Source organism: Python bivittatus, unplaced genomic scaffold (genome assembly GCF_059951505.1).
Source record: "Python bivittatus isolate LINGU-HERP-01145 unplaced genomic scaffold, Pbiv_v1 ctg000020_np1212, whole genome shotgun sequence".
Taxonomy (NCBI): Eukaryota; Metazoa; Chordata; class Lepidosauria; order Squamata; family Pythonidae; genus Python; species Python bivittatus.
Window position 1 is genome coordinate 8851142 of NW_028277030.1, and position 72089 is coordinate 8923230.

Here is a 72089-nt window from a genome sequence, read left to right on the forward strand (position 1 = left end):
AACATGGAAATGGTCTGCTCTGATTCAGTATGTTTGTGTAAGCATTTTGGGCCCTATACTATTCAGGGCAGGCTAGTGATTTTCTTGGTATTGCTGCCCATCCTGCAGCCTACTGATTTTTTTTTTTAATATAATAATTTTTATTGAAAATTTTGATTACAATAGTAGAAGCAAATGCAAACTAAACTGAGAAAGATAGAAAGAATAAAAAGTGCAAGGAAAGAAAAAGAAAAAGTAAGAAAGTAAGAAAAAGAAAATAAATATTTAAAAAAGTGACTTCCAATTTTTATCACAAGTAGAAACAAACTTGGTAATTTTTCACCACCTATAAAGTTACAAATAAATATTTTTTCTTCCCATAACCCATCCCTTATCTATATGCAAATCCATAAATCACCAACTTTTCAGTCCTACTGTCAGCAAAAAGTCCATAAGGCATTACAGAGCTTTATAGAAACATGTCTTATTTTAACCTTGGTCAAACAAACCAACTTTATATTCCTTCCCTTTACAGGAGTCCCAGTTAAGAATGAGTTCTATTCCCAAGGTCTGTTCTTAAGTCGAATATGTATGTAAGCTGGAACAGTATTATTCTATAATACTGCATAAGTAGTACTGTGTAATTAACTCGAACCATTGTATATTTAACTTGAGTCATTGTGTATTTAACTTGAACTTTGCTACAGTAGGCTCTGTTCTTAACTATGAGTCGTCCTTAAACTAGGCATTCTTAACCCAGGGACTACCTGTATACCAATGGTACATCATTTTATAAAAATTCTCTTTAAGATTTCAGTCCTGTCAACCACATATTTTCCCATTTTCCCATCTGTATATTATAACCAAAATGTTTAGCCCACTGTTAACTTATGGTGATGTACTTGGAATTTTTCCAAAGGGATTTTAAATTGAAAACAAGAGAGGATTTGTTAGCAGAGGGATATACATGTCAATACTTTTCTTATCTTCAACTACAAGAAAGGTTTAAAATAGATTAAAAGATTTATGGTTTTGAAGATGCCAAGACTGAATTTGAAATAGAATTATGTACTAATGACGAACATGTAATTGCAAAGTTGTATAAATTTTTATTGAAATTTGAGACAGAAGATGAACAAGTTTAAGAGTGTATGATAAAATGGGCTAAACATTTTGGTTATAATATTGTTGTTCAGTCATTAAGTCGTGTCCGACTCTTCGTGACCCCATGAACCATATTGCACCAGGCCTTCCTGTCCTTCACTGCCTCCCTGAGTTTGCTCAGTTTCATGCTCATTCCTTCAGTGATGCTATCTAATCATCTCATCCTCTGCCGTCCTCTTCTCCTTTTGCCTTCAATCTTTCCCAGCATCAGGGTCTTTTCCAAAGAGTCCTCTCTTCGCATTAGGTGACCAAAGTATCTGAGCTTGAGCTTCATTATCAGTCCTTCCAATGAGCAATCAGGGTTGATTTCCTTTAAGATTGACTGGTTTGACCTCCTAGCAGTCCAGGGGACTCTTAAGAGTCTTCTCCAGCACCACAGTGCAAAGGCATCAATTCTTCGGCACTCAGCCTTCTTTATGGTCCAGCTCTCACAGCCATACATTACTACTGGAAAAACCATAGCTTTGCCTATGTGGATCTTTGTCGGCAAGGTGACGTCTCTGCTTTTTAATATGCTATCTAGGCTTGCCATAGCTTTCCTCCCAAGGAGCAAGCGTCTTTTAATTTCATGGCTACAGTCTCCGTCTGCGGTGATCTTGGAGCCCAAATAAATGAAGTCTGTTACTGCTTCCATTTCTACCCCTTCTATTTGCCAGGAATTGATGGGTCCAGATGCCATGATCTTAGTTTTTTTAATGTTGAGTTTCAAGCCAGCTTTCGCATTCTCCTCTTTCAGCCTCATCAAGAGGCTCTTTAGTTCTTCTTCACTTTCTGCCATTAGGGTGGTATCGTCTGCATATCTGAGGTTATTGATGATTCTCCCTGCAATCTTAATTCTGGCTTGTGATTCTTCCAGCCTGGCATTTCTCATGATGTACTCTGCATATAGGTTAAATAAGCAGGGTGACAGTATACAGCCTTGTCGTACTCCTTTCCCTATTTTGAACCAATCGGTTGCTCCGTGACCGGTTCTAACTGTTGCTTCTTGGCCCGCATACAGATTTCTCAGGAGACAGGTAAGATGGTCTGGTACCCCCATCTCTTTAAGAATTTGCCACAGTTTGTTGTGATCCACACAATCAAAGGCTTTTGCATAGTCAATGAAGCAGAAGTAGATGTTTTTCTGGAACTCTCGTGCTTTCTCCATGATCCAGCGAATGTTGGCAATTTGATCTCTAGTTCCTCTGCCTCTTCGAAACCCAGCTTGTACATCCGGTAGTTCTCGGTTCACGTACTGCTGAAGCTTAGCTTGTAGGATTTTGAGCATAACCTTGCTAGCATGTGAAATGAGTGCGATTGTGCAATAGTTTGAGCATTCTTTGGCATTGCCCTTCTTTGGAATTGGAATGTAAACTGACCTTTTCCAATCCCGTGGCCACTGTTGCATTTTCCAAACTTGCTGGCATATTGAGTGTAGCACTTTAACAGCATCATCTTTTAGTATTTTAAATAACTCAGCTGGAATACTGTCATCTCCACTAGCTTTGTTGTTAGCAATGCTTCCTAAGGCCCACTTGACTTCACTCTCTAGGATGTCTGGCTCAAGGTCAGTGACCACACCAGCATGGACATCAGGGACATTAAGATCTTTCTTGTATAGTTCTTCTGTGTATTCTTGCCACCTCTTTTTAATCTCTTCTGCTTCTGTTAGGTCCCTGCCTTTTTTGTCCTTTATCATGCCCATCTTTGCACTAAACATTCCTTTAGTATCTCCAATTTTCTTGAAGAGATCTCTAGTCTTCCCCATTCTATTGTTTTCCTCAATTTCTTTGCATTGTTCATTTAAGAAGGCCTTTTTATCTCTCCTTGCTATTCTCTGGAAATCTGCATTCAGTTGCTTATATCTTTCCCTTTCACCCTTGCTTTTCACATTCCTTCTTTCCACAGCTATTTGTAATGCCTCATCAGACAGCCATTTTGCTTTCTTGCATTTCTTTTTCCTTGGGATGGTTTTAGTTGCTGCCTCCTGTACAATGTTACAGACCTCCGTCCATAGTTCTTCAGGCACTCTGTCTACCAAATCTAATCCTCTAAATCTATTCATCACCTTCACTGTGTACTCACAAGGAATATGATCTAAGTCATACCTGAGTGGTCTAGTGGTTTTCCCTACATTCTTCAATTTAAGCCTAAATTTTGGAGTAAGAAGCTCATGATCTGAGCCACAGTCAGCTCCTGGTCTTGTTTTTGCTGTCTGTATAGAGCTTCTCCATCTTTGGCTGCAAAGTATGTAATCAATCTGGTTTCGATATTGACCATCTGGTGATGTCCATGTGTAGAGTCGTCTCTTGTGTTGTTGGAAAAGAGTGTTTGCTATGACTAGCTTGTTCTCTTGACAGAACTCTATTAGCCTTTGCCCTGCTTCATTTTGTACTCCAAGGCCAAACTTGCCTGTTATTCCGATTACTCCTTGACTTCCTACTTTAGCATTCCAATCCCCTATGATGAAAAGGACATCTTTTTTTGGTGCTAGTTCTAGAAGGTGTTGTAGGTCTTCATAGAACGGGTCAACTTCAGCTTCTTCGGCATCAGTGGTTGGGGCATAGACTTGGATTACTGTGATGTTGAATGGTTTGCCTTGGATACGCACTGAGATCATTCTGTCGTTTTTGAGGTTGTACCCCATTACTGCCTTTCCCACCCTCTTATTGACTATGAGTGCAACTCCATTTCTTCTAAGGGTTTCTTGGCCACAGTAGTAGATATAATGGTCACCTGAATTAAATTCACCCATTCCCGTCCATTTCAATTCGCTGATTCCCAAGATGTCGATGTTCAATCCTGTCATCTCATGTTTGACCAGATCCAGCTTGCCTTGGTTCATAGATCTTACATTCCAGGTACCTATACAATATTGTTCTTTACAGCATCGGACCTTCTTCTCGCTTCCAGATATATCCACAGCTGAACGTCCTTTTGGCTTTGGCCCAGCCACTTCACTCTTTCTGGAGCTACTTGGAAATGCCCTCCGCTCTTCCCCAGTAGCATATTGGACACCTTCTGACTTGAGGGGTTCATCTTCCGGTGTCATATCTTTTAGCCTTTTAACATTGTCCATGGGGTTTTCTTGGCAAGGATACTGGAGTGGATTGCCATTTCCTTCTCCAGTGGACCACATTTTGTCAGAACTCTCTGTCATGACCTGTCCGTCTTGGGTGGCCCTGCACGGTATAGCTCATGGCTTCACTGAGTTACGCAAGCCCCTTCGCTACGACAAGGCAGTGATCCATGAAGGGGGGTTATAATATACAATTGGAAAAATGGGAAAATATGTGGCAGAAAGGACTAAAATTTATGCTGTGTTACAATCTAAAAGAATTTTTACAAACTAATGCATTGCTGGTATATGTCACCAGAAAAATTATCTAAAACGTATAAAGGTATGTCAAATGTATTTTGGAAATGTGAGAAACATGAAGGAACATTTGACCATCTTTGGTAGACTTGTAAAATGCTAAAAAAAAAAATTTTGGACTGACATTCATATCTGTATATAGAGGATTTTAAAGATCAATATACAGTCAAAACCAGAGGCTTTCCTTTTAGGTTTGATGGACAAACAGTTGGAAAAAACTCATGGAATGTTATTTTTATAGATGATAATAGCAGCAAGACTTTTATATGCACAGAGATGGAAAGACATTAGCTATAGTGGAATTGATGGAGTTAGCAGAAATGGTGAAATTGACAGCATTGATTTTTGGTAAGACATTTTGTCATTTTAATACTATCTGGAAACGTTTTTTGGACTTTTTGCAAGTTACTGAAAAAAATGAAGTTTTGTTGCATGGATTTGATTATTAGAAATAATATGGATTAATAGAAATAATGGAAGTTGTTTTTTAAACCTAGAGTAAGTTGGATATATATTGTTACTTATATCTCTTGTGTGATGGATCAGAAGTCAATTCTTTATTTCTTTTTGTTCTTTCTTTTTTCTTTTTGGACTTTTAATCTTTACTATTTTCTCCTTTTTCAATGCTCCTGCTCCTGCTCCTGCTCCTGCTCCTGCTCCTGCTCCTGCTCCTGCTCCTGCTGCTGCTGCTGCTCCTCCTCCACCTCCTCCTCCTCCTCTTCTTCTTCTTCTTCTTCTTCTTCTTCTTCTTCTTCTTCTTCTTCTTCTTCTTCTTCTTCTTCTTCTTCTTCTTCTTCTTCTTCTTCTTCTTCTTCTTCTTCTTCTTCTTCTTCTTCTTCTTCTTCTTCTTCTTGTTTTTTCTCAAAATTTAATAAAGTTATTATTAAAAAAAATTAGCTTACTTTATCATACATTCTTTCACTTGTTCTTCTTTTTCAAATTTTAGTAAAAGTTTATACATTTTAGCAATTACATGTTCATCATTTGTACACAATTCTATTTCAAACTCTGTTTTACAATGTTCAAAACCATAAACTCTTTTGACTACTTTAAATCTTTCTAATAACTATAGATAAGATAACCATTGGCAGCTATATCCCTCTGCCACCAGTTCTTCTCTTGATTTTATTTTTGACACGATGCAAGCAGCTTACAATAAGTTAGCCATTTCTAGTAGCTTACAATAAGTTAGCCATTTGTATTTGCCTATTATTTCTTTTCTATAAAATGCTTCTTGTGCTGAGAGCCACAAAGGTGTTTTCGGGCACAACCTGGGTTTGTATCTATTCCATATTCTCAATATGGCATGTCTAAGGTAACGATTTTTAAAATCCACATTAACTTTGACTTTGTCGTACCACAATTATCCATGCCACCCAAATCTCAGGTTGTGTCCTTCTAACTTCGAGCCTTCTATTTCTCAGCAGCACCCACTCTTTCCTCCAAACCAAAGAGCAAGCTGCAAAGTACAGTTTGAAATCAGGTAGACCCAATCCTCCTCTTTCCTTTGCATTTTGTAGGACCTTATATTTAACTTTTTCCCCCGCCACACAAATTTAAATATATCCTTCTGCTACTGTTTAAATGGTGCATCAGTTGTCAAAACAGGTATTGGCTGAAACAAAAACATCATTGTAGGCAAACATTCCTGTGCTGGATCTGTGACAGGATCAAAGATGATAAATCATTTAACAGGAGTTCCACTTTTGTAGAATTATTTAAAGTATCGTAATTGCTGTTCAGCTTCCCAGCCTTTATTCCCTAGTCTGGAATTCTGTTCGAGCTATCACAATCATTGAAGAGTATAATATTACAGGCTGGATATAAAAATATCTTTTTAATGACTAGTAAATTAGGGAAATGTCTTGACCTAAATCTAGACCAAACAGAAGATTTACTTTCTTTCACTTATTTTTTTAATTAAGGGAAAGAAAGGAAAGAAAAGACTAAATTGTCACCACATTGTTCTGCTCACTGAATTCTCCAGGGCTTAGAATGATGGCTGATTAGATAAAATTTGTAGCATTGTGCAGCACTATAAGTGTTTATGCTTGCATCTTATATAGTACAGTATATATCTCTTTCTCTCTCTTTCTGTATAAACATGAGGGATTATCACAGACTTCTGTGTTCGATTTAATCCTAGGGGCAAACTACCCAACATGTTAAATGCATAGCAAGCAGCTGTCCTTCCTTGATTTTGTTCCTTTAAAGAAAGGGAAAGCCACCTCAGGATCACATGCAACCCTCAAAACCCTTTTCTGTAGCCATCAGAGACCTCTCTGATGGAGGAAATACCATAAAAACAGTAGCGTAAGCCCTACATTAAAACAATGAATGAAAGAAAATTGTGATCTCCAAAAACTACTACCTGTCCAGGAAATCACAGGCCCATAATCTCTATGTTGAATCTCTATCCACTTTGTTTATGTAGGGCTTTAAAAATATATTTTTATTGAGTGTTTAAGAAAGGAAAAAAGACACACATAAAAAGGGGGGAAAAGGCAAAAAGAGGCGCAAAAGGGAAAGCACAAAAGAATTTACTAGTATCCTAGAATTAGGTTAAATTTTCTAATATTTCATTGAGTACATTTAAGTAATGAAATGTACTATATCATTTTAAAAGCGACAAATTATTGTCAAAATCAACTAATATATGATTATCAACAACAATAGCTGATGCAGTATAAATCATAAAATGAGATTAAGAGTTACAGTAATTTCTATGCAAGCAGTTAAAGACTATGTAAAAAGAAACCCAGCTTTTTGATGTAGTGCAAGCCCATAGATACAGTGATAATCCAAAAATGATTTCCAAGTTGAATTCATTTCTGTGTCAGATTTCCTTTTGAAATAGGGTCTTATTTTGGACATCCAGGCACATTCCCGGATCTTAATTAGCCATTCTGCTGCATAAGGAACTGTGTATACCTTTCCAAAGGACGTGTAGTATATTTTTACAGCAGTTTTCATATATCAAGCTAATTCAGGATATTTGGTGAGAATGCAAGGCTTAGTAATATTTAATTTAAAAATAACTGGTTGGAAATTAAATTCAGCTTTTAACATTTGTTTCATTCTATTTTAAATAATTTTTTAAACTTGTTTGAGCTTTACAACATTGGCACCAAATATGGATCCAATCTAATCATTACATTTCTAACATTTTAGAGAATGAACTGATCAATACTGGAATAATCTTAAGACAGTTTATTTAAGTATAATATTTGGTGGGAATTTAATTTTCTTCTTCCATTGAAATTCTTATTGTTGAATATAGCTAAGGGAGTTATTTAATAAGGCAGCCATTTATTTTCATTTTTAAAAATTTCATAATGTATCAGATTCTAAGCTGAACATTCTCAAAAGGTTTTAAACTTATTATTTTATTCCCTGGTCATAAAAGTTCAATAATTGTTTTGTTTAATATGATATCTGAGCATAAGTGAAATGATTCACTAAAAGTATTGGCTACGATTAAGAAAGTCTTTTCCTTCCCTTCCTTCCTTCCTTCCTTTCCATCTTTGCTCTTTTTTTCTGCATTATTTAAAAATAAAGAACCGAACACCACCTGTGCTGGTTGGTATAAACTCATTTTTTCTAACAGAGTAATGCACTTGTACATTAGTAATGTACTTGGATCATGGGAATACCTCAGTGAACACTGGATGGCACTGTGAAATATGGTGGTTCCAGAGTTTATTACAAAACTGACCATTTGGTTAGTATTGTTTTGTGTCATGTATCATGTGGAGCATTTCACTTTCTCCTCTTTTACAAATTAATCCAGAATAAGAGCTGACATCGACATCCATATGGGCATCTTTAACAGCTGCATAAGCCAGCTGTCCAGCTGCTGAACTTGAGTGCCATCGTGAGCAAATTTTCATGGGTGTGTTTTTGACGGGTCATGAGATAGGCATAACTTATTTCTCGAGTGCACTGTTAGGTGTACATTTACTTCCTTATGAATCCTACATCCAGCAAGGCATGACTGGATCAGATTCATAATAGTAATAGAAATAGGAGTTTCTACTGACCTTGGGAAAAGTAATTACTGCAAAGTAAGTGCGTACATTGGTGTATTTTGCTTTTTTGCCTGATAATCAGTGTGTTATTAGTTTAGCAAAATGGTTCTCCTAAAATAAGTATTTTCCCTGAATCTACCCTCTATAAGTTTGAAAAGACATTGAATCATTTTTAAATAGAACCAGGAACTAAATATACTTTAAGTAATAAATAAGCAAATTGGGGGAACAGAAGAGGAACGTCCCTGCTTAGAAAAGTACGCAGTACATGCATACTCACTTCCAAAGTTGTTTCAATTAATCAGAAATATTTCTTGACTCTTATTGCTGGCACAAAGACCGGAAAAACATTGAACAGAACATATTATAGAAGAATTGTAATAATACAATTTTCATTTATTTGATGTAAAGATACTCAAGCTTACCAGTAGCAAGAAACTGTATTGTTACATTTGAAGTATTTGTTAGTTCTTTTCTTTCTGCAGGCCATTTGGGGCATAGTTTCCTTTTATCAGAAAGCAGAACCACAAAAACATGAGCATAGGCCCTGAAAAGAAGGTGCTTCATTGTCAACAATCATAGCCAGCAGCAATATCTAGCAACCTTTGCAAATCCTGAAAAAGCTAAGCAAGGTCAGACCTGGCTAGAACCTGGATGGGAGATTACCAGGAAATCTCAGGGTTGTAGACTAGACAAAGAAGTTGAAAAAAATCCCAGAAAGAATGCAATGGCAAACCACTTCTGCATTTCTGCCAAGAAAACCACATGAACATGTCCATATATATTCACTGTCACCACATATGGCCTTACTCAGCTGACTTACCTGACCTCAAAAATACTAAGCAAGTTGGATCTGGTTCATACTTGGATGGGAGGCCCACCAGGGAATCCCAGGGCTTTAGGATAGACTAGGAAGTCAAAATACATACCAAAAAAAAGGCAATGGCAAACCATATCTGTATTGTTGCTTAGAAAACAATATGTGTTTTTGTACTTACTAGGAACTAAGCTCAACTTGAGGGAAACACAACTGTTTACTCTATCTACATGGTCAACACGAACCTAAATCTATATGAAAACAGATTTATTTCTTTAAAAACTAAAAAATAAGATGTTTCTATGTTGGCAGTCTTCATCTGTGCATATCTGTAGGCTTGCAGAGTTCAGAGAGTAGGAACCTTCAGTGCGAAATGCTATGAGGGATTTTCTCCCTCTCTGCCTGAGGAACAGCAGAAGAGATGAAAGAGCACAAAAATCCAGTTGCTGGATAGTTGGAAAATTCTGGAGTGGGCACAAGAGGTCAAAAGCAATGGCAGTAACATTTTACCTGTTCATTCTTTAGGCCCCTTGAGAAGAACTCAAGACTTTTCAGTTCCCATACTCAAAAGGATATGATAAAATATTTTTGTCCCTTTTGGTGGTGCGATAGGTGAGCTAATAATAGTTCTTCAATTTTTTTTTCCCCATTTCGGTTTCTAGGGAAGGGCATAAAAACACTGCATGACAGCACATCTGCACAGAAATATCTTTCTGCCTGATGACAGCAAGGAAACTGAGGAGCCAACAAATAATATCAGAGGATATCTGTTTAGATCTAGACACCTTAACTTGAACAATATCTGTAGTAGTTACTGGTTGAAATGGTTGTAAAATTAAAACTTACATGGAAGTTGATTCTCCTGTAAATTCGGTAATTGCAAATAAGGTTAGTCAAATGCCATCTAAAAGATTTTGATAGAGGGCTCTATATGAGAATAGTGGGGCAAGATTCAGATGGAATCTGACACTTAAGTATCTCACATTTCTGTAAAAGTCTGCAAAACTGAAAATGCAAGAACTAAATAAAATGATAAAATGACAGAGGAATATAAATAATGCGCAAAACCCATGGGAACAGCAGCTCTATATGGGAGGGGATTGAAATTTCCATAAAAAATTGAAGTAAGAAATCATGTATAGTGAGATTTCAGAAAACAATTGCAAAGAATATGCCTGCAGCAGTTCAGCCCAATCCTATTCATATATTCAACAATAAAATTATTGAGTTCAATAGGACTTATTCTCATAGAATTGTGTGTTGGACTGCATCAAGGCTCTTTTGCTTATTTAAAAATTCTCATTGTTAAAGTTTTGCATTAATAATCTGATGTTTCCTCCAAATGTCAGGAAAAGCCAGCTGCTAATCAAATTTATGAACTATTTCAATTTCAGTCATTGTGAACAAATGTTGGTTTTCTGTGGAGCTCTTCATACATCTACAAGAGAGAACTCATCTTTTCAAACTGCCTTGAAAATTTTAAGAGTACTTTTCTTTTGAACAACAATTTAAAAGAACATGCTATTAAAAATTAGGATGAGTAGTCGTTGAAACTCCACATTTCCTAGTTGCTGTCAAGAAACATGACAGCAACCAACTAAATTTGAAGACTGGGATTGTTTCACACCATTATGAGTAGTTGATTTTAGATTAATTCCCATTGCATTATATAAATAGCACTAAAATTTGTACTTAATATTGGGCATGAACAGTGGAAAGTAACAACATGTAATTACATATGGCTTTGGTTTTTTTACATCAGCACTTATGCCTTACATCTTGGAAGGTGGAAACTAAATTGCTAGTTGCAAATGCACACACACACACATTAATATACCCATTTGTTCTAATCCTAATACAGGGCCTAGAAGAACCATTGGAGAAAAGATAGAACACACACTCATACACACTTTTTTTTTTTTATTTATCCACACTCAATTGTTACCAATTCTGCGGCGACTGCCTGGACGAGTCCCTGCAGTTTTCAAGGCAAGGTGTTTTGGAAGTGGTTTGCCATGGCCTCCTTCCTAGAGCAGAGCCCAGCTGGCGAGCGCAGGAGGCAGGGTTTCCATTGCTTCGTGCCTTTTTCGGGCGAGCGTGGCTTCCGCGCTACCGGCAACTGCTCCCGACTCCTTTTGCAGCATTTTTCTTCCCACTGGGGTCAGAGTACCCATTTATCTACTCACGTAAGTTTTCGAGCTGATGGGTTGACAGGAGCTGGGGAGGAAGCAGGAGCTCACTTTGCTGTGTGGAGCTGGGCTCGAACCACTGAAGTGTTAACCACTTCTGGCTGGCAACTTTCAGCATCATTAAGCCACTGCGCCACCACATCCCCCTACTCATACACACATGTACATATATACAGAGGTGCATCAAAGGCATTAGACATACACCAAGGCAACTTCACATCATGCTTTGCAAGACTTCACTGTTACCAATTATTTTAACACCCATCTTTATTGGGAGGAACTTCATATTGGTCTACCTCTATAGCAACATTTGCTAAACAAGCACAACTCAAAAATGTTATCCCTATATGTCCAATTCAGTCAGATGTGTTTTGAACTTCAAACTTTTAAAAGGAACGTAAGTATATCTCTTTGTTTTTTTCATCCCACCTAGCCTATGATGGCTCAACTAATGCTTAGTTTAAGGGACATCACAAAAACAAACAAAACTTAGGAAAACTTAAAAAAAAAATAAAGCTCTTACCGAAGTTGTATATTGAGTCACATAATCTCTATTTTTTTAGTTGCCTGAATCCTATCATTACTTATCACCTATATTTGCCTTGAATTAACGAAAAAGATGACATTAAATGTTTTCCTTTAAATACAGTGGGAATGTTTACACTTACCTTGCCGTATAGGTCTAAATCACCGGGGGTTCAAACCTTTTCAAGCTACAAAACCTGTTAGTTTAAAAGAAATCTGGAACTCCTTGTTAAGAAATTTAATCCAAGAGGCCAATAAAACAACCAGAGAAAAACACAGCTGCTGCAGAACCAACTCTACTTAGTGAGCACATGGAGCATTAAGGCAAAGTCATAGAAAATGGCTTTTCCATGTATAGGCTATGGAGTATATATAAAGCAAAATCCAAACAAAATACACACAGAGAGAAAGAGAGAGAAAGATAGTATTCAGGTGATAGCTTTCATTATGTGACACAGGTGAAATCATACACTTAAGAGGAAACAAAACTTGATATTCTGTAGAGGGTAGAGAGAATGGCCTTGAAGGACAGGAGGAGGAGCTGTTACCAGGCAGACAAGCAAGGCTTAAGCCTTTTCCGAGAAATTAATTTGAGAAAATGTCTCAGACAGGCCCCTCCTGAGTTCACACGAAAATAAAGTGAGGGAGGGGGAAAGCACAGTCAGACTTGCAAGATTCTGTTACTATGGCTCTTACCATAAAAGTAGCTTTAGACCTATATAGCATTGGTTTCTTAGTCTGATCTGCCTTATAGGGCCGATGCATCCCTATACATGAGTAAATCACTCAAGATATATTCTAACATAGGTTTTTTTTGTGTATTGTTTGTGATCTTGACAAGGTGGCAAGCACTCTTACCTCTCACTGACCTCAGTCTTCTCTGTGAATAGACAGCAAAGGCAACTATTTGCTGATTTGTACCAAGCGTCTTTGCTTCACACAGACTAGGGGCAGAGTGGCTGAAATGAGCACAGAAGCTTTGCAATAGCAAAGGCAGCCTACCAAAATGGCTTTTATGGAGAGACCAGATCCTATCAGGAATATTAATACTTTTATGAGGAAGAGATTTTTTTCTCCACCCCCTGCTGCGGAATGCATCTCAGATGCATAGAGTGATGAGTTGTCCTGAACTCAGACATCTCCTGAAGGAGGCAGGGCTTCTGAACGCCAACTGCCAAGCCCCTCCCTTTCTATCGTGCCTTAGAAAAATCACTATGGATGTCCCTGGCTGCATTTGATTTTTTTGTTTATTTGTTTTTGCTTTTGATCATGGAACCTGATCAAATCTGAAAACCCTGCAATCTGAAAACCCTGCTCTAGAATAGCTATCTTGGCTCTGCATGTGCACAAGGAATCTTAACAGCAGTTGAAGGTAGTGCCTGTATTACCACCTAATGGCTTACCTTGCTCTAGATTAGAAGTGAGTAATCTGCAGCACCCAAGTTCCTTTTCGGAAGAGAAAAGCTTCCTTTTCTCTTCTCCCTCCATTACTGGTTTTGATCAGCCCCAGGTTCACAGCTTTCTGTTAAGTGACATTTCCGTTAAGCAACAAATGGCAAGCTGAGTGCCAGTTGTCCTAATCAGTAATTCAATAGTACTAAATAAGGGTCCAATCTGAGCCACTGATTTTCTTTAGTAACCTTTGTGATTATCTACAACTATAGTTCTTAAAATGTCTCTCAAAAACTGATTGATTGATTTGTCACCATGGACAAGAGTTAGATCTGATTTCTCTATTTGTTCATATAACATATCTGTTTCCATGTCAGTTCTGGATCCATATGGTATAGACTCCCAATAATTACCATGTTTTCACAAGACTGTTGCTCTAGTACTTTCTTTAGAAGCATCTAAGTACAGTTTGATCCATCTTTTGCCATCAAAACACCTGAGAACAGAGGGTTTTTTTAATTAACATTTTGAGCTTTGCAAACACCTTGCCCATGTTTGTATTGCAGGTCTACTTGTCCATTTTTAAAGGTGGAACCCCCCTCCCTGCACACACACACTAAATGGACCAGTGAATGTGTGTTTGGATGTTTAATTGAACATCTGGACATAAATCTGCCAGGGTGGAAATCTACCCTGCGAAGCAGAAAGTAAAATGAATTTCAGGAGTTCAGAGGTGTAAGAGCAGATGCCCAGTCAGAAACTCCAAAAGCCAATCAGGCAGCAAATGGATCCACATATTATGATAAGCTATAATGGTTTGTGCAAACCCGGCCAGTTCTGCTTTGTTCAAGAAACCACAGTTAAACAAGCCATAGCTTCATACAGTGTGTAATTTCATTTCAAAGTCTGCTACTAAAACTATCCTGAAATCATACTGTTAGTGTAGGATGTCTCCAGATATATTAGTAGACTCTTGGGAACTAAACTGTAGTATTTTAAAAATTAAAGATTGCAAAATAATAAGGTGGGCCTAGATGTGGCACTTCCTTGTTAATTTCAGTAGACAATCACTAAGTATATTTTACCCTAACTTGTTGTACACATCTTCCCAGAAAAAAAGTATGATTTTCAGAGCCAGGTTGTTTGTGAAGAACATTCAAAGTGGCCTTAGTATAGTACTCTTCTGAAAGACAGAATCTGTGAATAGAGTTAGAACCCAAATCATCCAACATATGAGAAGACTCATGGGTTATTCAATGGCTCAGAACATTCTCTAGAATAAACACAACTCTGAAATATGAGAGATTCATCTTCTGTAAGCTTCTTTTTCATATATGACTTTTGAAAAGAAAATCAATAAGTAGTGCAAATGTAATGCTAATCAATAGCTAACATTTGTTGCAAACTACTTTGTACAAATTTCAATGAATATCACTGCCCTCTGTTCTTCAACTTCTAGTGGATAAAGAGCAGAAGCATTTCAAAATGAAGTTTCTCATTTAGAGACTTGCTTCGTTTTGGTTCAATACCTTCTATAGCTTTAAACCCACATGCGTGCTCCCCTTATGCTCACATTTCAGAGGGAAGCTATTTAGAAGCTAAACCAAAAAATAAAATAATAAAAAATATGGCACACTGTGACCAGATGGGATTTTGTGAGTCAAAGTTCAAAAAGCATCCAGCTGCTTTGGGATTTCTGATAACAGATGATATTGTGGCAAGGACTTCCTTACCTATGATTAGCCATGCATCTAAAATTGGAGTACGTGTATTTTCCTTCATGTCATGGGTGAATTTTTATCACTCCTTGGGTACATATTATTCATCCTTGTGCTGACGCTGACCATAACTTTTGAATGATTCCTGGTATTCCATCTGAATAACTGTTAGATCACTCACTTGAGTCCTGCTCATAAAGTTTTATTCATCTAAACTTGGAGCTCTGTGGGGGTCAGTCACGGAGACTCCACAACTCAGCACCTGTGGAGTCAATGTCTGATTCATGTCTTTCAAATGTCATGACATTGTCACAGCAGAACCCAGAACCCAGCCTTTTTTTTTCTTTCCCACTCTTCCTCCACTTACTGACCATGGGACAAGCATGTAGCTGTGCTAATATCATGCCCCCAATACTGTTACCACAAGACTTATGGCTTTGAGGAAGACATGAGAAGGAATTTCTTGGAGGCCAAAAATACAAGGCTGCTGTGATAGAAAGATACTTATCCTTCACTCTGTGGCTGGAAGTGACAATGAGTAAATCACTGAGTTTGCCCAATACACTAGACTCAGATAGGATTCAACAGTTCACAGGTCAATGTGTTTGGGGAACCTGACTGTTGTCTTAGAAGGTTGCATCAATCACTAGGTTGTAATATGTTTATAGTTTATTTGTTTGGACACCAGATGTTATAGGAAAACAGAAATTAGGATTTCCTATCATGGATTTAGGTAGTTGTGGGAATGCAGTCAACATATTCTAAATGCCAGGCTTTTACTGTGATGTTCTGCATTTTGTGGAGTCCTTGGGGTTCTCTGAGCTTTGTTGTTTTCTTGCAAACATTTCATTATGGCAGTGCACCAAATAATTTGGAAAATAATCCACTTAAAACCTCATGGAATGGAGTAAAGGAAGCACATTTTGCAGACATTTTTGTCCCTGAAAAATGAAGTGCATACCCTTACGACCATGTTTTGAACTTCTGGGCAAAGGTATAAACCTAAAGCATGAATACATAGTAAATAGAATGGAGTGAAATACAGTGCAGGGGAGTGACATCTACTTTACAAAGGATTTCTCTATTTGAAAAGTTCAGTTGACCAGTCTATATCTAGTTTAAAGATCAAAAGAACTTAAGTGGGAACAGCAGCCTAAAAACTGTCCATCGGTACTTAGTGCCCAGATAACAGACTGAGGACCAAGCACACATGTGGCCTGTTTATAGGTGAACCATCAGAGTGATATGTAATGTATTTCTCTTTAAACGTTTCTCCATTTTCATCTGATCTATAATTGGTGATGCATTTCCCCTTTTGGAAATGCATGCATAACTAAATGCAAATCCCTGTGCACTGCAGTCTTTTCAATATATATGCACCATCCATTAGGAGAACCAGTCTGGTGTAGTGGTGAAGGTGTTGGGCTGGCCCCAAAGAGATCTAGGTTCTAGTACACTATCAGCCATGGAAGCTCAGTGGGTGATTTTGGGTCAGTCACTCTCTCAGCCTAAGCTGCTCACAGGATTGCTGTTGCAGAAGATATTGGAAGAGGAGGAAATGCTATTCATGCCATCTTAAGCTGCTAGAAGAAAGGCAAATTATTAATTTAATAAATGCATAAATTTATTTTTATATTTATTTATATATCAAATTTGTCACCGCCCATCTCATTAAAAAATGACTCTGGGCAGTTTACAAAGCAGTTAAAATCAAAATTATAATATAAAATAATCCTAAATAAATAGAAAATAAATATAACCCAAGGGTAGATGTTAAAAGTGGCAGTAACTCAGGGAGCATCTTCAAGGTGCCAGCCACCCCCAGGATTGGGTAAGATTCTTGTCACCCCATGCAAGCTGGCAGAGCCAGGTCTTTAATCCTTTCTGGAAGGCCGGGAGGGTAGGGCCCTGCCGCACCTCTGGGGGAGAACATTCCAAAGGGTGGGGGCAACAGCAGAGAAGGCTCTCCTCCTGGGCCCTGTCAGCCGACATTCTCTCACTGACGGGGCCTGCAACATGCCCTCTCTGCCTGACCGGGTAGGACAGGTTGATGTGATGAGGGTGAGATGGTCCTTCAGGTAAATGTACTTCTCAAGGTAAGGACATATTGGATTCATTGCCATGGCATTGAAGAGGAATGTCCTTTCCTAGCCCAATCCAGGCCCGGCATCACTGGCCTTGACCCTTTGATCAATACAGTATCATTTACCTTTCCAGATTGTTCTGGGGCATTTCAAAGAAGTGGGAGACAACTGCCTGGTGTAGTTCTGCTTCCTGCTGCTGCCAAGGACATCCACTGGGAGGGATTAGCTAGAAAAGAGTCCACCAGAGGACACTTCAGCACGCATTTTCTCAAACCTCAGTTGATTCTGTTCTAAGTAGCAGAAGATTATAGGAAACTGCACTTTTAAAAAGAAATGTTGAAAAATATGCAGACTTGTGGGAAATATGGGTTTTCTTCAGAAATACCTTTTTCAGGGGGAAAAAAGACAATTCCAAAAATCTGCAGCTTCCACAGTCTTGATTTTGTCTGAGTTTGGTTCATCTATCTTTCCTATGACCTTCTCATAGACCTCCATAATTTTCTTCTCCTTTTCAAGTTCCTCCTTCATTTCTTAATGTTGCAGTTCTATTTCTTGGCAACTGCTTTGGAGAGGCCTCCTTTGTTCTATCCTGTTCTTCATTTCCCTTTACCTACAGCTTTTCTCAGCCATAGCCCATTCCCTCAAAATGTTTGAATAGCTTTTGGATTCTACATTCTCCAATTCTCTATAGGAGTTTTGCTTGTCAATCCCTTTCTCTACAGAAGCATTCTGCAAGCTGGCATACCTTAGACTTATTGGGTCTGCTGATTTCAGAATTCCCATCATACCTAACCCTGTCTTAGAATTTTGGGAGTTCTAGTTCCAACACATTAGGAAGAAACCAGATAGTGGAAGACTGGCTTATGTACTGAGGATGCGAAAGCAGGAAAGAATGTATGCATTGTTCTACATTTTTGCCACTTTGACAAACATGATGCCCATCTTGAGCTGGGAAAGCAATTTTATGGATAAATTACCACTAAAGATAAATTGCAAGGAAGAAGGAAGAGGAGGAGCTGGCTTTGTAGAGGTACCCCTACAAAGATACATTTAGTCATACTATGCATTCTTAAGACAAGCATGCAGACTTAGAAATCGACTTAATCCTTGGAAAACAGATGGCTTTATTTTAGATACTTTAAGTAAGTCATAAAACCAATGGTTTATTCTGTTAGAGCAGAAAGATTGAAAGAGCCTGAATAATAGATAAAAGTAATAAATAAAAGTAACAGGAATAAATACTCTTGAATGCTTTTTTATTGTAATGTTTATGTCAAACTTTTTATCAGATAGATTCAGAAAACAGGCTTGAAATTGAGGAATGAGAAGTTCTGAATTCATAGATAATTTTGTTCCCATAGCATGGTGCTTGTTGGTTTGGGCTGCCAAATATAGAGCTGGAAGACAGTGGGAATAGCAATGTAGGTGCATGTGTGGCAAGCTAAACCCCCTCCCTGTTTCTTCAACATCAATTTTTCATGTAGATTTGTTTGCTGCAGCAGACTAGTTACTAGACCATCCACGCTTCTATGACACGCATCCCAAATGATCATAGGATGCTGATAGCAAACCAGCACTAATCCATTTCAAATATCTGAAATTCTGATTCTTTGCAACTCTTGCAAGTGAAAGATTTTTCTCCTGTCTCATATTTCTGCTATAGATGAAGTGCATGTTCAAGAGAGGTCATCTTCACCTCTCTCTCTCTCTCTCCTCTCTCTGCAGTTAATGAAAGAGACAGCCTGTCCCATCTGCCCAGCTTAATTTCACTCAGCCAGCTCAGGGAAAAGTCCTGGAGTGCATCTATGTGGTTTGCTACACTCAGGATTTGCTGGGATAAAACGCTTCACAGGATTAGTAGAATAGCACCATGGTGACCAGAAACCTGGGTTCAACTTATTTATTTATTTACTTAATTTGTTTACTTATTTATTTATTTATATTTCAAATTTAGGTATCACCCATCTCACGAAAATGTGACTCTGGGCAGTTAGGGTTAGGGTTTTGTTTTTTGTCTTCCTTCCTTCCTTCCTTCCTTCCTTCCTTCCTTCCTTCCTTCCTTCCTTCCTTCCTTCCTTCCTTCCTTCCTTTTCTTTTTTTGTTTTATGGAGAACTGGAAGCCTAGGGTTGAGTGGCTAGCAAACTCACTGACAGCAAACCTGAAGTAGAGAGAATATGTAATGACTGGCTGATGTCCTCCAGGTTCACTTACTGGACAGTTCAGGGTGAGCAATGAATGGTTGAAGGTGCTCCTTCCAAGCTACAGATTTCTATACTGGAGCTCAGGCATGGTGAAGATGAAATAGAGGCTACTTGTAAAGAATGCTGGAGATGATTTGCAGATGGATTGGATGGAGGATGGTATGGCAGAGCTTGCTGTCTCCGCTTGTTGTGGTATACGGGTTTGGGATGGGGGAGGCTTTCCAGAGGGAAACAAAATGTTCCATCCAGGACAAAGAAGAACCCCCCCCCCCAAAAAAACCAAATAAAATGCTTTGCAGCATTCATTTCCTGTTGACTGATGGAGCTTCCTTTTGGACCTTTTCTGTGACTCATTTGTGAGCGTGGGTGTGTGGGTGTTCTGGGTAGGACCATAAATTCTTTCCCTTAAAAGTAACTAGTAATGAATGGCACATCTACTGATGTCAGATTGGGACAGAGGCCCTGTGCCTCTCCAGGCATTCTAGAGAGATAAGGGTAGCTGTGTGATACAGGGTTGATAAAAGATGTTAAAGGATTCCCTAGAGTCTTTCTCTGTTTGCTGTCGAAGCAACACTCGCCCCTGAGAGCTTCCATTCTATTAACATCTCTACTCTCTGCAGCAAGAATGACAGCAACCTTGGTTTTAATCTGAGTTGGTAGGCTGATGCTTAGAGTCAGTATAAGAGAAGCAAATGTAGTAACATCTGGAAAGATGATGACTCCAGATGGGTGAGTTTTCCTAAAGTCATCCTGAATCATTGTGGAAAGTGTCAGATTTACAGGGAAAAAATGGGAAGGCATTGGATAATTTTCTGGAGCCAAGTTTGTAGCTCTGGAAAAATAATCTGCCCTTCTGGACCACTTTCTTTCCTTTCCTCGCCAGTTTTATCCCAGGGACAAGCTCCCTCCTCTTTCCTTCACTTGCCTTTCATTGGCTGAGACATACAGTGAGAAAACATTTATTTCTCTTATTCTGTTCCTCATCTCCATTGCGTAGTAACAGTGCACCAGAGTATAGCAGGATCACAAAAGGGAGAGTATGCCCAAACTAACATGACTGACATCTCTATTAGTGTCTGCCATTCTGACCCTAAATACATGAATTTTAAATACAGTTGATTTGAACTGGTACCTTTGATTTCATGATTTGACTCCTCTCCTCTCCTGAATATGTTTTATTTGAAGAACAGCCACTTTCCCCTCTAAAACCACTTTTCATGAACTAAAAAGAAAAGCTTCTGAAAACAGAGTGTATAGTATTGGGTTCTGCATGTGACAGGAGAACGCTAAGTTTATTGGTGTTTCATGTCAGTAATGAAAGGAGGTAGAAGTGGGAGTGGTGAGTGGGAGTGCCTTGGTTCCCAGGTTCTTGCTCCTGCACAAAATACTTCCAGTGCAGATTAGCTGCTATGTCTTTCTGTTACATGGCACTGGAATAAAGACACAAACGGGCTTGAAAGAGCTGCACTGAAGAAGCAGAAATCATGGACATCTCACCAGGACCTCAAATGGATGAAGTCTGAAAATCCAAAATACATACATACATACATACATACATACATACATACATACATACATACATACTCTAGCCTTGAGCTAAGTTGCTTTTCAAAAGTGTCTCCCATCTTCTCACCAATAATAACACAGCCACAAAAACATTCTGCAAGACATGGCCAAACTGCCTGTTAAAATCTTTGGCCTTCTGTGGCATCTTCTTGGTAGAATCTTCCCTGGACTTCCCAGCAACTTAGCAGGAACTGTAGTTTAAAAAACAGAAAAGATTTGGGCTTTATTGCTTTCATTCATCATCATTAACTCATGCCATGTGGCGTAGAGGAAGGAATGACATATTTCTGCAATTAGATTCAGTACTTTGCATGAAAAAAAATGAGCTGTTACAGCAAACGCTGCTTTGAGAAACAAGAACTAAGGGCAAAGAGAAGCAAAGGCTATTATGCAGGGATAGAAATGAAGTTCCTTTTTGAAAAAAACCCTGATATTTTAAATGTAGGATTGGTTTAGAAAGGCAATGTGGCAATATTTATGTATCTTATAGCTTATAATGTAGGCTTTGGGGGAAGGAAAAGCCAATCACATTGGGCTTCTAAGAGCATTTCCCCCAACATATAACACACACTTCCTTCAGCTGGTTTGTAAAGACTTGCATTGCCAAGAAATGCATATTACATTGCATTTATTCTGCTTTTTCTTCTGCTCTCTGGTGATCAGGCTAGCAAAAATAAGGTGACAAAAGAAATCCAAACTCTCCCATTTGAGAATGCTGAAGGGCTACTCTTCCTTTACAATGAGTTATCCAGCAGCTTGGATTTCCTCTGTGCGGGGTTGATGAGAAAAGGAAGAGGAAACCAAAGAGACACAGAGAAGGAGAAAGAGGGTGTCATAGAAAGGAGAGAGATGGTAATACAAGAAAGATAGTGAGAGATGGAGTGAAGGAGAAAAGGGGTAATAAACCTGCACAGAGCATGAAAACATCCAATTCCAGAATTTTGACTTTGGCTCTGCCCCCACCCGCCAGTTAGTGATTCCTGGTTGGCATTTTTTTTAATAGGAAAGGAGTTTCTCACTTCTCTAGTCCACACAGATTTTCCATTTCATGCCCCAGCTTCAAAGTTATAGTTTAGAAATAATTTATTTCCATACAGTAGAATAATTTATTCCCATCTCCAGAAGCTGCTTCAGGCACATAGAACTTTCATGGGTATAAAATGATTTCTCATTTACCTTAGAGCAGTGTTGTCCAAACTTGGCCATTTTAAGATGAGTGGACTTCAACTCCCAGAATTCCCCAGCCAGCCATGCTGGCTGGGAATTCTGGGAGTTGAAGTCCACTCATCTTAAAGTGTCCAAGTTTGGACAACACTGCCTTAGAGGATGGCTCTGGCTACATGCATCCAGTTAGGTAGACAGAGCTATCTCGAAAATATCCCATTTCTATCTCTATTCCCCTGAAGAACCTCACCAAAGAGACCCAAACTTATACTTTATTTGGGCTTAGGAAAAGGACTATGCACACCTTTTGTCCCACCTTTGAAACTTAGATGCATGGTAGAGAAAAAAATGTTAGCTTGTCACATAATATTTTATTTCCTTTCTTATACTATGCAATATAAAAAGGAAAGGCAAAATGCCATGACATGTGATATTCCTAGATGGACCTAAGCATCAAGCATTTTCAGTAGAAGCTTCCCAGTCTCTGTCATTTGCTTTTCCTCCTGTATATTTCTGATCATGAAGTTATGATCATGATTTTTCCCTCTTGATAATCTTTCTGTTTCTCTTCTTCAGGGTTTTCTCTACCCTCCCCCCCTTATTCTTCCTGGTTGTTCAATTACATGTGCTCATTCATCTCTCATTAGTTCCTGTTCAGTGGAGGATACTTTACAGAGCTCTTTATATAGCATTCATAATATCCTTATCCACAATCAGAATTCTCACTGACAACAAAGAGTTCCATCCCTTGTGCATTCATTCCTTTATCCTTTTCTCGACAAATCGCTCACGAGCTCCCTAAGGTGAGAGTGTGACAAATTTGCCATTAAAAAAATACCCTTTTTAAATTCACCTGTACTTGCAGATTTTTTAAAAAGCAGATTCATGTACGTATATATTTTTGGCATTAGCCTGATCATTTAAAGGAGTTGCCCAACTATTTCTTATTAGAATGCTCTCATGTTTTGTCTTCATAATTATGGTCGTTCTGAGTTTGCCAATTCATTTTTGACCATGATAAAGTAACTTTTTAACCTAACTTAATGTATATTAAACTAACCAAATATTCACCCATAGACATACTGCAATTATTATTATAATTACAGGGACTGTAATGGATAACACACATATGCACAGAGGGTATACCAAAAATCAGGTCCCATAGGCTCATAGACAGTCTAAAGGAGACCAGCACATTAGAATTTGTGAACATTAGAGAAAACATTAGTATACTCACTTAGGTGAGTTCAAGGGTCATGTGTCAAATGAGTAAAGAAGTGTTTAGAAGAAAATGGCAACCAATTAGAACATTTAATGTAATTTATATAATAAATTGTCTATGGGCACATGTGGTTCATACACACCTGAGTGCAAATGTTATCCATGCAATTGGCCTATAAGCCTTTCCCCACAGTGTATAAAGTCTTTAATGAGAAGTGAGGTTTGGCATATAAATATTTATGTGTCTAGAACCTGCTTATGCAAATCTGTCCATTATGAAAAATAAGGTGGGCAGATCAGACTTAAGTTCAGGAATCTCCTTGTTTAGAAACTTATACCTGTATTCTTCATTAAAGGTTATATGTACAATGTGGAAGGAAGCTTGCATAGAAAAGTGTGGAAGATGTGGACTTTTCCTTCCCATGTGTATGTTTGTAGAAGAATATGACTGAAAAAGATCGGAAAGAGCAGTCCTTCTTCCCATCTTCTGGTTTTCCTGGAGGGAAGCTGATAAGAAGCTTCTGGATGGAGTTTCCTGGTTAGGTATGATTTGCCCTCCTTCTAGAACCAGCAGTATTTTCTGCTCTTTCTGTAATTTCTCTGCCTTCCTGCTGGCAGTCACTGATCTAAAGATCTCCAAACAGAAGCAAGATGAGGTGGGAGTTCCTCCTAGAGCTGGCATGTGCATGTAGACTACAGTTTCATTAGAAAGAAGGAAGACTTGAATCCCAGAAAGACAACAGTGTGGGGCAGCAAAGGAGTAGCTGGGTTATCAAGAGACTGAGAAGAAGACAAGCAGAAATAGCTATGGGCAGCCAGGAGGAAAGAAAAAAAAATTCTTGAAACAAAATAAGCCACAAGTAAAAAAGCAATGGTCCTGCAGAAAGTCGGATCTTGCTCCAAGTAGTAAGCCAGAAAAGGAATCTCCAAGAGCTAGAAGCAGAGTGCTAGCAAAGAGCTGATAAGATAAGAGACTGTGGGGAAAGAAAGGACTGAAAGTGGAGGGTAATAGAGAGGCTGGAATGAGCACAGCAGCACTCAAAAGACCCATTTTGGCAGAGTCTGTGTAATAGTTTGATTTTTAGGCAGTTGTTTGTTTGTCCAAACAGAAAGGTGGAGAAGGAAAGAAGCATATGAGTTCAATACAGAAAGCTGAAGAAAACCACTCTGTAAATAAATTAGCGGGATAATAAGAATAAGGCTCAGGCTTAGGAAGCAGGATAGGAGAGGCATCGGAGTCAGGAATACTTGGGATGAAGGCTTCAGGTTTGTAAAACTGTGTTCTACTTTTGTAATTGTTGATCGATGAACACACTCTTGAGGGGATGAAACAAATCCTTACTCATCATCCTGTGCAAAACCTGTGACACGCAGGGCAAAACAAAAACAATTACACATCTGGCTCAAGAGTACCACGTATGCACCATATCCCTTGTGCAGCTGAAAAAATAGATTTGCCTGTGAAAACTCAGGTAATAAAGTAGCCATTTTTGAACTAGTATAGGTGTTTGCTAATTATATACTGTAGACTCCACTTAACCCAGACATATCAGTGGCAGGTTTCTTTGCTTCAGAATAATAGACAAAAAAAAAGCAAAAAGCCATAGGTTGACACCCAGTTACAGTCAGCTACTCTATTACCACAACACACTTTGCTATAGCCACTAGATAGAAAGCATCTGGCCCCATGGAAATGGAGTAGAGTCATCTACAGTTGCTAATACTCGAGCCACACTAGCTCTTGCCAACTGAAAGATCCATGAACACATTCCAAATGGCCTGCACTTGTCTCACTTTTCAACAGCAAATCACATACAGTTCAAAAGTGTACTTCAAGCATCAGTGGTGAAAAATGTCACATCAGGTCTGTAATTGATGCTGCAGCGAACTTATGCAACCATAAAGTTTATGAACCAATACTACTGTACTCCATTATGGTAACAGAACAGTATCAGCTGATATTGGGTGTGTTTACATGGCATCTTAAACCAGACCAGATGATTCATATGAATTCGTTCCATATAGCTCTTTAACCACAGGTGCAGTTCACAGGTGGCATAGGCTGAAAATGCAGAGCAGCCATAAATTGTGTTTAGCTTGAACCAGAACACCAACCCAACTTTTAAAGCTAACCAGTTGAAAAGTCTTATTAAATTAAATAAAAAAAATCATCTGACATCTATTCAACAAATCCATGCTGATTTTTAGTAATCACTGCATGGCTGAGTTTTTATAGATATGTCACCCTATAGTTGATTCTAGGACTTTCTCATCCATTATAGTCTGACTGGTTCTTCTTTTCCCTCAATGTGAAGATAGGGAGAACATTTGCCCTCCTTCAGTCATCTAGTATTTTACTGATTCTTCAGGATAATGTACAGAAATCTGACTAAACCATCCTGAAATTCCTTCAGTGACCTAGGACTGGACAGTTGAACTTGTTCAGGATGATATTTTAAATGAATTTGTTGGATATATATCAAATGTTTCATTCAGGAGCTCAACAATTAATAATTTTAGTTTAATATAAGTTTTAATAATAAAAAACAAGTACATTTTATCAAGCTTAAGCTGAAATCCTGTTTCCTCATTCTACTCTTCACAACTGCAAGGTGGAACATATATCCTCTTCCCAGAAAAGACTGGGGCAAAGTAGGAACTGAACAGTTTAGCCTTTTGGAGTTATCTTTGCCATCTTCACTGAGCAGCTGTAGCTGTTTAATATAGAAGGAAAATTTGTGCATGAAATTATCTTAAGTGAAATTGCCTGTAATAAATAAACCATCTTACACCTGTCTATTAGCATCAGAATTATCTTTATTTTCTCCCAAATAAGTGAAGGGATTACAGTTTTTCTGTCTGTGTAAAATAATAACAATAAAGTAACTGTATGTGATTTGGTGTACCCTGATTGTAAAAGCCTACAAAGGACTGCAGAACCAGGCAGGTAGGAGACAGGATCGAGCTAGACTTGCAGGACCCTGGATAGCTCCAAGCTTCAAGGAAATCCAGAGATGAATTTGCATAATTCTGGAACAGTGCTACATCCTGATTCTGGAACAAAGCTTGAATTTTAGACAATTGGAAACAGTTTTTTACTCATCAAGGCAGCGTTGACATCAATGACCCACTCTGTGTTTGCAAATGCTTCCAAATTATTCCTCTTTTATCAGGAATATCCCACTTTCTATTTTTTTTTCCTTACTAACTAATAATAAAACTAAAGAAATTGCAAGACTAATTGGGACAAGGGAACACTGTTTTCCTCATAAAAACTCAGAGCCTACAATAGCTTAGTTTTAATTTTTCAAGTGCTATTAGCTGTGTAGCTCAAATGTCAACACTGTACACAAAAAAATCAGAGATATACCTAACCTAACTTTACCAGCAAATTTTACAGATCAGCCAAAGCAAAGCAAAGCAAACGCCTTTCTCAGAAGTAGTCCTTTGAGATCTGAGTGTCTTCACTCTTTGCAGAATGCTGAATAGAAGACAAACAATGAAAAAGCATGGAAGGAGAAGGAATAGAATGCAATATCCCAGAAAGAGAGGCTGAAAGAAGTGTCACAGAAATAAAAAAATAAAGAAAACCATCTCACTGTTTCATTTCTTACCTCATGTGACATGCTAGTTTTTAAGTAACTGGGGATGACAGTGTGGGCTGCTAATGTAAATCAAGGTAAATCAAGGTAAATCCAAGATTTTGTTGTAGCTGGGATTGGGCACTGATCCATCCATCCCGTTACACTCCAAAACTAATTCCAGTGAAGGATAAGTGCACTCAGTAGGTGGGAATGCTGATCAGAGACAAAAATAGAAAACTGGAGGATGGGCTTGGAATGGGATGGCTGGAATTTTAAGCAGGAGCATTCTCCATTATAAAATGTTTTGAAGCACTTGTTTGTTTTACCTAGTTACAGCTGTACTTCTATTTCTTCATTATTTCTAGTGGCACAGAACAGTCATGAGAAGTACAGTCTTAGTCTGAATATGTCAGAATTTTTGCAAGTGCCGTTGTTTTCATCCTAATTGTGAGCTTCATGATTTTAAAACTGCATAACACTTTGGTATATCATTTGACCCTGCAGTGTCTCACAGTTGCAGAGTCATTCTCATACAACTGCCCTTGGCTTTTAAAGCAATTGCATTAAATGATTTTATCCAATAATATAAAATTTAAAGGGATACATATACTCCAGAAGAGGTTTGTGTGGAATAAAAAATGCTTATTAATCTGATCATAATAATGAAAATCTTCTCAAAGTGGGAACTTTGGGGAAACTAAGCATATAATATTGAAACTTGACCTTATGGAAGGCTAAAGATGAGCATAATCAAATTCATACAACTAGTGGAGAGAAACATGCCCTTTTATTTATGTGAGCCCAACATTTTTGGAGAAAAATGCTTCTTTTTCTGAGAATGACTGCACTATCAGTACTTCTCCAGTTTTTGTTCATTGTTTAACACGCAGCTTGGATTTCAGGAAAGATCAGAGGAACACAAGATAGGATCATAGCTAGATTTTAAAAAATGGGAAATGAAGCCAAGATGGTTGGCAATTCTAGACATAGAATGCAGAAAATGCAGAAAATACCCAAGTGCAATTTAACCAAGTGCAAATTCAAATTCTGTAACACAACAAAAATTGAACAGTGCAAGTTTAGGACAGATACGTAGCCTGGAAATAGTATATTTCAAACATAATTTTGAAATTGTGGTTATTCATAAGCTAATGTGATTCAGCAGTCTGATATGCTAAAAATGTGTTTTTAGGTTGTAATAATAGGATAATATTTTCTGAGACATGAGAAATAACAATTACACTTAATCCTTCAGCTGGCATGGTCTAAATCCTTCTTATAGATAAATTTGAATGAGTACAGCTGAAAGCAGCAAACTTAGTGAGGAGTATAGAAACAGACACTGAGCATATTTAGCCTGGAGAAGAAAGATTGAGTGGGAAGCTGATGACATTCTTCAAAACTTTCAATGGTTGTCATATGGTAATGGAAGGTGAAAAGATTTTTTGGCTCCAAGAGCTGCTTGTGGTGTTGGATGGTGCAGCAAGGACACATACACTCACATAAGCAAGCACAAATTCATATGCACATAAACACACATGCACACACACACACACTACCACCCATCTACCCACAGCAGTCTCAAAGCAGCAAGCAGGGACAGAAGACTAAAGCACTTGCCTGCCCCTCTTCTGATTTTCTGGAATGTTTCTGGAAGGCTTCAGGCAATCTCACATTTAGACTAAGAAAGCTCAATGGCCACTGTGCTTTTTGGAAGATGATGATGATGATGATGATGATGATGATGATGACGATGCTGCTGCTGCTGACAGAAAAGTCTGGATAGTGGACATTGTAATACCTGGAGACAGCAGAATAGAAGAGAAAGAACTGGAGAAAATCACAAAATACAAAGACCTGCAAATAGAAATAGAGCAACTGTGGCAAAAGAAAGCAAAGATAGTATCAATGGTAATAGGTGCCTTGGGTGCAATCCCAAAACATCTGGAGCACCACTTGAAGACCATGGGCATTAACAAAATCACTGTCAATTGCAAAAGGCAGCTTTACTTGGAACAGCTTACATCCTGTTACAATACCTTGAACACCATCAAACAACAACATCAGCCTATCCCAGGTCCTTGGGAAGGACTCGATAGGTGGATAAAAATGCCAAATCCAGTCTAAACATCTGGCTGACTGTGTGACCAACAGTAACAATGGCCAGCTCTGGTTTTTATACAGCTGGCTCATTCCAGAAATTAGAGTATCTGGATGAACATTAGGGAGTTCTGAAGCAGGATTTGGTGCTGCTGCAGAAAAACTTTATTTTGATATATTAAGCCCAAATTATAATTTGAAGGGGGAGGACGGAATCGTAAGAGCAATCCTTGCATATCTCAATTTGATCCTTTCCAGCAATTCAAATGTTATACTAATGCATTGAACTAGGAACTGGTGTTATTGATTAGCATTAGATCTTAACCAATTGTGATAAATGGATGGACTTGGATGAAAGAAGTTCTCCTAAAAATTTTATACTATGATAAATTGTTTACCATTCACTGCTATGATAATAGCATACGTAAAAGTTGTTTTGACAATCAAGGGGAAGTTTTATATAGCAACACTCTGATCACTTCAGAGTTTAATCTCCTTGAATTATATATCATCAAGAAAATGTAACAATAAACCATAAGCCCTTTGTCATTCATGTTGCCACGAGGGGTTAAGCACTTGGAAAGTATCTACTTACCACAAGACCTTCCCCATAAACCCTTGGGTCTATAAGTCTGCAATTTCTGCACTGGAAGATAAATATTTAAGCACAGAAATAATTATATGGCAATTTAGAATGTAAAGTGCAATGCCAGAAACTACATATTTACTCAATATTTTTGGTCAACGACAATATAACTCTATGGATGCCTGCTCAAAAATAAGCCCCATTTATTGTCGAAGGCTTTCACGGCTGGCATATGATGGCTGGTGTGGGTCTTCCGGGCTGTGTGGCTGTGTCCTTGAAGTTTTGTTTCCTAACGTTTCGCCAGCACCTGTGACCGGCATCTTCAGAGTGCAGGAGCACAGACAGGAGCAGTTCTCTCTGTGCCCAGGATGATGTGACCCTAGTGGGTATTTATAGAGATCTGCGGGGGGGGGGGGGAGGGGGGATTGGGTGTGTGTGTGTGGGGGATTGGGTTACTGAGTGGCTGCTTGTTTTGGTGTCAGAATCTGTGTGTATCTTCCTGGGGATTAGGCAGGGTTTTTTCTTCTATTGAATTGTTAACGAGGGGCTGCTGGGGGTGATTAGCAAGTTCATTGTGTGAACTGTTCACATGTCCTGGGGGTTGAGCTGAGTTCCTTGACCTTTTGCAGGCTGTATTTTTCAGGATTGGTAGCCAGGTTTTGTTGATTTTTAGACTCTCCTCTTTTTTATTGAAACTGTGCTGATGTTTGTGAATCTCAATGGCTTCCCGGTATAGCCTGGTATAGTGGCTGTTGGTGTTGTCCAGTATCTCTGTGTTTTCAAATAGGATTTTGTGTCCAGTGTGCTTGAGAGCATGTTCAGCTACTGCAGATTTTTCTGGTTGCTGTAGTCTGCAGTGTCTTTCGTGTTCTTTTATCCTGGTATGGATGCTGCGTTTTGTGGTCCCGATCCCCCCCCCACACACACCCAATCCCCCCTTCCCCCCCCTGCAGATCTCTATAAATACCCACAAAAGGGTCACATCACCCTGGGCACAGAGAGAACTGCTCCTGTCTGTGCTCCTGCACTCTAAAGATGCTGGTCACAGGTGCTGGCGAAACGTTAGGAAACAAAACTTCAAGAACACGGCCACACAGCCCAGAAGACCCACACCAGCCAAAGCCCCATTTAGTTCAATCAGATTGACGTCCAGGTAACTGTGTATTGGACTGCAGCCTAAAAGAGCTTCCCATATTATTTTAAAATTGAAAGAAATCCTGAAGCAATGAAGAAATAAGTAGTGCTGTATAGTGCTTCAGATTCAAAGGCAAAAAACTCCTTGGGAAGACATGGCAATCTGTCTGCAACTCCTTAAACTGAGACATTTTTGGGGGGGATCATGTGACAGCTGCAGAGGACAGCCACTCCTTCCAATGTCCAACAGATTTAAGGACTTGCAACAGGTATCCCTTTTTTGCTGCATAGCCCTAGACATTATTATAAAGGATTTCATCCTAAATCTGGAACTGAAAGTTTAGGTAAAGAACAGATTCTTTAGGATAGCATGTGACCCCCAAATATGTACAAATATTGAAAGAGAAATAAAAACACCTGCTTAGTAGAAGCCAGGAAGAAGGACATGAATGCAGTAGCCTCTTTTTGTTTTTGTTTTGTTTTTAATATTTTTATATATATTAATATAAATACACACACACACACACACATATATATATATACACATACACACACACACACAGAACAAAAAGAAAAGTAAAAAAAATAGGATCAGGTGAATAAACAATGAGTATACAAGGATGATAAAAATTATACTTTTTCAATATTTCATTAAGTGATAGAGATAACTGAGTATATTATACCATTTTAAAAACCTGAAAATATCTATTAAAGCCCTTTTTGGTTTGGGTTTTCCAGTAACTGGTTGAGAAGCCTTCTTCAATTCTGCAGATTATATTTAGCCCCCAGGGCCAGGAACCAGCAATAGCTTTGTTCTCCATTGCTTTCTCCAATCTCTTTATCAGGTCACAAAAATTGGTGGCCAGCAGCAATATAGTTCGACTGTGTAAAAGTTGTCACTTGGTCTGGCCTGAATCTCTTATTGTCCAGCTGCATTGGATGACCAGGAGTTTTAGTCCTATGAGAGGAAGAAAATGCCTCTCTCCCCATTCCATCTACACCATGCATAATTTCCCTGAACTCTATGAAGTTCTGTTTTATTCACCTTTTAAAAGATATACAAAAAACACTTCAAAGTTATTGTTAGGTCATATTAAAACCCATATTAGAAACCGAAAATCTAAGGCGCTCTTTGTTAGAAATGAGAATTGTTATAAATATGAGGCAGTTCTAAATTGAAGGGATGCACTAATACATGACTAAAGGGATGGACATAAATAGCATAAATAATTAAATTAGCATATATAAATGATAAATGTTTGACTAATGGAATCCCAGTTGTTATATGTTGCTTAAATAAAAAGCTGCATTCCCTATGCGAAAATTATTAGTCATGATGGAAATGAGGATTGTAGATACTTCAGTACAAGGAGACAGCCTTCCTAATGTTGTTGAATTACAACCCCTAGCAATCCTTATGATTGTCCATGTGTCTTGGGCTACGGGGATTTGTAGTTCATCAACATCTGGAAAACTGTCAGTTTCTCATCTCTGCTGTAACAAGTGTCAGACAGTTTATTAATTTTTAGCCTTCAAAGCCAAGCAGGATGCCATCAGGATTGCATGGTTATCTCTGAGAACTACAACTATTTATCTCCTCCTACACTTAGCAAAATAAGACATGCTGTGCAATGCCATCATTCTCATGCTCAACCCCATCCAATCTACTTGATTGACTGATATTTCTAGGAGAAAGGGAAACTAAATGTGAAGGTCTAATATGTGTACTTGTTCCAAAAACATGAAAGGAAAATTCTCAATGCCTACAGTAACATTCAGTGGAATTGTCAAGCAGCTCTATAACTCGGTTTTTCTCTAGCGTATCTTCCTCTGCAGATCCATGTCTGTCTGTCTGTCTGTCAGCCTCTCAGGTTCCTGTTACAATGAAGTGGCTAGTTTCTAAAATAGCTCAGTGCTCTCGATCTGTCAGCTTTCCTCTCATAATGAAATGAGTTCTAAAATAAGAAAAACGGATGCTGTAGCGATATCATGACATATTTCTGGCTCTGAGGCGATTTGCTCTTCCATACTTAACTGCCTTCTGGGGAATGGGCCACTGAGGTGAGGTTTAGCAGCACTCGCTACACTGCTGACAATGTTGCTTACATCTTGATAAGGCTGAACCCGCATTATAAAAGGACTAATCCGTTGCAAATTGTTTAAGAGCAGAAAAAAAAAAGAGGTGTTAACTTTGCAGTAGATGTTGGAGAGTAACGGAAGATCTACCGTAGATTTGCAGAAGAGCAATAAAATAATACAGGTTGCTCTGGCTGTCTTCAGAATAGCAGCATACTGTAGTTAGATATCAGGTTAAACATTTTCAGAGAATATTGAACAAAACTGAACCTTATTGCCTTGCAGGAATTTTCACTGGTGCCTCGACTGGTCACAAAACTTTTCAGACAGTTTGCTTTGAAAAGTTTCACACATACCTCAAAAGAGAATTTTTTCAGCATTTCCCATCTTTTGGTTTGAGTATTTGGAAAAAGGTCCTCAGAAAAACAGTGCAGCACTCATGGTTCCATTTTCCCCCCCTTTTGTTTAAGTTTTCTTTTCATTTTAGTTATTTGGCTAAAGAAGCTATTTATTTAGCTATTTATTATTGTGCTTGGTAATTACTTTCTTTCTCTTTCTGTCATTCATTAAAAAGAAATGAAATAATTAATTTAAAAAGTTCTAGGCCTCCACATCTTTAGATGGTACGGATGACAGATGAAGTATGTCTATTTGGCTAACACTATAAAGTATGTCCTTGTTAGCCATTCCATACCTCCATTGGCATCCCAATTGCCATAGCACAAGCTTTTACTTTTTAATCATGCTTTGATTAGTTTGCTCCATTGTTCATTGTTTGCATGTGTACTGAACACACAAGCTTTTTAATTGGCTATCTGAAATGAATTACTGACGGCGATTTGGCTACATTATATTCAGCTCTGTAATCAAACAAATTCTTCTGTCAAACAAACAAACAAAAAAAGATCAGTGTTATTGTTAATTGTCCTACTTGATGAATTAAACAGAGTATTATTCACCCTTTCTAATTAGACTATCAAGAATAACGTACATAACACTTTAAGAATGGACTATTCTTTTATTCACAGCTGTTAGCAAACACTGTACATCTGATTTGTGATTAAGATACAAAGAAAGAACAATTACAGTCAGATTAATTAAACAAACAAAAAGGATCTAGGGACCAAGGGTGAGAAATAAGATGGGCATTGCATTAAGCTACAGGAAGGGAAGACTCTGATCTGCTGTATAGGCCAGCATCTAGCAGAATGCAAATGCTACTTAAGCAGAAATGTAGAAAGTTGTAAGAATGCCTTTTAAGAATCACTTACACTTTCTGCCCAGGGTAATTCTGTTCTCTTGAATGACCCTCTTTGGTTTCCTTTTCTTCAAGTAAATTTCTGGCCAAAACATTTATGTTACCTATTTAAATCATAAGCTGTATGGCTATGCCTATGTCCCTGTGGATGTGTGTATACATACTGTATATCCTTGCATGAAGTAGGGAACTGTTCTTCCAGAAATGTGGAAGGAATGACAATGTTACATACTTGTCTGGAATGCAGCAATTTGTTTGAACCAATGTGGATTTGAAACAGCATAATTGTCTAGGATAGAGATTGTCTGGAATTTGTCATTATTCCCCCCACCCCACCCCACCTCCTGTTTGGGGATCTATCCACATTAGGATCAGAGATGCTTATTCATAGAATTGCACAGCATTCCAATTGGTGTAAGAATCCAAATGGCTGTCTAGCCTCCACATTACCACATCTAGTAGAAGAAAATCCATCACCTTTATGGGCAGAGGCATCTGCAGGATCTTATGCTTCAGTCAAAATGAAACAAACATCATTGTATCATCTACAATGCTCCTTTCATATACACAGACAAGGCCATCACAAGGCACATAGAAAAAAGACAGAGCTTGCACCATGACAATGCAATGCTGTTTTCATTGTTTGCCCCCCTCCTCTCCGCCTGGTCTCTGGGCAATTGATCCTACTGTTGAACTGCTCTTACTGTTAGAATTGAGAACACAATTGCTTTTCCCCAACAAATCTTTTTTCCTATAACTTAAATCTCACAACACGTGGACAGACGTAACCATAGCTTCAACTGGGAAACTGTCAACATCTTAGACCAAGCTAAGTCCAAAAATGCGAGGGAATTCCTGGAAGCTTGGTATTCAGACAAGGCAGCCATGAACAGGCACATACAGATAAACAACATCTACACACTATTCAAAAGAGACAATAAAAAGGAACTAAAAAGACCAGAACATCTCCTCGCCAGCAATCAACACCCAGATAAGCAGAGATTAACATCAGGATTAACACCAGACAACAATCAAGCAGTAAACAATACCCTAATCAAGGAACTATCAATTCAGACAGACAATCAAGCAGTAAACAACAACCTAATCTAAGAACTACCAAGAAAAAAAACAACTCCCCCACCAACACTGACAGGGCAAGCTACTATATATGAATAGACCAAACCCCATTCCCTTCCAGCACTGAAGATGTTACCCAGTTGGGTAATGAAGCATCTGCAAGAAAACAACCAAGCTCAGAGAACCCCAAGGACTCCACAGTTCAACCCTGAGCTACATATATTCTCTTCTGTTGGTATCAAACTAAACATTCCCAGTTTTTCAGAGAACTTGGTTTTTAGTCCCATAATAATCCTTGCTGCTTTTCTCTGAACCCGTTACAGTTTTTCTGAATCCTTCTTGAAGTGAGGTGCCCATACTGGCCATGACAGCCAATATAGTGTAAGTTGGAATTATTACTTCCTGTGACACTGTTCCAGGGTAAAACTGCATTTGCCCTGTTTTGCAGCCATATCACAGGGTTGACTCATCTTCAGTGTACAAATAACTGAATCGACTATGATGCTAAAATCTTTTTCACAAATATGATTACCAGACTAGGTATAACCTGTTTCTGTAATTTGATTGTTGCTTCCTAAGTGAAGAACTTTGCATTTGTTTCTCTTAAATTCCATTCTGTTACTTCCAGCTCCTTCCTGTAAACTATCAAGATTATCTTGAATTTCCTTATTTCAAGGATAGGAGCAATCCTATTCAATTGTGTGTCATGTACACATTTGATAAACATTCCCTCCATTTTTTGATTCGATCCATTAATAAAAACATTAAACATCATATAGAAATTTCCTCAGGCCTCTACATTGCATTTCATCTGGGCTCAGAGATTTAAGCTCATTCATAGTAATGGTATTCCCTAGCCTTAATTTTATTAATCTTAAACTTCAATTCTACCCCTTCATCCTGTTCTTTACAATTACCTGGAGGAACTCATATCTTCTCAATGGAGAAGAGTGAGGCAAAGTAATAGTTAAGTAGGTTTGTATTTTCTCTGTAGCCTGTTAGTATTTTGCCATCTTTATTGAATAGCTGATACAATAAACAATTTCCCCCTCTTCTTTTTATTTTGAAGAAGAATTTCTGAAGAAGTCCCCTTATATTGTTCTTAGCATGCTTCAGTAACCTCAGCCCATTCTTTTTTTAAGAAGAACTTTATATTACAAAGTACAATTAAAATACAAAACAGAAAGTACAGCAAAGAGAGAGGATAGAACTAAAAGAAAAAAGGCAAAAATTAAAATAGTGAAGATAGATAGAAAATTGAAACAAAAAGTGACTTCTGACTATCTCCAATACAGATATAGATACAAATTAAGAAAAAAAAATCTCTTACCACTAATTAATCCAAGTTCACATTATTTCTATCAACACAAACCATCTAATCACTAAAGCCCACAATCAAAGCTGCATTTTTTTCCCACACAAGCACGTAATCTAAGAAGGGTTGCCATAAGGAGACAAATTTAGAAACAGTATTATCTCTTACTAATGCTGTTAACTTCACCATTTGAGCCAAGATTATTAATTTAATAATCCATTCTTTTACTGTAGATATTTGTGGATCATTCCATCTTTGCACATATAACAGTCTTGCAGCTGTGATCATATACAAAAGCAGAGTTCCATGTTGTTTCTCCAATCTTTTCTCCATCAAACCCAGTAAGAACAGTTCTGGTTTTTTTGAATGCTCACTTTAGGAATCTTTTGAATAGCAATACATATCTGGTCCCAAAATTTTTTAGTCTTTTTGCAGGTCCACCAAAGATAATAAAAGGTTCCTTCACCCTGCAAACATTTCCAACATTTGTTACACCAGTATACATTTTTGATAATTTATCAGGCAAGAGGCAGAGGAACTAGAGATCAAATCGCCAACATTCGCTGGATCATGGAGAAAGCACGAGAGTTCCAGAAAAATATCTACTTCTGCTTCATTGACTATGCAAAAGCCTTTGATTGTGTGGATCACAACAAACTGTGGCAAATTCTTAAAGAGATGGGAATACCAGACCACCTTACCTATCTCCTGAGAAATCTGTATGCGGGCCAAGAAGCAACAGTTAGAACCGGTCATGGAACAACCGATTGGTTCAAAATAGGGAAAGGTGTACGACAAGGCTGTATACTGTCACCCTGCTTATTTAACCTATATGCAGAGTACATCATGAGAAATGCCAGGCTGGAAGAATCACAAGCCGGAATTAAGATTGCAGGGAGAATCATCAACAACCTCAGATATGCGGACGATACCACCCTAATGGCAGAAAGTGAAGAAGAACTAAAGAGCCTCTTGATGAGGGTGAAAGAGGAGAGTGCAAAAGCTGGCTTGAAACTCAACATTAAAAAAACTAAGATCATGGCATCTGGACCCATCAATTCCTGGCAAATAGAAGGGGTAGAAATGGAAGCAGTAACAGACTTCATTTATTTGGGCTCCAAGATCACCGCAGACGGAGACTGCAGCCATGAAATTAAAAGACGCTTGCTCCTTGGGAGGAAAGCTATGGCAAGCCTAGATAGCATATTAAAAAGCAGAGACGTCACCTTGCCGACAAAGATCCGCATAGTCAAAGCTATGGTTTTTCCAGTAGTAATGTATGGCTGTGAGAGCTGGACCATAAAGAAGGCCGAGCGCCGAAGAATTGATGCCTTTGAACTGTGGTGCTGGAGAAGACTCTTGAGAGTCCCCTGGACTGCTAGGAGGTCAAACCAGTCAATCTTAAAGGAAATCAACCCTGATTGCTCATTGGAAGGATTGATAATGAAGCTCAAGCTCAGATATTTTGGTCACCTAATGCGAAGAGAGATCTCTTTGGAGAAGACCCTGATGCTGGGAAAGATTGAAGGCAAAAGGAGAAGAGGACGGCAGAGGATGAGATGGTTAGATAGCATCACTGAAGCAATGAGCATGAAATTGAGCAAACTCAGGGAGGCAGTGAAGAACAGGAAGGCCTGGCGCAATATGGTTCATGGGGTCACGAAGAGTCGGACACGACTTAACGACTGAACAACAACAACAGATACCAATGATACATCATTTTATAAAAAAATTCTTTTAAATTATAATTCAACGTAAATTGCAAACCTTTATTCCACATATTTTCCCATTGTTCTAACATAATATTGTATCTGAAGTTTTTAGCCCATTTAATCATACATTCCTTGACTTGTTCATCTTCTAGATTCATCTGTAACAACATCTTATACATCTCAGCAACAACATGTTCATCATTTGTACAAAGTTGAATCTCAAAATAAGTTGTTTCATTAGCAAATCTATAATTCTTTTTGTCCAACTTGAAATGTTCAAACAATTGCATATGAGTGAACCAATGCCTTCTAACTCTAACTGTTCTCTTGTTTTAAAACTTGGTTCACCCTCCTCAAAATTTAACAAGTCTTTATATTTTAACCACTTCATTCCTCCCACATTTTCTTTTCTAGCAAATGCTTCCTGAGGTGATAACCACAGAGGTACATTAGGAGATAATCTTACCTTATATTTATTCCAGATCCGCAGTAAAGCATAACCTCAGCCCATTCTGAGCATTTTATTTTCCAACATCTTCTCTACAATTCTGACCTATCTTGGTGCATTCTTCCTTGGTGATCTGTCACTTTTTCCATCTCCTTTATTTGAATTATAGCAACATTTTTGTGCAGCCACACTGGCTTCATTTGCTGTCTTTCCTTTTTTTCCTTCTTGTAATTATTTGTACCTGTGCTTTTCAGAACTTTTTTTTCAGGAATTCCCACCCATCCTGAGCTTCTCCTCCCATGAATGTCTACTGTTGTGAAATCCTATTTATGAAGATACACAATCATGCTCAGCTTCAGCTTCCCTTAAAATCAAGAACCGTAGCATTTCATGGTCACCTTCCCCCCAGTGCTTCTGCTACTTCCACTATATGAAGTCTTCCTTTTTGGTTAGTATCAGATCAAGGATTGCTGATCCTCTTGTGCATTCTTCGATTCTCTGAAGGAGAAAATTGTCAGCAAGGCAAGTTAGGAATTTTCCAGAAGGACTAGGCTTGACAGAGTTTGTCTTCCAACTTAGATAATTAAAATAATCTATCACTACTACTTCATGTCTGTTTGACAGATCTGCAATTTGCTTGCTCATTTCTCTGTGATTGGGTAGAAGATAGCTGACACCAATCATATTGCTTTAACTTGCTCTTCCACTTATTTTGACCCAGATGCTCTTTACAGTATTGTCAAATTCATTCACTTGGATTTCTGACCAGGTACTTTTATGCTTTTGAACACATTGTATACTTTGATTGCTGTATTCTAATCATAGGAAAACATCCCAAAAGCTCTCAGTTATACATATCAAGTGATATTTACCTTCCTGTGCTAAGAGTTGAGACTTATCTTGTTTATTTCCCATACTCTGAGCATTAATGTATAGACAAGGAAGGAAGCCCATAAACGTTATGAGCCAATATTCGTTCTGGTTTCACTGAGTGGTTTAATAGACCTTATAATAACAATTCTCCACTTCCTTCTAAAGTGTACAAGACTACATCTGAGATAACCATGCCAGGCTTTTCATCTCCAATTCCAAAATGATTCAGTTTAAAGCCATCTGGACTCAATTTTTTCAATGCTTATGAGGTCCAACTCTTTGTGTGCCAGCAATCCACCATACAAACAGTGAGTCCAGAAATCAAATACATGTCAGCACCATTTCCAGAGTGAGTCTCTCACCTGCAAAATTCTTTCCTTTTCCAGTCTTCCTTGATGGACTCTGGGGAGAGATGAAAATACTGCTTAAGCCCCCAAGTTATTGAGCTTCCTTATAAGGATGGTATGGTTCTAACTGCACTTGGCAATATTGTTTGTCCCACATTATAATGGTCAGTGGGCTTCATAAGTTCTGGAAGTTGTTCTGTCACATTTCTCATCCATGCTTCTCACAGAAAGCACACTTCATGAACCAACAGTCTGATTAGAGTGGGTGTGGGTTAGTTCCTCATACTACTGAATCTCCAACTCCTAGAATTCTTCTCTTTGTAGTTTTGCAGGGGGTAGCTTCAAAAATCTACCATCTGCAACCCAACTTCCTTTTATGAATCTGCTGTGTCTTTTTTTCTTCCCTTTAATTGTCAGTGCTGATTTTTTGTGAGTGCCTCAAATCAGTATCTGATACAGAATATTTCTATATTCCTTTTTTCTCATTGTCATTCTCATTTGATTCTCCTCTGTGTGGAGAGCTACTTTCTCAATCAGATCTTGTTGTAGTGGCTTCTTTGTTGGTCTAATAGATCTTGACCTTTCTTATGAAGTGATGTGCCATCATGTGTTGCTCCAGTTCTCTTACTTTTTCTTTAAGCACCACTGTGAACTTGTACTTGTCTTAAATACAGACATACAAAAAATGCCACCAGTATCGCAAGTCATAGCATGCTCATTCATCTTCACTTATATTCCCAAGGCACCACCAGTAGAAAGAATTTTATTTCTTCTTGTTTCCTTCTCAAATTTTCAAGGTTAGGTGAGTTCCCACTGTACAGTAAAAGAGAATGTTTAAAGGATTTTACCATCAAACTCTGCTACCAAATTTTTGTTGGTTCTCCCTGTTCACTTGCTCAGTGAACTCAATCAGTTGAAACTGCAATCAGTTGATATGTCTTGGCCAGGTAGTGTCATGGTGTAGCTAGACAATGGCAAAAGCTAATTTTATTTTTGCTAAAAGTTCAGTATCCAGTGAAAAATGGGATTTATGAATCTTCTTCTACCTGAGTATTTTACTAGTCTTGCACAAACTCTTTTATTACTTTTGTATTTAACTGCAATGTTTTTATATTACTTCTGAAAACCATAAAGATGGCACATACATATAAAAAAAGCTGGTGTACTGTAATTTTGATGTGGGAGAACTGGGTTCAATTCCCCATTCAGCCACAAAATTTGCAGACTTTTGGTCCGTCATTCTCTCTCAGCCCAACTGACCTCACAGGTTACTGTTGTGGCATACAGCTGTGGACAGCCCCCATAAGATGCGTTGAGCTCTCAGAGTAAAGGCAAGATATATTTCAACCAACTAACCAACCAACCAACCAACCAGTGAGGTCATCCAAAATTATAAACTATAACTTCATCAGTGGAGCATCAATGGAAAGTGACTAGTGAATCCCACTTTTCAAAAGCTAAATTAAAAATGTGTTTCTTGGCAGTCTTTCCAGCAGCAGAAAGAAAGAGAGAGAGAAAACTAATTTTCCCTTCAGCAGAAATTCCCTTAAGTTTTATGCTGGACAGAAGTCTAGTGGCTGTTATATATGAGCTTCACAGGGAAGTTGGCTTTCAGAAGAAAATTAGGGGACCTAAACCTTCCTTTCTCAACATAATGCCCTCTAGATACATTGGACTGGCTGGGAATTTTGGGAGTGGATATTCAACTTATTTGAATAGAAAGCTGGCCTTGGCAGAAGTTGAGTGAGCAAGTGGTAAAAGTTGTCCCCTTGTAACTGTCTAATATATGCACCTATGGAAAAACACGATTGCACATTCAGTTAGGTTATAAGTAATTCAGACAGCATAGTGATACATTATCTCTCCAGTTTTTGGCTCTGTGTTCTGCTGGGTGTGTTTTTCACTTCCAGTGGCTAAGGCTGTTTCTGCTAATGGGTGAAGAAATGGAATATTATACCATTTAACAGTGTCGGTTACATTAATCACTGAAAATTCTTTTAATGTGTCAGAAGTAACTGTCAGACTGGACATACTGAATCTATTTAAACTAAAGCATGCCATTTTTTATCTATAGTGAACTCTAATTCACATAAAAGGGTCAAGAAAATGTGATTAAGTGACAGTTTTAAAATGTACTATAATATTAAATAGCTTGATTAAGTGACAACTATAAAATATAATGCAATATTAAGTATCTGGCTAGGTCCCAAAAGAACTTTAAAATATTTTAAATGATTGGGGAATTTTGTAACCCATTAAGAGTTCCAAGGGAATAATCTGAATAAATAAAAACATGTGACCCCCTCCCAAGATTTGTATATACTTGTGATATCACTCTAAACATGTATGGTCATGGAATGAGCAATGTTTAAGCTAATTTAAGTGTGGCCTCTTATTCCTCATCCCAGCTGAAATGAATTTCAAGTATGCATAATTTGCAGCTTTATGCATTTATACCTTCTTTTTTCATTCCTCCTTATACCCAGTTCTTTTCCTCTGGTGGCATCTCACTGAATCCTCTTTTGCAATGCCCTTCTTTCACTGTGTCACACCACTTGTCCATCTAACTCTATTCCAGCTTTTCTCTATCTGATGAGGTGGGACTAAAATCCTTTTCAGAGGGCAGCCTTGTGCCAAGTTAGACCATATTTTCTTATGACAAGACTGGGTATTCTCAGAGTGCTTGAGAATTTTTTCCAAATTATTTTTGCTTGTGTTTTTGACTTAGCTTTCTTGTTGGAGCTGGTGTGGGGTGTTATTCTTGGTGTAGGAGGAGTTTCCTCATGGTTTCCTTTTCTGAGGATTTAAATCAAGTGGGAAAGCTGGGGAGATGATTTGGCACTGAAAGACAAAACCGGCCTCCTTATAACTAAATAAGTTCAAGAACCACCCCATTCCGCCCAGTGAAATTCAGTGAAATTCTCTTCTCTATCCAAATAAATTCTAAACAATTTCCTTTTATCAAAATAAAGGAGAACTGCATGATGGTATTTCACCCCAGCAGTATCCAGTGGCCTCCACAGCTCTTGCTTCATTAGTGAGAATGACAAAAGCACTGTCTCAGTATCACACTGATAAGTCCACCCTTTTGGGGTGTGCCTGCAACATCATGATGCACATAGAAAAGTGTTGGGTCTTGCATAGTAATGCCACAATGTCGTGTGTGTCACTCTGACCTCCCTGTGCACCCCTACAGACACTACAGACATTTTTGGAGGTCACCAGGTCCAAGAGGGTTGGAAAACTAACTTAATCTTGAGTGTTGATCTCTTCAAATTATTATAAATCATGTTTGCTTCCAGCTATGTGGACAATTCTTAAGATCTCAAGTTGAATTCACAAAGTCATTTCAATAGTCGCTCAAGTCTATGTGACATAAATTGAACTTAAAATATCCCCTATAGATATATGTATCTGCTAATAATGAGAAGTTTGTGCTTTTTTAAAAAAAATGTAGAAAGTTACTCCCCTTTAATCAAATTGGCTTGCCCGTTTCTTTCTCTGCATGGAAGGAAATCCAGTGACGACCTATACCCAATATCCATAGGCTGTTTGCTTCCTATGAATTTTTCAGTAAAGTGTATTTATAAAACCCAGAGCAGGGAGACAAATGCAAAGTTGTCCATCAGTTATCTAATGGAGCGAGAGCATAATTAATCAGATGTAACACCTAGGAATAATTGGTGCAGAAATGTATTTCCCAAGGTAGCAGTGTTGATTTCTTCAGGATGTTGAGTCAACTTGTATTAATCACATCATAAAATTAGTGCCAATTTGTCTTCACAACTTTCAGATTTGTTACAGGTTCCCTTGCCTATCATTCAAATTTGGTGTTTCAAATAAAGACAAGAAGAATACTAGCTAAAGATGGGAGGGGGACCTAAACCAACACATACACAAATAGATAAACTTCATAGTGAAAAAAGAAGAGAAATGAAAAAACGAAAAACCTCCATCAGTGACCAAAGACAAATTACCCAGATAAATAGATACTGAAACATCAAGTTAGTGAGAAAAAAGCATTCACAAGTATGACCATTTTTAATGTGGTTTGAGGCAATTTGTAACAAGGGATATAAATGCTCTGTCATGTAAAGTGTGATCACAATTTATCTAACAATTATAGTTGTGGTTATGCTTCTTACAGGAAATGAGAACAATTGTACGTATTAAAATTGGAACAATGCCCCATTCATAGTGTTTTCTTAGTTTTCCTCACCAGCTTCTTGGTTTCTTGGAGAAACTTCCTTGAAATGTAGTAATTTAAATGTATTTTAAAAGTACTAATTCTAATTCCATAAATTAGCTTCAGTGGAAGACTGAAGGTATCATGAATCTGACCACTGCCCGTGTGATATACAGTATATGTACATTCATTTCACCAGTCAGTAGTCAAATAGGCTGGCATTTATTTTTAATGCTTCAAGAACAAATAACACCTATTTGAGCAGGAACATGACAGAAGACATGAGTATATATGCCCAGAGGCTTTTCAAAGTATTGTTTTTTAATTGTTATGTCAGGCCTGTGAGGTAGATTTCAACTATAATGCCCAGATTACAGATACAGAGCTGAAGTGGAATGATGAATAGATGGCACAAGGCAACCTGGTGATTCCTGGCTGGGTTGAGGTTTTAGCAAAGGACCTCTACATTCAGAGGTATTATCCAATACCCTAATAAAAGCTGGATGCTCTATGTTCTGACACAGAATTATTCCCATATATCCTGTTGAGCACGTACTCAATCTATTTTTCTTCAATTCTATAAGCAAAATGGACTAAATATAATCTTAGTCTTCCCCATCTTGGTGCCCTACAGATAAATTGAACTTCACCTTCCAGAATGGGTAGGTGGCTGAGAACTGTGGGAGCTGTCTTCCAAGATATCTCGATAGCCTCAGGTGGTGAAAGGCTGATCTTGACATAAGCAGTCTTGATATAAGCAATCTTTCCTAACTGGTCCCTACATTGAGATACTTTTCTATGCTCAGTGTAAAGGATTCAAAGCCAATTAAGTGCATGTAATTTTGGTGAACAAGTTCTCCCAACATTTCAGCTAGTTGTTCGATAAAAATAATATTATTTTGGTGAGTAGGGGGAAATGTGTCTATTCTAGAAGACTCTTCTTCAACTCTATTGTTCCTAACTGAATGAAGTAATAAAAGAATAAAAGCGATGCACACAATTTAGGAGTATGTAAGTCTGTACTCTTAAGAGAGATACAACAGTATCAAAAGTATTTTACACAATTTATCCACATCTTATGTATCTTATCCATATAAATTCCCATATACATTTTAAATGACATATCACAATTGCCAGATTACCAAGTGAATCATCATTACGTGATTGCTGAGATAGACACTGAGTACAGCAGTATCAAATCCTGGTCTCTGCATCAAGAAAACTGGAGATATATCCATCTGTCTTAGCAAATGAAGACGGGAATAGGCACTAAAGTTGTGACGCTTAATGCATACAAAAGCCAAAGTCTGCATTTTTGTGTCATTTCCATCCTGTCTTAACTCCAAATTCTTTACTCGAGATTGACCAAAATAAGCAGTTGATAAACAAAGCAGACAATAAAATGCCAGATGTTCTCTCAGCATGCAAACTAGGTTTATGATGTTCTTTTCAATAAATGTATATCTTGCATCTTTACTATATGTGCAACATACTGGTAAGCTATTTAACTCTGATTTTTATGAGGCAGAAATCTACATGTATGCCAGGATCTTACAACTCAGACAGAAGGTTCCCCCTCCCTCCATGCTCCCAGTTGCATGAACATACCCATGCTATCCTAATTTTTCCACTAGCACATAAATTCCTACATCAATGCTCTGCACAGCGGATGCATTGGAAAGGGAAGAGGCGAGGCTGTTTTTCCTGCCTGTCCCATCCTTTGGTGTTCATGAACACACAGGGGTTGCTTGATGATCGTTTTTTGAACTTTCATGAAAGGGACAGAAAAGTCTCTTGGGTTGCTTTCAGTTTGCATCCATTGTTTCATTGTAGCTCTTTTCAAAATAGAAGGACAGCCTTTTATGTTGTTTCCTATTTACCTTTTGACAATGGCATATATGCAAGATATATATCGGTTTAGGGGCTATTGCAGCACCACTAAATAAAGCATCCAGAGTAGAAGTGCTAAGTTTTCATTTGGACTAATACACTGGGAGGAGTAAACAGGAAATAAAATATGAACTTTGAATTATTCAGCTTTTTTTAAAAAAAAAAAAATGAAGTCAACTTTTTTTTTTTTTTTGGAAATTTCTGTCCTCAAGAAAATAATTTCATGACCATCATTTTTATGATAATTGATTGCTCATATTACATAAATATATCCTTGTGATAAATTAAAATAATAGGTGCATTTTCCTAGCAACACTTATAAACCAACTTTTGAAATAGCCATTCCTCGTGATTTATGCATAAAATAGGCCCCCAAATTCTTCAGTTGTTTATTGGGAGGGACCTTCCTTTTCCTCCCTCCCTCCCTCCTGTATATATTCACAGTGTTTAATTTGATTCTTAAATCTCCTTAGAAATTATGAATTTTCAGTTAGACTCCAAATGAAATTTCATATTCTGAGTTTATTTTCAGCAGGCTCTTATAACTAATGAAGTTAGTCCAATTCTTCAGATGCACAGAGAATTACCCTGAGGGAAAAGTATACACCATAGGTGGGATTGTAGATAGGGAGAAGAGTAAACAGTGAACTCAGAGGAAAATTAAATTCAGGATGTATAATGATTACCACCTTGACAGGAGCCATTCACAGAACTATTGCCTGACTAATTTGAACTTGTAAGTTGGAGCATAGTGTGAACTAATGCCTCTTCTCTCCAGAAGTTCACACTTGATGGCTGACTTTACTTAGCACATCTGAGGGAGCTGAAATCCAGTTGGGTAAGTTTGTGGTTCAGCATATTGTGGGAACCCAGCCTTTATCTCGGCATGTGGTGTGAACAAGGGCATTGTGTTTTTGGGGCACAGCATGTTACATTATGATTTGTTAACCTAGAGTTAGATATTAGTGTGTTGTGTGAACCCAAGGAAGCGGGCTGTATATCAGAAGGGAGCTGATGTCAGACTGAGAAACCATGCCATATAGGTCTAAAACTATTTTTATTAGAATGGCTGTATTAACAGAATCTTGCAAGTCTGAAAGTACTTCCATCCTCTCTCACTTTAGCTTTGTGTGAATTAGGGAGGGTCCTGCTTGAGGCATTTTCTCAAGTTAGTTGCTTAGAATGGGCTTAAGCCCTACTTGTCTGATTGTTGCTTGGTAACGGATCTTCCCACTGTCCTTCTAGGGGACATTCTCTGTGTCCTCTACAGCTACCCATGTATGTAGCTCCCATGTAACTGCTCAAGTGAGCAGTAAATGAAACACCTGAAAAGGGCTAGAGACGTTGTTGCACTGGCAATTAAATGTACTGTGATAGGAAACCTTAGACACTGTTAATTTAATCAAAGTTAATTCCTGATTAACTTCATCATTACATCAAGCTAGAGCATGATTTCACGATGGCAGATTTCATGATGGCATTGACTAATAGATATTTGTCCTGCTTCTCAGACATTTGACTAAGATCACATTTAGGATCAAGTGTAGTATTTATTTGTCCCAAACTGAGAGTTATTGGGCTGACATGGGTCTCATCTCTGCTAGCAAACTGGCTGCTGCATCTCCTTTATAGGAATGTGTAAGTAAGAAACGGAGTTATTTTTACAGAAATAAACCCTCCTTCAGTCTTCTTTCTGTAGATCCAAAGAGTCTAACCATGTCCACAGTTCAGCCAGATTTGTACTCATAATGTAGTTGAGACTGAGGAACAAAGGATATAACATCTGTTCTCAGCCTAGCTCTGATCCAGGAGGGACACACCTGTATTTTCGCCTCCCTATGTCCCTAGGTGGGTATTTCATGGGCAGTTCTGAAGCTGCTGCCTGATATGCCATCTCATTGTGTTCCTCAGGGCAATGGGGTGGGGAAGTCACCTCTAATTCAGTGGTTGCCATGGTTGCACCCACAGATTTCTCCTCCTCCTGATCCTTGGAGAAAACCCAGGTTGCAGGCATGGACAAAGCTGAACACTTGTAAATGGTCAAGGAAATATCAATTATTTTTTGTGAAGGGATGGTGAAGCCTCATCCACAGCTTACATTGCATTTCCCAGATTTAATGTCCCCCCCCCCCCCCAAAGAACCACTGAGGAAGATAACTGCATTAGGTGAACATACTTCAATACAGTTGAAATCATGAAGTATCTCCCATTGTGGGTTGTTATCCAAACTCTGTTTTGGATTTTTTTCTTTGTTTTCTATTTCTAGTACCTCTCTAAGGAGAGGGACCCCTTGACACATATCCACCCATGTCATTAGAAAAATGAACAATCATATTATTAATATGAACCAACAGCTATTCATATCTTTCTCTCCTTTGTTTTACCCTGAAACATAGAGCAAATCATCCCCAGGGGTGTGGGATGAGGGGTGAAATTTGCTTTGGAAACTGAGAATCACTTTGTATTGCATTAAAATGCAATTTGATACTGAACTAGGCTGCTTGACACAGATCAACATAACAGCAGAGCACAATGGAATTTCTGCTCTCCTGAATTATGACTGAAACACTGAGGGCTTTCAGTAATTGAGAGAATGCTCAGGTTTCATTCATGGGAAAATAAAAAATATGAAAATATGTTTGTTCAGTTCAGTTGATTTGTTATCATTATTTTAAATATACCGCATAATCCATCCAGAAATGTGTTTCAATTCCACTGATCACAGCTAAAATGTATTTAAATTGCTTATACTAAAATCAAAGTGCATTAAATGTCTTCATTTTTGGCTAGATTGTGAATTTAGTTTGGAACATGGGTTTAGTTAATAATTTGTAAATCTGAAAAGTGGTATCCCAAAAACAAATGGCTTAATTTCAAGGCAATCCATTGAAGATAAAATGATTTTAGATCAATGTACCTTACTTGTTTGTTTTAAAATTCATCTGGAAATGTTACATGTTTTTTGTTACCCTGAATGCTAAATTAATGGAAGACATTAGTTTTTAAAATAACAGTTCATGCAAATGAAAAATAATCAGAATCACAGAATACCAAGAACTACTCTAATTAACAGCAACCAGCAATTAATAAAAAGGGTTGATGCATTGGAATAATTTTACTTGCTCCCTAAAAATGTCCTAGTACCACATTTTACATAATAGAATTTCTGAGTCAACTTGCATATGTTAAATAGAGGTTTTTAAATACTAAATTTTGGTTAATTGTTTGATTTATTAATGTTTGTTTTTTTGGTATGAGCATGTTTCTAGACTATGCTTGTGGTTTGTTTTCCATTTATACTTTCAGAAAGTTAATCCTCACAATGATTTTAATTTCCTATCACATTGTCCCAACACACAGGAACCTACTGTATGTTGTAGAATAAAAAAGTGATTTGTCTGTCTGTCTACATTGTAGAAAGCACTCATATCTCAAAATCCAATCTGATGCCATCGATGTTAAAAATTAATTATCTAAACAGTGCAAGTTGTTTGCTTGGAAAGTGTTTCTTTTAACACTAATGAATGCAATGCTGATGTCCCCAGATGAAGAGAAAAGTCTCTGTGCACATTGTAATTGTATACTTGGGACTGAACCATTTTTAGAATTAGATGACAGTGTTATTGTGGGTTCCAATATACTGCCTACGGTAGTCACACATGGCTGAGTTGAGAATCTGAACTGCTTGTGGAACTGGAACATGCTGGAATATGAACCGTGCCAATGCTAGTATCAATTAGACAATGACCCAGAAATTTTTGGAAGAATGGTTTTTCAGCTCTTTTCAGCCTCCAGGGCATCTAACCCTTCCATTGGGTCTTCACTGATTCCTGTGTTGGAAGCTGGAATAACTGGAAAACGAGCCAGTGGAAGATTTCGGCAGACAACAAAAACATTAATTACCATTCCTAAGAGAAACAAATCACTCAGTTAAACAAACGAATAAGCAAAGCTCTTGGCCAGCTAACAAAGCACCGATTTCAGCTGAGACTATGATTAAGTTTAAATATCCATTCCTGGACCAAAGTCTCATCTAGACAGATGTACTAGTATTTTGGGTTTCATAAAAACGATTGCATTTTGCAACAATATTTTAATGACATCTAGCTACTTTGCTAGGTCTCAGATTCTTCATGACTTCCTAGATCTAGAGGCCACCATTTGCATCGGTTGACCCCTTCTGTCCTTTCTGAGCCTTATGAAGAAGGTTTAATTTGAACTGTAATTATTGCATATTAAAATATTGATTCTCTAAGAAACCTTCTAACATTCCTTTTGGTATTTCGGAATCAACCACATCCAGACTTAAAGTGAACTATGAAGCCCTCATATTCTAAAGGAATCCAAAACACAAAAACCTGTTTCTATTCCCTTACACTAAAATATCCAAAAATAGGATGGTTTTTTTTTTTTTTAATTTCCTGGATTCAGAACAAACATTGTTTAAATTTCAGTGAAACAAGAAACATCTATATGCAAAAATGGTACAAAACATCAAGATTTTTAAAATGCATCTTTACAACTTTCAGGAGGTGATTGATGATCATGTTCATTTATTGCAGGTTTTAGCTAGCAGAAGTTTCCTTTCCTCTGAGAATCTTATAATTTTCCTCCAGTAGAAATAAATTTCTATTTTTACTGCAGTGTCTCAGAGTTAGGCTAGATGTGGTCAGCTGTGGGCATTGGAGCAAGCAAGGCATTTGTTGCTCCATTACATGTTAGTGATTTCAGCACTGCAAGTCCCAGAGGTATGGAATGGCTTGGTTTTACTTTCTCCTAGAAGCAAAATTTTTTGACATACACAGCCCAGTCTGAAGCTGAATTTTAGTTCCCAGTTGCAAATTTATTGTGCACAAGGTTTAAGGTAATATTTTCAAGGGCATCAAAATAAACCACATTGCTAACATCTTGTGGAATAATAAAAATCATTATCAGCCAAAATCAATCCACGGCAGGATGAAAGCCTCTTCACTGAAGGTTATGAACTGTGATCTACCATGCTGGTCCAGTGTGGGTTGGTAGAGAGATATTTTTCAATTTCCCAGTTGAGGGCTGAGACTACGTGGCTAGCCAAAGTGACCAAGGTGGCTTCTGTGTCAAGGGAGAACGAGAACCAGGTTCTCCTCACCTCTAATCCAGCATTTTAACTACTATACACATTGGCTCTCTGTGGAATAATATATATAAATATATATGAATTCTGATATGTATTTGGTCATTTTCTCCCTGCAATTGGCCAATTGATAACAAAAGTATCCTGGATCCTACAAGGGATCCTAACTGCTTAATTAGGTGGGACCCAGAGAATGCCTGCCCTGTCAGAGTTGATGAGATCAGCAAAAACAATCAGACACAGAAATAACCTGGGCCTGTGCCACATAGACCTTATAGATGACAACCAGCACCACACTGTTGTTTGGTCCTCAGCACCTTTCTTCCTGCCACAGTAGGTAGCACCCCTGAGCAGCATTCTGCTGATATCATCATCACATGGATGATGATATAATTGGCAGTGCACTATGCAACCTTTTTCACAAGTATATGGTTTGATAATGTTTCAGGAGCTCTTACGTGTCATTCCCTACCCTCTGTTGCTTTTCCAAGTTGATTGCTGCTCTCCTAGTCCTAAGGAGTCAGATGTGGTTACATGCCTTTCTAGTAGTGTGACTAACATGTATATTTTTATTCCTTTGGCAGATATAGCTCTTCCAGTTGTAACTTAGAAGCTGATTTCCATTTCTTCAAACAGTGCTGGTTAATGTTGAAACTTTAGTTTCTGAAATCCAACCTCTCTGTCTTACCATGTTTTGTCTTCCTGAAACTTTTGAGTTAGTTAATATTGCAGTTCACTGGATGCTTCTCTGTCAAGTTTATTGTTTTAAAATTACAGACTTGAATATTTGGTGCATGTACTGTATATTCAAGATCAATTCAACCATTATATGCTGTGTTCTGAGTTAATTTTCAATCATTTGGCTTCTTTCTGATTGAAACCAAATTAGACTAAACATGGAAAAGTTCAATTTCTTATTTTTATAGAAGTTGTTCTGAAAAATAAAGGGTCTATGTAACTTACTGCCTTCAGAGAAAATCCAGGATGTCCTCTTTTCATATAGTTCCATTTGGGTTTTTCTTAATTTTTCTTCATGAAAAGAACCTTTGTTCAGAAGGTATAAGAAGGATGAGTTATTGAGCCCTGTTCCTTCATGGCTCATTGAGCAGAGAGAAACCAGTTCTCCTCTTACCTGTGGATATGCAGGAAGGAAATTGCAATTAGTTGACAAATAATTAAGATATGCATAATTGGAATACTACAGACAAATCAACTTTAGATTTCTGAAAGGTTGTTCAGAAGGAATGTCTGATTAGTCAACAATTTCTACATGGCTTAGATGGAGAATTGTATGTTATTCATAAAACAAAATATCATCATCATCACCATCTGCCACGTGGTACTGATACATTTAATGGCATGTCTGCCCATTTTTCAGCATAATCTGATTGAGGCATTTCTGTTACATTTGTCCCTTATGTATCCATAGCCAACACTGATCCATAACCAACACACCTTACTGCGGTAGTGTAACCTGCAGACATTAGGGAAAAGAAAGTGAGGTGTAAACAAAGAAGGTCCAAAAAATGGATCTTGAATGGAGGCTGTGTTCTGATATTCTGGGTCAGTTAGCACAGCTAAAAAACCCTCACAATCCACTTCTTCTTTAAGGGCACACAAGATGCATCCCATTGCCTGCAAGAAGTTTCCCATTTATATCATGGAGAAACTCAATCTACATAAGTATACTTCTGTGAACATGGATCTGATCCCATTAAATGAATGAGCATAATACCAGTGCTTGGTTCAATAATGTGACATCAGTAGCTTAATTCAGAAGCTCGTCTCCATGTGCCTAGAACTGCATGATAAGGAATGTGTCTCTTGGCCATGAATTCTTCTTATAGCTCAGTAGTAGGCAACTCTATAACTGGAAGCCATACCCTGGAAGGTGCAGGAGGTATGGTAGTGAAGTAGAGATATCACCAGAGGGATCTGCTTTCCATTTTTTTGTTTTTGGGGGGTTTAAGGATGGGAATGAGAGCAGAAGGCTTTGGGGAGACATCCATTCCTATCTGTTAGCATTTTGATGACACATTTTGGTGTTTCACTTTGGAACTAATTTTCTGGAAATGGAAGTGAGGTTAAAGGGAGGAATGAAATAGCTTGCTGCTGCACTTTCACATTTTCCTTTGGGCAGGGGGGGGGGAGGGAGAAGGAAACTTGTGTGGTGCTGAATTTCAGCTATTAGCAAATTTCAGTAGCAATGTTGAGGTAGGGAGGGAACTGCTATAGTCCTCTGAGCATTTTAGTGGTAATTTCTGCAGGGGAGAGTCTTCTCCACTCTGTTCCCTGTGTTGTTTCAGATCATGATTTTTGGCATTCTAAGTCACTTAGGAAGCCTTGAAGAGAAAGTGATCTCTCTATAGCATAGGTTGAGCTCCTGATTTTCAGAAGGCCACAAGTATGGGTGGGAAATGGGGCAAAGGAGTTAAAAGGTTTGACTCGACTCTTCCTCTACAATCCTAACCATATATGTTGGGTGCATATGTGAACACGGTATTTTAGTCTTCAGTGGGGAGAGTGCAATATCACAGAACAAGCTTGTTCATTTGCCTGCTAGGAATCATTCCAATGAGAAACTAATGCCTACGTTTTGATATTAGGGCTTAATGATGAGTTCTTGTTCTGTTTTCTCTAAACCCTAATATCAGTCAGTATCAGACAACTGGTTCAGTTTTTCAGAACTGTCATTTAAAGTAGTTTCATTCATAATAGATTCAGGTCACATATGCCCACTCTGTAATAATGAGGTCTATTGAAACTTGGATTGTTTTGAGCTTCTGGTTCATAATAAGGACAGACCACCCCTTTTTGTCCAGGACCCACATTTACAATTTAATATTATTTTACCTGCCAAGGGCAGTAATAGCTGGGGACTGAGGTAACCCAATTTTGAATGAGATTGAACTTCCCCAGAAGAGCTGGTTTGGAATCTGGAACTGCTTCTTGACCTTCAACTGCCACTGGATTTGCAGATAATTGTAGCATCAAGGAGATATCTGTCCAAATACGGCCAGTGCACCAACTGTGACTCTTCCCGAACTGGTCAGATTTTCTTATCCACATCTTGGTTACATCCTGTCTTGAGCACTGCAATGTGTTTTACATGGGGCTGCCTTAAAAATGTCCAAAAATTGCAACTGGTGCAAAAGCACTGGGTTCAAGACACAGAGGTCATATGATGCCTATGTTGAAAGATCTGCAAATTGCTGATGGGGTACAAGGTGTTGATTTTGATCATTAAAGACCTATAAAGGTTAAAACCTGACCAGCTGAGGGACTGTCTTTCCCACTCTGAATGTCTTTGGTTGGTGAAGGACATTCAGAAAAACCTGATCAGCTGGTGAAGTCTTTTTGAAGATTCCCTGCTGTCAAAACTTAGCTATCTAGTATGCTGGAGAGGCCCTTTTCCTCTGCGGCCCTTAAGCTATAGAACACACTCCTCAATGAAGTGTGTTTGGCCCCCCACTCTCCCAGTATTTAGGAAAATGGTGCAAAATCATTTCTTCTACAGTACCAAGCTTTTAATTATTAGTTGAACTGATTTTAATGGCACTGATCTTAATTTTGCCTTGATTTTCCTTGTACTGTTTTTATGTTTTATAATTTGTATTTTTAATTGCTCTAGGCTGCCTTGAGTGACAGAAAAGTGGCAAATACATTTAATAATTAAATAATTGATGCACAGGTGAGCCTAGGAGGTCATGACAGTAAATGGAATTTGAAGCCTGTTTTCTTTTTTTTTCTTCTTCTTTTTTTTCATTTGGAAAGATATTTTATGAGACTCTCAAGCCAAATGAAGGCTTCATAAAACTTTCTGAGTTCATTTCCAATAAAAAAATTAATAGAAACTCATCAGCCATTGTTTGGCAGTTTCTGCTCTCATTTCTTGGAGCACAATCTTGGTGCCAAAGGGGGGGGGGGGAATGGTGAGAACTATATAACCTATGAATGTTTGGTGTCCAGGCCTGCTGATAGGAAAACATGGTGTCCTATCTCCCATCTTGCTAGACCCTTATATCTTCCAGACACACTGTCTCAAGTTCTGAAATGTACTACTTAGTTCTTGATGGAAAATCTGTGATATCCTTTTCCCCAAAATTTCATGTAAAGACAAAGATGAAGAAATCCTACAACTTGAGGGTATCAAAAATGTCAGATGCCAGCATAAGGAAGATTTATGGCAGGATAATATTTCTCCCAATCTTCTTTTACTCTTAATGTCTAATTAGTGCTTAATCAATTTTTATAATATAAAATCACCACTCAATAATGCCCAATTCCTTAATTTTCAGCTCATGTAACATTCCTCTGTCATGTTAGAAACCCTCAGATGCTATTTCCTGTTCTCTTTGGGGTGTTGAATCTGACAAGATTTTCCATTCACCATCTGCTCATTAAAATGTCAAGTGTTTTTAAGTGTGAACAAAAAACTGATCTCAGTTTTTTTAGTATTCCTCCCTAGAACAAAATGGCTAGCTGCTGCTGCTGCTGCTGCTGCTGCTGCTGCTTCCTCTTCCTCCTCCTCCTCCTCCTCCTCCTCCTCCTCCTCCTCCTCCTCTTCTTCTTCTTCTTCTTCTTCTTCTTCTTCTTCTTCTTCTTCTTCTTCTTCTTCTTCTTCTTCTTCTTCTTCTTCTTCTTCTTCTTCTTCTTCTTCTTCTTCTTCTTCTTCTTCTTCTTCTTCTTTAAATGCTGGTGTGCATTTAAGTTCCTTTGTTTGATCACATCTGAGCTCCACCTCAGAAACTTAACCCCAGAGCATTTACTCAACCAAGTGCCTGAAAGCTACACTGAATTCTTCCATACCATGCGTGCTATGCTAATTTATCCCTAACACACACTGGTGTGGCTTGAGTGAGAAACCAAGTCATGAGAATAAGATGGGTGGCTGTATTGTTTAAACAACCTCTCCCCCCCACCCCCAAATAGCACTACTGCATCTTTTTCCCATGCCAACCTCATCAACTCCAATTGTGAAAGACCTTCAACTCAGCAGTGTGATCTCTCCTCAATGTACCTGATAACTGTACTTGCACTAGAGAAGCAAGTACTATCCAGATTCTCTGGGGAAGAAGGGGGTCAGTTTCACCACCAGCTCTTTTCCTTCCTCAATTGCTGCATCAGTACATGCGAGCTGAGAGAAGGAAGCATGGCCAGCAAACATGGAGGAATATGCTTTCAATCTAGCCTGAAAAACTTCAAAATAAAGCCCCTTGATCAGAACTCACTTTTATTTTTTTTTAATTTTAGCTGCCAATGTATTCAGCAGCATAAAGTTGAGGCAGTGAGGTATTCCATGTATATAATAGATTTCTTATGCCTACTTGATCCACATTCTGTTCTTAATTTTTGTTGTTGTTTGGATAATAGCCAAGGCTTTATGTTAGCTGACTCTTCTAGACTCCTGTAGCTTTCTTCATGTTTCTGAATAAAAACCTTATTTTGATCTAATGTTGGGTGGCTTAGTTCAGACCAGTTTCCCACCCAGACATGTTATGGCTTGGACACTGTATTAACTGTATTTGTTAAAGTACCATAAAATACCCTTTCCCAATCTTGTGTCCTCCAGACATACTGGAAATAAAGTTCTCAGAATCCCTATTTGTTGGCTATGGCAGGTGGAGATTTTGAAAATTATAATCCATATGTATCAAGAAGACTTATAAACACACTTCCTTCCTATAAGCCATGCTATAGCTCATACATTAGCCTCAAGCACCACTATAACACTCCTCCTTATTGCTCATTGGTGATAAGACAGTTATCCTCAACGCTTCATTTATTGGTTGGAAATGTGGAGCTTCTAAAATCAAATTAGGCTGATATGACTTGCTAAGACTAAGTTATCTCTTTGTGCTTATAATTTTATTTTCTCCTTGGATCTCTAAATGTGCATACAGAAGTGGAAGAGTCAATGTGATAGCAGAATTCATGAGACACCCCAGTTTGAGATATTTTAGCTCCCTCATCTGACTCAGCCTTTTATTCTGGTCATGCTACTCACTGTCGACTTTCTTCTACATAAAATGTGATTCAATCCATTTTCATATTTAGGATGATAGACAAGATGATCATTTCCATGGTTTAATATTTCACCAAGTGATCCATCTATAGGGAGTTTCAGTTTCTGTTTTCTTTAAAATGCCTGTCAACTATTATATCATCTAACATCTCCTCTCTACCCCTGGAGATATTTCCCAATTTTATGTCTCTAAGAACATAGCATTTCAAATGGCACTTTGTGCTTTAACCAATATCATATTCAGCTTGCAAGCTCACAACTTGTTTGGTTCCTACTCTTTTTTTTCCTAAACCCATGTTCAAGTCAAACACTCAGTGCAATGAAATTCATAATTATATCTGATCTGCTTGATTGTATAAAATATATTTAGAATGGTGTTGTTATTTTGGTTTCCAGGACTAAGGAAGCCAAATGGTACTTCCACAATAAAGATTTTCTATGGATCAGACATGTGCTCTTTCACTCTTTATGGGACTACATGACTTCATCATCCAAGTAATTTCTTCTTGTACAATATTTTTACTTGAGTCTCTGGTATATTTAGGAGAATAGAGCTAGAAAAATAGCAAAAACATATCTGTGTACGCGCATTGTTTTAATACGACTTTTTCATGTTTTTAAAGAGGTGCAGTACTATAATGTATTTTCTTGTTACAAATAGCTGGCATTAACTGTTTATCTATTTGCTACCTCTTATTTTGACATACTAAATATATCTGTACAATTACACATAGAAAACATTGCTACCAAAACTGCATTTTTCTTTATTTTTATCATTCCTTATGCTAAAGTAAGAAATGTACTTTATAATGATGTTATGTCTTACTTTTCTTACGTCTCAGGCTTTGGCAACCTTGAGAGCTGGCTTAAATCTGACTTCATGGAAGGCTCCTTCCCGGTTCTGAAACTTGAGCCTCAGCTGTCCCAACCTTAAACCACCATGGTTTAGCTCTGGCGTAACATAAAATGGTGAATGTCAGCTGGGTTGGGTCACAGGTTCTTTTGGATTTGGAAGCAATGACCACAACGTATGAGTAATTGAGGCTTTATTCCAAGGCAGTATAGGAAAATAACACAAGACAGTAATAGAAGAATATTCAGGAATACTGAAGAATATAATGTAACCCAAAACAGCAGTCATATTCAAGACTATTGAAGAATACCAAAAGACAAAGAAAGAAAGACCTTATGCCCCTTCCTGCCAGTCAGGGAACCCTTCAAAGTCAGCAAACATGCATCCCCCTCCGAGTTAAGTCTACACTGCAGTTTCATATCATAGGAGGTTGTGACTAGCATATATAGGTTCTGAACCACCATTACTCACATCCCTCTTTGATGGTCTTGTCTCACTAGAGTTTGCCAAGGACAGGTTCATCTTATCTTTTGCTTGTAATGTTTTGTCTAGTTCTGCCAAATATGAGACCATCAAGGTGAAGGAATATTTGTTTATGTTAGGTGGCAATGAGGCCATCTCAAAGTTAAGAAGTATTTGTTTCTATCAGGTGGTGATGAAATAATTTCAGATTTAAGGAATATCTGTTTTCCAAGGTTTTTGATTATGAGAAATATCATCCTTCTCTAGACAGATGCCTTATCAAGGACAGGGCAAAACCAAGTATAATCCAAGTGTAAGCCTTTAGTGACTAAAATAAATGCTTGCTTAATTCTGTATTACATACTAAATTTATGTGCACCATAGAAAGAGTTACACCCCGCTATTCAATTCTGCCTCACCAATCTTTTGGTAAAACCACCAGCACCACAATACATGATTTATATACTGAAATTGATTGGGTTTAAGTTAGTTGAAACATCAGAAAGTAACCTATTTTTTTTCCCTGGCCTCAATTGGGAGGAAGCATATCAACATGGTTCTCCCCTTCCTACCACATGCAACATGCTGGTATCCTATTGTTAATGCAAAATGTAATAATGCAAGAGTTAATGTAATCAGTATCCTCCACGGCTCTTTGCAACTGTTTCCCTACCACTTTCTCAACCAACTACCCCAGAAAGGGGAAGAAAGGGGAAGTAGGAGATAGGATGGTAGTTGTTAAATAGAAATGGAGATGGCTCAACTGTTCGTTCAATATGTTTTCTGGAACCATGACTTGCCAAATCATCTCATTTCTGATACAGGCAAACAAATCATGGTATATTTTTGGAATCACCCATCTTTTGCCTATCATCCACAACTGGATAGTGAAACAAGAAGACATACATGTCCTGGAGCAATGAAGCACTACCTTTATTGCTATGTTAACTACCAGCAAGACAATTGTCTTGATCTTTTACATATGACTGAGTTCATTTATAATGACAGAAAAAGAGAAAGAGCACATCGTTAAGCAACATTAAATCAAATCTACTTTTTGCCTTGGCTCTGCCCTTGTTTTGGCCCTGGACTAACCTCATTTTTAGAGGGTATCCCCCAAGAAGCCACCCAAGCCAGGTATGGCCCTCATCTCCCCAAATGTACTTCCCTACTTTAGATGTGGCTTCAAGTATTCTGCTGACCAGAAAAATAATTGCATATAAACAAATGAACGCTGTGGGTAAAAGTAGCTGTTGGAATCTATCTGTGGTCTCACATACACAGTATTGGAGTACTAGTGCTCTTTATCAGGAGTGTGCAACTTTCTTGCAACCAGGAGTCAAATTTTATTTATTTGACCTTTGAAACATTGGAACTCATAGGGGAGGGAAAACAATAGGACTTGCATGATGAGGTAATAACACAAATGCTGTTGTCACTTGTTTTGTGAGATGGGCAGCTATATAAATTAGATAAATAAATAAATAAATAAATAAAAGTAAAATACTGCTGCTTACATACTTGCATCAAACATTAGGACACAAAGACCCAATGGCAGCATTTGTGTGATGATGCTGTTCCAGGAGTGTCATCATTTTCACATTATCATGTTTCCTGTGGGTGCTGCTGCTCTGGAGACTTCAGGGAATGTGGCTTTGACTTAATGATGTTAGCAGAGTATGTGGAACCAAAACCTTTCAGCCCTTTTAAAGGATTTTGGAGCTGGTGAGTTTAAGAGGTAAGCCCAGAGTCAGAGCCAGCTTAGGAGTTCATGGCAGCCATTGACCTCGTCCAGGTTATTGACAGCTCGACATGCAGAGAGTCATAAATTAAATCTGTTTTCTGTCTTGGCGTATTGATGTGATCTGGAGTTGGGGGATATTGTCATCAGTCTCTTGTCATGGATGGATCACTCCCTGTTAGCTTGGGAATTTTCTGTGGCTGTCCCTCACTGCAGGGAGGGACCAGCTTGATTGGTCACCCCAAGTAACTAATGGGCTCAGCAGGATTCCAGAGGGAACTTGCAATAGTTCCTTAAGCACTGGTGCACGGTTGAACCAAGGCCTTAGTCACTGCTTGGAATATGAAAACAGCAGTGGCTTTGGATTGGATTGTGCCTATGTGGACTCTCTATGTGTATAGATCTGGGGGGGGGGTGTCCCTGTTTTTCGGAGGAACTGCAGGAGATGAAGCAGCATAAAGATGCCTAGAGCACTACTGGAGGAAGAGAAAGAGAGAGTCTGACTGAACACAGTTGAGGGCTTCCTTTAAGGACTACCTTGTGGCAATAAGGGTAGAAAAATGTACTTATTTTTTCATCCTTATTGCCTCTGCAAATAGCCACTCAGTGACCCTATTTTGGGTGATTTGGTCCCTTTGGATAAGGAGGAGTCATGGGAACCTTTGCAAGGCTACTGTGAGGATTACACAAAAGATCTGTCAGATAAAGTTGCTCACTCAGATTCTGGGTGTGCTGGTCCTGTGGAGATGACTGTGGCTTGGTCTTGTCTGGTTATTTACACTGAATTTGATCTGGTTTCTCCTGAGCAAATGGACAGGGTCTTTGGGTTGCTGAGTTCTGCCACCTACGTGTTAGATCCATGTTCCTCCTGGTTGGTCAAGGCCTTCTGGGAAGAGACATGTAGCTGGATCCAAGTGGTCATAAATGTTTCTTTGATGGTTCCATGTGCCTTAAAAGAGTGGTGGTCCATTCCCATCTCAAGAAGTCAGTGCTAGACCTGGCAGTATTGGACAATTTTCAATCTAGTTTCCAACCTTCCCTTTTTGAGGAAGGTTGTTGAGAAAGTGGTAGGCCTGTAGCTTCAAAGTGCTCTGGAAAAGCTGGATTGCCTTGACATGTTACAGTTAGATTTCAGGCAGGGATATAGTACCAAGAGAGTATTAATTGCACTTGTGGATGACCTCCAGTAGGCTTGGGATGGGATGGTGTTTCTATCTGGTACTCCTTGATCTCTCAGTAGTTTTCAATACCATCAATCATGGTATCCTTCTGAGATGACTGAGGAGGTTGGGAGTGGGAAGCACAGTTCTTCAGTCATTCTTTTTTCTCCAAGGTCAGTTCCAGTTGGTGTTGGTAGAGGGGAAGCAGTCTAGCCCTAGGCATTTGCTTTTCAGGGTGCTGCAGAGCTCAACTCTCTCTCTCTCTCTCTGTTCCTATTTAACATCTCCATGAAACTGCTTGGTGAGGTCATCTGTTGGCATAAAGTCATGTATCATCCGCTGGCATAAAGTCATGCTGGTGACCCTCAATTTTATGTCTCTGTCTCAGGCTGTCCAACTGATGCTGTGGAGATGCTTTCCCAGTACCTGGAGGCTCTATGGGGAACAAACAGCTTTGGCTCAACCAGTCTGAGTGGATGTGGGTTTTAGCCCTCCCCTCCCATCTAGTGGTTTGTCCTCTTTAACTCTGGCTGCAGTTATACTACCCCAGTTAGTGCAATCTGGGGGTCCTCCTGGACTCAAAAGCAGGTGGTAGCCATGGCCAGGAGAGCCTTTACAGAAATACATCTTGCGCACCTAGATTGGGAGACATTGCTTATAGTCACTCGTGTCTTTGTCACTTCACAATTGGACTATTGGAAAGCATTCTACATGAGACTGCCCTTAAAGAGCATTTGGAAGCTTCAACCAGTGCAGAATGCAGTGGTATGCCCATATAACACTGCTGTTGCGTAAGCTGCACTAGCTCCCGGTAGGCTTCCAGGCGCTGGTTGCCATCTTTAAAGCCCTTCATGGCATGGGGCCAGGTCACTTGTGGCACTGCCTATCCCTGATGGTTCCTGCCCATCCCACTAGATCTGGCAGGATGGGCACGCTCCAGGTCCCCTGGATGAGTGTCGCCTGGTGGGGCCTCGGAAGCATTGACTTTTTTCTCAGGCCAGTTGCATTACAGAACACCTTCCCCCAGGTGGATGGCCCCAACTCTGTTGGCCTTCAGGAAAGCAGGGAAGACCTAGCTTATCTCCCAGGGATTAGGGCCAGGATGTTGATAGAGCTGACATGGTGTGTTCGATCTATGGATGTCAGTTTTACTGGGGCCTCGACTTTGTCTTTTTTGCTTTAATGGTTTTGATAATTGTATTGTGTTTTTACTGTTCTTTGCTGCCCGCAGTTCCTTTTGGTAGGTGGGAGGCCATATAAATTTGTTCAATAAATAAATAAACAAACAAAGAAGTCTTAGGACATTCATTTTGCCCCAAATTGGAAAAATCATTCTGATTTGTGGTCCGTGTGTGTGTGTGTGTGTGTGTGTGTGTGTTAAGAAGTGACTTGTGTTCCTTAAGATTCCCATTTAATCCCTTTAAGCACTTAAATCTCCTACTACTTAAAAATGGGTCAAATATTTCAAACCGTCACACTTTAGAGTATGCTCTGGAGGTTTTACGGGTGTTCATCCTTTCCTATTTAGTTCTAGGCTGCCACATGTTAAATCCAAACACAAATCCTGAACTGACACTGGACATTATCAGCTTGATGTAGTTTATTTACTTTTAGGGTTTCCTAACACCTTCATCTCTAGTGTCACCCAGATTAGTCACAGTACTCTTGTTCAGACCATGTCCTCGGCTGCAGCTGCAGAATGGCACTTGGTGGGCAGCCCCTTTTCTCAGTTGTTTCTACAAGCAGGGAGCTTTCTGACTTTGAATTTACTTTGTCAAGATCATCCCCTCTTTACTGACATTGTTGGCCACGATATTCCTCATAGGAACTGCTCACTTTAAATATTAGATCTCAGCCTTTGCGTATGTATTGTATACTTATAGAGGCTGAAGTCTTATAACATCTGCATTTTCAATTTCTATTAATTTTTATTGAAGAGATTTTTTGCAGAATAAAAACAGTACAAATTTAAAGAAAAAAAAAGAAATGTAGAGTGATAAGAAAATAAGTAAGAAATAAAAGAGAAAAGATGTTAAAAAAGAAAAAGAAAAGAAAAAAGAAATATAAAGAAGCTGCTTCTGATCTTCTTTACAACAGTTATAAATGCATTTATATTATCTTTTCAACATCTGTATTTTCAAAGCAAGAAAAATGTGGGAGGGCAGCTCAGATGTAGGATTTGGCATTGCTTGTTAGCTATTGTGGTAGCATGCATTTTATGGCACGCTGTAGAATGAAATTAAACATTTCTGATTTTAATAGGAACTCACATTGTTTTAATGATCTCTCTGTGTTATATGCTTTATAACAGTTTACTATAGCCTCATCCCTAAGGAATTCACAACAAAAGAACTTTGAAAAATAGCGTTTTCTAATAAGGCACTGAGAAATGGCACTATATGTAATGACCTTTTAACAGACACATGAACAGAGAATTTATAAAATGAACCTTCATTTAAAGTGCTTTTAAATATTGACTTAGCTCCACTGTTGTGTATCAAAAAGGACATCCCCAAAAGGATTCTTAATAAAGAGCCTTTCCTTTCCCTGGTTATCCTTATTATTATAAGCATGAATGCTGTTGGGTTGAGCTCGGAAGGTTTAATGCACCCATTTTTCCCATTGAAAATTTGCAAGGATTTTTGCCATCATACTTTGGCAATTTCCCATCAAATTTCAGCAGTGTGTTCTTCAGGGACACCAGGATGCTAACAGAAAATGGACTTGTGGGATATGAGTTGCTACCTCCAGCAGACAGGAAAATTTAAGTGACATTACATTTCCAGCACTCAGCCATTTCATCCAGCCAAAGAATCTGGGTTGATGGGAGTTGTAGTCCTACAACACCTGGGTGGGTCACAGGTTCCCCATTCTTATCTACAGTTTGTTTCTTCATACAATTGTATGCACAAAGGTGGCTGAGGATTAACTGTAGCTGTTTATATGTAGAAGAAAAGTGACTTTGTGAACCAGCCATTATTTCCAAAGTAAATTTGCTTAAGATTTAGATATAACAAATGTGGTGGAATTAAAAAAATGTGGGTAGATTTTTTTTTTTTTTTAGAAAAAGGATTTGTAACCCTTTTAATATTTTACTTTATGTTTGCTTCTTTAGAATTTATCTCCATTCTGAACAGTTTAAAAGCCCTGGAAACTATCCCTTTCAGGAACAGGTATGTTGACCTACTTTGTTATTTTCTCCCTATATGCTGGATGAAAAAGAAGGAAATGTCCTCCTGTTCTATAGATGCTCAGAATAAGATGCCGTTTAAAAGAAGGAACTTTTTTGCAGTTCTGCAAAAGGCAGCTTTGCTGATATGACAGCACATATTAATGTGAAACTGGAAAGTCTATAATACCTTTTTGGAAAGTTTTAAACTTTCTTAATTATGGAATTAAGCAGAATGACGTTTATGTTTCTTTGCATCTTGATCTTGCTATCTAAATAAGTAGATCACGGTAGGGCCACTGCAACATAATGAGGACATGGGGCAAATAGAATGCAGTTCTGTGAATATGTTCTTTGTAACATATTGTTCCAATCCCAGTAAACAGACAAGTGAGAAAATTCAGGGTAACAATGAGTAAAGTGGCCTTTTATGCATCACATGTCACATAGGTCGATATGAACATCCAGATTCATTGGATTCTCCAACAAATTCAGCACCCACTGAATATCTGTGTTGATGGTACAGCATTTTGATTATGCCTTTTTTGCAGATCAAGAAGGAACCTAAATGCAAAACCCTGTTTTTCTCCAAGGGAAGTCTGTGATCATTGATGCAAAAATAAATGTAAAGGTTACCCTTTAAACATTAGAGATGTTCCCCGCTTTTTTCCCTTCACCCTTGAACTTTGATGCTCCCCAAGAGTCAGTTCACAATATTCATTTTTAATGTAGTTCTAAAGAACATGTGCCACAGCATAGCAAAAGTTCTAGGGGAGAGCCAAAGAAACAGATGCCTGTCTGCGATGACCCAAAGGTTGGGATTTTCAATCATGGCTTCTTTTAAAATTAGGATGGACACAGAATGATCCTTGGGGTCCCTGGGACATAAAGCTGATAAGTGGTTGGACCCCCAAGTTTAGAAAATGTGTTGATAGAAACCTCCAAATGATTTTCAATTTCTGAGCAGGGGATCTTTGAGTATAATGGGAAATGGGTGAAATGCATCCATGTTAGTTCGTTCCTTCAAGTTTCAATTGGATGCATATTTTGAAGGTGTGTAGCAGGCAGGCATGTGTGTTTGTGTGCGTGTGCACGCGTGCACTTCTCAAGGTAATATATATATATTACCTTGAGAAGTAATCTCCTGTAATGCCCCAGATTTACACTGGCCCAGGGGGTTGCTGTACAATAGAATCCCAAAGGGGCACATTAAACTGAACTGAGACTCCTTGAAGGCAGAGCAAAATGCCGCAGAACTGCGATGTGACTGCAGGAGCTCATCTCCCTGGTTGAAAGGGAGGAGGGGGTGGAGGGGTGCGGGAAGAGACACATGCACTGCATATTTACATAGAATTCCCTTAAGAATATCTGTCATGCCAGAGATTAAACCAAATGTCTCTCCCCAGTTTAATGTTATGCCTTAAGGCAGGCTGGGCCCAATAGGTTTCCTTGCTCTACTCCAAATCAGAGATTACGAGCACGGAGAGTTTTAAATCTTGCCCTTATTCTCCATAAGGTGCAGCTACTAAATCACCGACTTGCTGAGACTTCCAGGGCTGCCTTTAACTCCCTTCTCCTCCCTGGATGTTGAGTTTCCTACAAAATGTGCATTTGGAAAGGAAAAAGTCTCATCTGTCCTTACAGGATTTTAAATGGCAGTCCCTGTATTAACACCATTGTTCTTCACTGGTAAATGATTCCAGACACATGGTGATTTTTTCAGGCAATTGGGTAAAATAAAAAAGTGCACAAGAGTGAATTGTGTTACTGGCTTCAGTCTTCCTTCATGCTGTATTGCTTTTGTGAATGACTGGTGACCTTCCACCCCATTCAGGTAGCTTCCAGAATCTCCCAAAATCATATCAATGGGGGGAGACTGTTTTACTTCTCCTAACAGAATGAAATGTAAAATAGGTGTATGTTAAGCATTCACTAGCCTCAACACACTTGTTTTGAAATCAAAAAGAAAAAAAAAATCAGAAGAATCCAGAACAAACAGGCTGAAAATTTTGGTCACTGCCTCTCCTCCTATCATGCTTCTTGCAATCTCTGGAACCCTAAGAGTGGAGTTTAAAAATGCATCCGTCAGTATGAAATAGGTGCCTGCTCTGTGTTAAGGGAATATCCCATCTTCTTGCAGCTCTTACACATTGTATAAAATCTGATTTTTCTATATGCCTTTCCCACCCCACCCTTTCCATAAACAAAGTGATATGATGAGAACACAAGCAGCCAGATTGAAAGAATTGCTTCATTCAATGCTACTTTCTTCCAGATAGGTGTGCACAGGGCTGTAGCACAAAACCTCATCCTGTGTGAGTGTTAAGCCAATGAATTATTTTGCATTAATGATTTCAGTTAAGCCTCTTTCAGATCAATATTTTTCACTTATTTTTAATCTGGCACATGTCCTTAAAGGAGGCATGTAGATATTGAAGACGAGAATTCAGAAGTCTTTCCGACCAACAGAGAGGCTACAACCAGTGGCCCCAGGGACACATTTAAGATGAAAATCTAACTATGTTGCTAGACCTCTTCTAGGCTTCCCTCTACCTTGCTAGGCATTGCCATACAGGAGTTAATACAAATTCCATCCCAATTCTAAGTTGAATGTAGCCCAATTTTCTATTAAAAAAAAAAAGTACATCACATTTTGAAAGTACTTGAAAAAGAGTTGGTCTTTTGGATTTGCTGCCCAGCTTGCAGTATTTCACAAGAGGAAGGTGAGATCCGACTCACCTTGTTAATCTTTTGACTCAACCCTGAAGCCACCATGGCTCATAATGCTTCTTCCTAAAATGTTTCCAATTGGGTAGTCACATTTACAACTCACAGGCCTAGAAAGTCCTCATTTTCCCTTCACTTCACAGGATTTTGCATGTACTATTCGTATTACCCTAGCCATATTATGATTTCCTCTTCCTCCTTCTCCTCTTCCCCCTGCTAAGATACCTACTAAGCAGGTAGAACACGAAGATGTGACAATAAGAATCTGATATGCAATGCAATAGAACCTACTTTTGTTTTATGGGAGTTTCTATTACATATGCTTCTGTTATAAATTCATTTTTAATATCCTTCATGACAAATAACAGCCTGCCTGTAGAGAGTTAAGAGGATGACCTTGACAGAGGTAAGCAAAATCAGTTGCCAAAGCAACGAGGAGCTAATCATGGCTTAAATCCAAAGAATTAAGGTTCGTGAAAGCATCTCAGACAGCCACTCCCCTAATTCACATGATTATAAAGGAGGGAAGAGGGGAGGCACAATCAGTCTTGCAAGATTCTCTTACTGTAGTCAATCTAAATAAAAGTAGTTTTTAGCCTTCCATGGAGTCTATTTCTGGATCTGGTCTGCCTCATGGGGATGTCATATGCAAGTGCATACAGGGTACTCCCCCCCTCCTTTACACAGAAGCTCTGATATAAATCTTTAAAAGATTATTTCTACATCACATCATTTGTTTCCTACCGCTTTCACTAATAATTCCACTTCTGCACATTCTTTTTTAATAATAACTTTATTAGAATTGAGTTCTGACCCTCCCCGCAACAGATATAAGTAACAATCTACATCAAACTCTTACTCTAAATTTAAAACATAACTTCCATTATTTCTAATAACCAATATTATTTCTAATCATCAAATCATACAACATAATTTCATTCTTTTCTGTTTCTTGCAGAAAGTCCAACAAGGGTTTCCAGTTTTAGCATTAAAATTACACAATGTCTTTTCTCAAATCAAAGCTAACCATTTCGCCATCTCAGCCAACTCCATCAACTTCACCATCCATTCCTCCACTGTAGCTAATGTCTTATCTTGCCACCCCTGTGATATAAGAGTCTTGCTGCTGTTATCATATATAAAAACAAAGTTCCATGAGTTTTTTTCAACTGTTTATCCATCAAACCCAAAATGTCTTTGGTTTTGACTGAATATTCATCTTTAAAATCTTCTGTATATAGATATGTATCTCATTCCAGATTTTTTTTTTTTTTTGCTTTTTTACAAGTCCGCCAGTCAATAAAATGTCCCTTCTTGTTGCTCACATTTCCAGCATACATTCGAAGTACCTTTATACATTTTAGATAATTTTTCTGACAAGTACCAATGATACATCATCGTATAAAAATTCTCTTTAAGGTTATAACAAATGTAAATTTCAATCCTTTCTGCCACATGTTTTTCCATTGTTCCATCTGTACATTGTAGCCAAAGTTTTTAGCCCATTTTATCATACAGTCCTTAACTTGTTCATCTTCTGTCTCTAGTTTCAGTATAGGTGTATACATCTTTGCAATAACATGTTCGTGATTTGTACATAATTCTGCTTCAAATTCAGTCTTACCATATTCAAAACCATAAGTCCTTTTATCTACTTTAAATCTTTCTTGTAACCGTACCGAGGGAAACCATTGACAAATGTATCATTCTGATATCAATTCCTCTCTTGTCTTTAATTTAAAGTTCCTCTGAGAAAATTCCAATACGTCACCATGTTATCCATTTATTTTTAGTTGTATAAAAAGCTTCTTGTGGTGACAACCATAAAGGAACCTTCAGAGACAGTGTACATTTATATCTGTTCTCAATATGGTATGTCTAATAAAATGATTTTTAAAATCTACATTAACTTTAACTTTGTCATACCCTAAACAGCTGTGCCACCCAAATCTTAAGTCATGCCCCTCTAGTTCCAATAACCTCCCAATTCTCAAAGTCACCCACTCTCTCACCCAAACCAAACAAGGTGCAAAGTACACCTTCAAATTCAAGAGACCTAAACCTCCTCTTTCTTTAGCATCTTGTACTTAATCTGTGGTTTTTTTGTCTTGCCACACAAATTTAGATGTATCTTTATGCCATTCTTTAAATGGAACATCAGCTGTCATAACAGGTATTGCTGGAAACAAAAATAATATTCTAGGTAAAACATTCATCTCAATTACTGAAATTCTTTCCAAGAATGACAATTGTATTTTTTCCCACCTTAACATACTTTTTTACTTTCATTCCAAGTCTTAACATAATTATTTTGAAACAAAATACAATTAATATTTGTCAAATTTACCCCCAAATATTTAACCTTTTTTTTCCACCTTAAAACCCATTTTGTTCATCAGCTCTTCTTGTTCTTGTATCCTCATATTTTTTGTTAACATTTTAGTCTTTTGTTTATTAACTTCTGCACATTCTGTTGTTGTTGTCATATAGTTTGCTTAATTTCTCACTGCCTTTAATCTCTTCTAGTGAACTGAGAATAGCTGCTCATAGTTTTGGATCCAGCTGTTTTTATACTGTATATCTCTCCCCTCTTCACTTGTATAACCATGAAGGCCTTTCACTCTTTGAAGGGAATTATACAAAGTCAGATTGTATTAGCAGTTGGATTAAACCTTCCGCTTTTTTTTTAATGTTGCTTTTATTTATTTTAAGGCTCTACAAATAATTTATTAAGGTGGCATCCAAAATAGAAGGATTTTTTTTTTCAATTTCTCTACACCAAGAAGCAAAACACAATATAGAAGCAATAGGAGCTCTGTCAAACTTATATCAAACTCTGCTGCTCAAAAAAAAAAATCTGTTTGTGGCTGACTTCCTGACTGTTTTTAAAAATAGGGGTTCTTAACATAAGGAGACCATTAATTTTGCACATAATGGCAAACAGTTAAATGAGCTGCTTTAAGCTTGTTGGGCCACAAGGATAGGCCTGATCCTGCTTTTTTTTTTTTTTTTTGGTCCTTTCAAGTCATTGTTGACTCCTGGTGACTACCTAGATTAGTCCCTGCAGTTTTCTTGGCAAGATTGAAGAAGTGATTTGCCATTGCCTGCTTCCTCGAGCTGAGAGAGAGTGAGTGGCCCAACGTCACCCAGCTGGCTTTCAGCTTAAGGTGGGACTAGAACTCACAGTCTCCCAGTTTCTAGCCTGGTGCCTTATTCACTACACCAAACTGGTTCTCTATATCCTGCTTAGTGAAACTTTATTTACTTTGGTTTTTCCTTGTTCAGATGTTTGTAACCTCCACTTTCCCAAAAGGTACAGATTGTCCTGTTTGCATGCAAAGTGGTGCAGCAACCTTGGGTTGCAAGCAGTTAGAAAGGCAGGCAGAGCACTGGCATGTGCAAGGACAAGCTCACACCAAAAAAGCTCAAAAGAGAACAAGATCTTGCCTGAGCAAATGTAGTCCAAATGGAATCAACATATGGATGACATAGTCCAGAAAGAGTCCAGGAATTTAGATGTGATACAGGATAGTCAGCCAGTCTGGGGTCAAGGAGCCAAGATTCAGGAAGCCCACAAGAATCATGGATGTAAGAACACAGAGCTGAGGTTGGAGTAATTGTTTCCAATGGAGAAGCTAGCTACTGGCAGTTGCTCTGGCATGGTGTAGCACACTTGAGGCTATTGCCACTCTTGAGATGCTGAGGAAAGCACCTCTGCTTAGCCGTCTGGAGTTCTCAGGTTGGGCTATTGTTTGGAATCAGGACCTTTGCCACCTGGCATTTCCTGCACCTGCTTCTGATGATTGCTGGCGGAGTCAGTCTCAAATTCTGAGGCTAATATTCTGCTGGTGCAGATTCCACTACCGCTAAATCTGAATAAGGCCACTGGACAAGAATCTGTAAGTACACAATAAGTGCAGAAAAGCAATCATGAGTTACTGTTCTAATCACCACTGTATACTCCCAACTGTGGGTACGCAGCCATGTTTGGTCACCTTCATTGTTGTTTTCTGCCGTTGTTTCTCTAGGCATCTCTTCTGTTGTTTCACCCCCAAATCAGGTCTAATATGTGACCATTTATGCATACACTGCCTAAGATCACCTGGGACCAGTCCACAGTTGCCATGGAGGCAACAAAATCCCAAGACCCACCAGACCTCATCCCAAGGCATGGAGATTGGAGTCCTCCAGAAGTAGAAGCCTGGGGAGACTCCAACACCAGCTGAGCTATGAGATCCAAGGGATCAAGCAAGATTGCTGATAGGCAGCCGGGTGGATGGTATACTAGCAATTGCCCTTGCTTGTCCCCAAGGTTTAACAGATAATGCAAGTATTAAGCCTAGATTCAGTCTAAATATTCTTTCTTATCTAACTAGCATATCACTGTTGTGACACTCTATTCATCAGAGACTCGATCAATTGTTGGGATGAAAGGAAAACACAGATTGTTCTGTCTTACCTATTGTAACATACAATGCTTGTATATTTAGAGACTAACATCTGGACTTTAGTTCATGTACTCCCTCCTCTGCACTGTAACAATGGAGATCAGATTTGACAGGAAGAAAGCACTGCCTAGATTGCTTGGAGTCAACAGCTTTTACAGAGCCTGGACTGGCACCATCCTGCATTAAAGTATTTTTAGGATATTACAATGTCTGGAATATAGTGGAAATTCTATCAAAGCCTATAAAGGAGAATGATTGGAATGAAGATATCACTTTTTTAAAAAAGTTAGACAGAAAAGATTCCATCTATCTGAAATGATGAGGATGTGTTTGAATATTTTCCCTGCCCTGCTTATGAAAATTTGTCTTTTTCTAGTGGCTTGTATATCATGCATTGGATG